The sequence below is a fragment of the Trichosurus vulpecula genome, chromosome 4 (genome assembly GCF_011100635.1).
Source record: "Trichosurus vulpecula isolate mTriVul1 chromosome 4, mTriVul1.pri, whole genome shotgun sequence".
Lineage (NCBI taxonomy): Eukaryota > Metazoa > Chordata > Mammalia > Diprotodontia > Phalangeridae > Trichosurus > Trichosurus vulpecula.
The window spans coordinates 243971933-244044021 of record NC_050576.1 but is presented as its reverse complement, the minus strand read 5'-3'; the positions used below and the strand labels follow the sequence as shown (position 1 = coordinate 244044021).

At 42.7% G+C, this 72089-nt stretch overlaps 2 protein-coding genes across 3 annotated transcripts; one reads left to right on the top strand and one right to left on the bottom strand.

Annotated features, from left to right (window-relative positions):
- Positions 1–28561: 28561 nt before the first annotated feature.
- LRRC31 (leucine rich repeat containing 31) lies at positions 28562–50875 on the top strand. Of its 2 annotated transcripts, XM_036756470.1 has the most exons (9): positions 28562–28754; positions 34102–34242; positions 38809–38976; positions 41410–41577; positions 41758–41925; positions 43993–44160; positions 45996–46163; positions 47663–47830; positions 50547–50875. In XM_036756470.1, exons 1-9 carry the CDS (start codon positions 28562–28564, stop codon positions 50873–50875), a joined length of 1671 nt encoding a protein of 556 aa, XP_036612365.1. The 2 variants fall into 2 exon arrangements, with proteins under 2 accessions (XP_036612365.1, XP_036612366.1); XM_036756471.1 differs by lacking the exon at positions 38809–38976.
- A 1720-nt stretch (positions 50876–52595) lies between these two features.
- Positions 52596–67573, bottom strand: LRRIQ4 (leucine rich repeats and IQ motif containing 4). Its single transcript, XM_036756468.1, has 5 exons — positions 66536–67573; positions 60493–60666; positions 56420–56558; positions 54725–54921; positions 52596–52751 (listed from the first exon to the last, which is right to left on the bottom strand). The coding sequence occupies exons 1-5, from the start codon at positions 67571–67573 to the stop codon at positions 52596–52598; spliced, it is 1704 nt and encodes a 567-aa protein (XP_036612363.1).
- Positions 67574–72089: the final 4516 nt, after the last annotated feature.

Below are 72089 nucleotides of genomic sequence, written 5' to 3'. Positions count from 1 at the left end.
GTTCCTGTGGTGAATACTCAACTGAGCTTTCTATTTGGGGCTGAGAAACCCTGGGGGGAGGAAGCTCCCAAGGTAATTGTGGTTTTCCTGAGGTGAGAGAGGGCACCATGGTGCAGGAGATGATGGTCTCATTTAAACAAAGCACTGGGTTTGTGGGTGGGCTTAATGATAGCATTTGAAGGAGGTCGGTTTCTTGAGAGTCTTGAGTGCTTTAGGAGAGCGCATGGGTGTTTTACTCAAGGATATAGACATGCGGTTAGTGAAGCTTATATGGCTGACCCAGGGGCACCCAGCTTTAAATAAAGGACTACCAGGGTTCATTCCTTGGCTCTGAGGAACGAAATTCATTCTGAAGACCTGGGTCCAAGTACTAGCCCTGCCACTAACTTTCTGTGTGACGTTGGGGGAGTCACTTCATGTCTCTGGGTCTCACATCCTCATCGGTGAGAAGATTGGAAGATAGAGATCTCCAGCTGGAAGGGGCCATCGAACCCAACAGCCTAATCAGGAAGTTGAAGAAATGGGGAATTGAAGGTACTTGTCCAAGGTCCTACAGGTATACTAAGAGGTAGCATCTGAACCCAAGCCCTGGAACGCCACAGCCAGCTAACTTCCTAGTGACACATTAAGTCATGTCATCATTCAGCTTTACCATTCTCTGAATTTACGAAAATCCCATACCATGAGGGCAGACTTCATCCCCCACCCCGACACTGGTAGGCTTTGGAGGGCTCAGGAAGTGCCTTTCTTTTCTTTTTTCTTTTTAAAAATTTTTCCTGAGCTGGACATATCCCCAAAGCCCCAGAAAAAAGTGGGGAAAAGTGGGAGCAACTCACGTGTCCCCCTGGTCACCAGGTTGTTGCTGCCCCCTCCTCAAGGGAGCCACCAGGGGGGCAGCCACTCTCTGAGATTCTGGGCAAAGCCGTCCTACGCTCAGGCTGGAGGCAGGACCCTGATTCCTCCCCCTCCCTCCCTTCCTGCTGCACTGTCTTGCCTCAAGCCGGGCTGCCAACCCGCCCACCAGCAGTGCTGGCAAACGAGGCAGCCCCTGAGCTCGCCCCTGCACTGGGGCATTGTGCCAACCCTACCGCCTACAGAGACCACCGAGGCGGGACGGGGGTTGGGGCTGGGGCCAGGGCAGCTGCAACAACCACCACCCAGGGAGTGCCGCCTCATCACCCTTTTCCCTGTTCTCAGCCCCCACCAAACCACTGGGCCAGAAAAGTCCAATCCTGCCTCCTTTCCCCTTCCCCCAACAAGGAAGGGGCTATTTACCTGAGAGCAGTTTAGAGAGCTAAATTCATCAGTTATTCAGTCGTATCTGACTCTGCGTGACCCTGTTTAGGGTTTTCTTGGCAAAGATACTGCAGTGGTTTGCCTTTTTCCTTCTCTGGCTCATTTTACAGATGAGGAAACTGAGGCAAACTTGGTTAAGTGAAGACTCATCGTCATGAGTTGAAATCTGGCTAAACTCATATAATATTAGAGAACAACCAGTACAGAGGAAGAAAGTGAAATTGGGAGATGTGCAGGAATTTGCTCAGCTCTTAGGTATCATTAAAATGTCCTAAGACTTCAAGCTGAAAGGGGCCCTGGAGAGCATATTTTGAACATATTCAAAAAGGAAATTGAGGCCCAAAGGGCAGAATCCATTTGCCTAGGGTTCTTTTGAAGTTTGAGGCAGAAATAGGACTAGAACTGAGATCTATTTCTTCTCCATTTCGATTCCAGGAGCTGTCCCACAATCCCACACCTTGCCTCATTCAGACAAGGAGCATTTGTCCCAGGGCTGGGTTGATTTAAACCTCCTCACCCTGACGCAGAGACATTCCACTTACAGCCTGGTCTGGAAAGCACCATTCAGGGAAGGAAGGGGCTAAGCTGGCTGGCAGAAAAGGCAGAAGCCTACCTGGAGAGTTCTGAGATGGCTTACACTCACATTTTCGGAACTCCCAGCATTAAGATCCATTTCTCTTGGATAAGTATTGATTCTCCAAGTCATCCTTTAACAAAATTTAGATGCTACTGAGGAAGAGACACATTAAGGCCTCAAACACCTTCTGTGGATCGGTGGTATTAAATGATTTCCTTCATGACAGGAGAGCCTAGAGACAGGATACACCCAAAATGGAATCAAATCCATCTAAAGGTTGTCCCTTGCGTAATAAGGAAACCTTGGCATTTAAAAGGCTCACAAGGTAATTGATCCATGGAACGTTAATCTGCACAGACTTCTTGAGAGACTGGGTCACTTGCCTGTTTATAAAATATCCCCAGAGAATTTAGGGTGCTGATGGTGGTTATGATAGCTATTTACCATAACTACTCATTTCCCATAGCTTTCTAATGAGCAGGTGGAGAGAATTGATGGACATCCAATTCAACAAATGCTGGGCAAAAGGACAGACTGCCCACCAGTTCTGCCAAAGGTTTCTGACCCAAATACAGGCTTTAAAGTGGTATTTCCAGTCAAGAGGATGATGTATACCAGGGCAGGGCAGCAGGACTGAGCCCAGAGGCCCTCTCATGGCTAGGACTGCTACAAAGACTCCTAGGGAGCTGATTCAACTTCTGGAGAATACACATATTTACTAATGATCCAGAGTTACCAACGGTCTCTTGGTTGCCAAATCCAACAGCCCTTTTCTCAGTCTTTATTCTCCTTGACCTCTCTGCAGCCTTTGACACTGCCGATCGCTCCCTTCTCCTCAATACTCTCTTCTCTCTAGATTTTTGGGACACCCTTCTTCTTTGCTTCTCCTACTATCTCTCTGACTGCTCCTTCTCAGCCTCCTTTGTTGGAGTCTCCAGCAAATTACCCCTCCAACTTCAGGTTCTGTCCTGAGCCCTCTTCTCTTCTGCCCCCATACTACTTCATTTAGTGGTCTCATCAGTTCCCATGGATTTAATTACCATCTCTATGTTAATGTTTGGCACTCAAAGCCCTTCATAAACTAGCCCCTTCCTATCTTTCTTATACTTAACTCCCCATTACATACTCTTCAATCTAGTGATGCTGACCACCTGGCTGTTCCATGAAGATACTTCATTTCTCAGCTCTAGGAATTTTCTCTGGCTGCCCCCCATGCCTGGAATGCTCTCCCTCCTCCACTCTGATTATTGACCTCCTTGGCTTCTTTTAAGTCCCAACTAAAACCCACCTTCTACAGGAAGCCTTCTTAATTCCGATGCCTTCCCTCTATTAGTCATTTCCCATTAATCCTGAGCGTAGTTTATTTTGTTTATATTTGTTTGCATGTTGTCCCCCCCCCATTGTATCGTAAGCTCCTTGAGGGCCAAGACTGTCTTTTGCCTTTTTTGTATCCCCAGCACTTAGCACAGTTCCTGGTCCATGGTAGGGACTTAATAAATGTTGATTGGTTGATTTTTAAAAAATAAGCGTACTGATAGCCAACTGCCCCTCTACCAGACCAAGTGTAGACCTACAAGTCTATAATGGTCCTAATGGTCAGCCCATAGCACCTACTAGGATAAGAACAGAGACATCAGTCAGGGACAAGGAAACTGGACCCATCAGACAAGTCACTCGACTAATTTATGATGTTGCGAGAAACCTGAAGAAATAGTTAAATGTGTATCTAGGCAGCAAAGCTAGAGATTGCCCAGGTGACGACTTGCCTGTTACTGTGTGTCTGAGTCTGTTTGTTTATCATGTTCATTTGACTGTTTTGTCTTATGTTTACATTATAGTAATGGCTTTGTTAGTAGTTAAGACTAATGCTTATAGTTAAGTGGTATTTTTTTATGGAGGCCTGTTGATGTAGCATTAATGTTACAGGTAGCTAGATTTGCTTTGTAGTATATATATGTGTATATATATATATATAATTAATTGCCCTGTACTACGGATATTCACATATTCTTGAACTGTGCACGTTTTATGTCTGGTATGTAACTTGCGGCATGCTGTCCCTGTAGGTGATGCTAGGCAGAGTGCAATGAATATTACACGAATCATGAATGTCAGGCAACAAGCCCGCAAATATCATTAATGTGCATTTGTTTTCTTTATTTCTGACAATATCATTGGTTGGTTCCCTGTAACACCAAGAAAATCATCCTTATTGCTTTAAAACACTGACATTTGTGTTAATTCTGCGAAGGTAGAAGATTCAAGCTTACCATTCACTGATTGTTTCAAGGGACTACAAGATGTTTTGGCCCAGGGAGGAACATCATCAGTCTCCCAACCAAGCCTTGGGCACTTGGCACACAGCTGCACGTACAGAAGGAAATGCGATTCCTGTTTGGCTGAGATTAGCCAAGACTATTCTGTATACCTCAGTAAGGGGCAGGGTTGGTGCCAGAACTTCTTGGGGAAAAGATACATATGGTTCCGGACACTCTTTGGGAGAAATACTTCACCAGAGGATTCTCCAGGGAGTAGAGGAAGAGGTTCCCTTTGGCTGGTTGTTGCCTTTTGGAAGCACCCCCGTCCCGGCTCAGCAGCCGTTCTAAAGTCTGTCTCTTCACCTTGTGGTTATCCTTCCAGACCCAGGTACAGAATCTTTGAGCCTCCTCTCAATGAGGAAGCAGGGATTTTCCATTATAAATCATCCTACCTTGTTGCACAAGCTTTTAAGGGCTGATCTTGACACATCCTCTATTGCTCTTATAACATTGAAGCCTCATTTTCACATCATCTCACGTTTTTCTTATTCATTCATTTTTTTTCAACAAACGTTTACATTCATTGTGTGTAGTGCTCCATGATAGTAACTAAAAGGAGATTCAGAGAAAAATAACATGGGATCTCGTCCTCAGGAAGTTATCAATATTGCTGATAATTAACCATCAGAAAGGAAGTTGAGGGTCATGTAGCTCCCCTCAAACTTTTTGTTCTCAGTTAGGTGGCAGAGTGGTTAGAGTGCTGGACATGGAGTCAGGAAGGCCTGAGTTCAAATCCTGTCTCAGATATGTACTAGCTGTGTGCTCCTGGGCCAAGTCACTTAACCTCCATCTGCCTCACTCAATTTCCTCAACTGTGAAATGGGGATAATAATTGTACATTCCTCCCAGGGTTGTTGTGTGGCTCAAATGAGACAGTAATTATAAAGCACTTAGCGCAGTGCCCAGCACACTTAATAAATGGTAATTAATAAATGTTTGTTTCCCTTACACTCTTGAAAATTGTTAAGAATCCTAAATATATTTTGTACTTCAGCTATCACGCTGCTACTACTATGTTGCTGCTGCTGCTGCTGCTCCTGCTACTGGTCCTGCTCCTGACGCATCTTCCTAAATGTTAGGCTAAAAAAAACCAACCCCAACAACACACAAAAAGTTGAGGTGTGACCTGACCACCTAAGGAATAATGTTACCTGGTTTATGCTTCCCAAGAAACTCCTTCAGAATCTAATGCTATGCTTCGAAAAAACTTCTTCTGAATAAAGGAACGCTTCAAAGAACAGCCCAGAAGTCTCTGGAGCTGGTGTGGAGCTGGTCTGATGACTCCATTTTTCCTGATTCACAAAACAGTTTCCAGTGCCTTCATGGCCAGCAGCTGTTAGTCATGGGGTACCCACTGTTGACAGAACATGGCCCTAGCCGCCAAACAAAACCCAACAGCCTCTTTTAATCACGAGGCTCAGAGTGAAGCGTTTCTGGTGGTGGAAGAAGCTTCCAGCCACAAAAGTTGTCCCTTTTCCCATGCAGGCATTTGGGAATTGGTGGTGGTTGCTACCTCTAGCTTCACCTAATGGACAAATAACACACATAATATTTTTTAAAAAGAAGACAAAGTTGGGAGTTCTGTGGTCATACTCTCCTGACATTAGCACGCTACCTCCTATACATTTATAATATTCTATTTTGTATTGTAGTTTCTTCTGTGACCCAAGGTCCCCAAAAGAACTCTGGGCCCACACAGACTGGGTTTAATCCTAGGGGCCTTGACTCCTAACAGGACCAGTTTCTCTCTTTGGCTATTATCCCCTCTAAGAAAAATGGCTAAAATAAAGCTTCTGTACAGCTGAAGTCTAGGTTTCCACAAAAGTCCCTACATCCAATGTAAGACTGTCAATGAACCATAGGGCTGCTTTTATGTCACTCACTGCATAAAATGCCCAAGCTGCAAAGGACTCATGGGCGCCATGAACAATAGAATCATAAGTCACAGAAGTAGTCCACTGGACTCTCTAGACTCCCTATGGAGCATACATTGGTGGACTTGCCTTTATCCTCATGGTTTCCCCCATTAGACTGTGAACTCTTTGAGAACAGGGACCATCTGTAGCTTTTCTTAGCATGCCTAGGGCTTAGTAGAGTGCCTGGCACCTGGTAGGTACTTAACAAAGACTTATCGACTCACAACTTTGGTTCTGTCTGAGCAACTCAGACATTGAATGGAAGATTGACAAGGTCCAAATGTGGTCACTTACGTCATGGCTTCTGTCCTTCAGCTACAGGGTCATCCTCCGGTGGGCTCCATTGCTAAGGAAGCCTTCTTCCCTTATGAGTTCCAGTGCCCTGATGCTTTGAACACAGGAACTTTCCAGCTTGGAAAATCTTGATTTGCATGGATAGTCTATTCTCTGACCTGTGCTCAGAAAAAGGAAATAGCAATAGATTCATAAATTTCCCCCTCAGTCAATCTGGGCAGGCCATGTGTTTCGAGGCAGCTAATTGTTGTAAGCTGATTTAGAACTAGGCAGATCTGAGTTCAAATCCAACCTCAGACCTTTACTAGTTGTGTGACTCTGGGGTTACACAAAATGGGGATAAGTATAGCATTTACCTTGGGTTGTTCTGAGGATCCAATAAGGAACTATATGGGAAGTGCTTTGCACACCACAAAGATCCACGCATTAGTGGTTGTTATCAGGTATCATAGGTTTCTCCTGAAAGTCAACATAGTTTATTCTTGGGGGCAGACAAGGCAAGGAATTCTCACTCTTTAGACTCCAGGCTGGATGTATAAGGGAGAAAATATGCAAAAAAAAAAAAGCAGAGGTGCTAGGCTATTTCCTAATTTGCTCTTAAAGATCCTGGAAGATCTTTGGTCACCATTCATATATGACCTTGACTGTGAACAGAAGCTACAGGATGAAGAAACAGGGTTTGGTTTTGATACACAGAGATACAGAAAGGACCAGCCTTTCTCCTGGCTGGGGGTGTAGCTAAACTAGGAAGAGTCATATGATTTTACTATATTAATTGGGGGTAAAATTCCCCAAAGCTAGAACTGAACAGGTTTTCCTTCTGATCCCCAAGCCAGGATGACTTAAGGTGCCATTTTGTCGTCTGAGACAAGACTGAACTCTTTCTTGGTTCCCTGAGGGCTGGCTCATTCAGTCAGTCATCCTCCCTGCCTCCATACACGTCCAAAGAGAACTCTAGAGGGATGAAATTACAGGTGATGACTGGGTAGCAGAAATTACCTAACCGGAGGAGAGGGGAGGAGATATGTCTGGTCCTGTCTGGCAACGCCTGCCTCGACACACAGGAGAAAAGAGTTCTTTACTCCTTTCCCCTTGCCTTTCAATTACACTCCAGAAAATAAATAAATAAAATTTACAAATAGGTTCAATATGAATGTATATTAGAGCCTATATCAAATTACATGCCATCCTGGGGGAAGGGAGGGGAGAGATGGGGAGAAAATTTAGAACTCAGAATCTTATGGAAGTGAATGGTGAAAACTAAAAATAAATAAATAGCCAATTTCACTCTTGATAGGTATGACAGTTACATTATTAATTATTTATGACCCGAAGCTGGATTAGTCAGGTTGGAATCTGGAAATTATGGAATATTGTGAGTGAACTCCCCTTTTTTTGTTTTTAGTAGGTTTGGATTTTTTTTAAGACTTGAAAGGCGGGGAAAGAGACATTCCAAAAGTTTCTGTCATAAAACATTTCGATGAGTTAAGTGTAAATGAATCAGAGACATAAGGATTTAATTTCTCTTCAAATAAAAACAGGCTTCGAAATTAAAGGGGGAGCTGGAAGGCTTGTTGGCAGAAATGTAACTTGTTTTTTGACAAAATGGGGAGGTGAGGTTAATTTGTGCTATTTAATAAACCCAAGATGTAAATGTACTCACCCTTCCCTTTGGGGTTTAAAACAGGCTTTCTTCAAGGACAACAATTGTTATTCCTCAATCTTTGACCCATGTAGAATTTGTTGCTGCCAGAAGCAGTTTCTGTTGATCAGCAGACCCATGACTATTCCCGTCTTTCTGGATTAAACAACCCTCTCAGGAGGGGAGTTGGACACTCTTAATTAGACTCTTCAGTTGAAAATTTCTAATGGAGTTGTTTCTAGTAATTGACATTTCATGAGATGGGCATGGCTGTCTAGTCGACTTCCCCAGCCACTCGGCTCCACCTCCTCATAATTCGTAAAGCGAGGGACTTTCCAAACATCCAGAATTGTCCCTGGGTGGAGATGGGGGAGAAGAACAGGAGTGGAAATCAAAGAAAATCAGCATCTCATGAAAAAAGTCTATTGAGGTAGGGTAGGGCAGTCTGAACTGGTGGCACTGGGAGGCGTGCAGATGAAATCATAGGTCCCTGAATTAATGAAGTAATGTTATAGATGAGTCAATCTCAGCTGGCCCAGGAGCTAGGCTGCCTCAAGAGGGGAGTGTCAGATGGAATGAAGCACACTGCATGAACTCCCCAAACCAGACACCTTGGCATAGATGAAATTAGTTTAAAATAAGCACTAAGTGCAGTTTTGAAATGGAAAGGAGGTCCCGAAGGGTCAGCATTCAGCTAAGTGTCAGAAGGGGTTTAGGGGCAACTCCACTGTATTAGCTTTGGAGACGATGGGAGATTTACAGTCCTATTGCACACACATACACACACACACACACACACACACACACACACACACACACCGACTACAATATAAGTGGAAAGAATTTTTAAAAAACCAAACCATGAAGTCAAACCCTGTATAATTATAATGACCAAGTTTGGCCCTGGGGAAAAGATGAGAAAATGCACCCATTGTACTTTCTTTGCAGAAGTGGGGAATTGTAGACAGAGAACATTACATATGTTGTCAGACACAATCGATGTGTTGCTGAGTTTTGTTGAAACGCTTTTTTTCTTTTCTTTTTTCTTCCCTCTTTCTAATTAATTGTTACAAGAGATTGCTTACTGGGGAGGAGAAGAGAATATAGAAATGTTGGTGATGCAAAAACAAAAGAAATCTAGAAAAATTTTTAAAAAATTCTGCTCCAAGTCCCTATTTGCCCCTCCCCCAATTTTTTTCTCCTACCATTAATCATGCTACCTGCAACATGGTGTTGAGAAAGAACGATTTCTTGAAATACAACGCTAAGTAAAGAGCAAAAAAGGAACAATAAATAACAAACGCTCCCAATATTCAAGGCTCAAGTCAAACCACCTCCCAACTAAATCGGTACAGATGTACCCCGCACTCATTGTAGGGAAGCAGGAAATAGTAGCTTAAGAGCCCTTCAAATGACTGCAAAAAAAAAAAATGTAATGTTTCTTGCTGCCTAGACTTGCTTATCCCTGGACCAATGAATCCCACAGCTTCCTGGTTCAGAAGGGGTCCAGTCTCCCAAGGCTGCCACAGTTTAAGTACGTTGGACAAAGACCAGCATCGACTAGAGAGGAGAAACTTCGGTGGGCTGCCACAATGCTAACGCACTGATGTCTGGAAGTCCAGTGTCGTGGTAATAGTCATGAAACATTGATTAAGAATTTACCATGTGCTAAACTCTGGGAATATAAATAAGAAAAAGAAACACAGACCCTGCCCTCAAAGAGTTTATAATCTAATGGGGAAGATAACACAAAAGGAGACTGAAAAGAGGAGAGCTGAGAGGCTGCCAGAGGGTACCTAGCTCAGACTCTATGACGCGGAGAGGAGATGATGGGAAAATAAAGACGTCAGTAGGGGGGGGTGGGGAAAGCTCAATGGATATGAACGCCAGCAGCATGAAGCAGAGCACGGGACGGGGGGAACAGGGGAGGAGCTTGATAGTCATTATTCCTAGACCTCATTCCCTCTTCTTCCTCCCCCCTTCCAGCTTCTTTTCTGACACACTGTCATGGTGTGTGCTCATGGACAGCAACCTGGCAAAGGCAGTTTAGGACCCTCTCTCTAATAGGTGAGTCTCTCTGGTCCCAAAGTACTCTGGGACTATGGGAGTCCTTTAGGGAGAGGCCCCTTATATGTGTATGTATGTGACACTTTGATGGATGCATTATCTCATTCCTATGGGTAATTTGTCCAAGAGTTCAGATTTCAGCGCATTCATACCTCCTCACCTTGTCCACTCTTAACAGTGCTAGAAACCTTCTAGCATGGTCTTTTTACGGTGCCTTCAACATTTACCACCCCATTTTTAACATACCAATACTGCACTGGCACCAGTGCAATGCTTGGACTGGCCACCTACTGTCTTATCCCTCAATCTGGCTTCAGGACCAGCCTGCCTCCTTCTGCCATCACACTTTTCCCAAATGAGTTCCTTTTTGCCACTTTTTGCAAGCAAGTGAGGTAACCAACGGTAGCAATTTTGCTTCCACTGTATGTCTCTCCATTTGCCTTCTGGGTGGCCTGCAATATTGACTCTTTGGAGATGACAGTGCCAGGATTCATGGCCATTGAGCGCTGATGGAAGACTGTTGGTGTTCAAAGGATGGGTTTGTGTGTCAGAGATGAGTGAGGGAATCCCAGGGGAGCATCTGGGGACCTTACTGCTTATAGGAAATCCCTCTTCCATTTAGACTGTGAACAACATGGACCCGGCTCTGTCTGTTATCTACTCTAAGTCATAACCCAGCTAACTCTAGAGAGGCTCATGGCCTGTATATAGTATGGTACAGAGGGGAGAGCACAGCTCTGAAGTCAAGGGACCTGGCTTCCATTCCCACTTCTGCTGGTTGCTATTTGTGTAATCATGCACCCATCACCCACCTCCTCTAGGCTTCTGTTTTTTTCCTCTGTAAAATGAGTGAGTTGGACTAGATGACCTTTTCAGCTCTAGATCGAAGATCAATGATCAATAAATGTTGGCTACTTGGTGATGGGTTATTTGACCATGGCAACCCATGAAACACACATAATGGCACTGAGGGTTGGGTGGCCTCCTTCCACTTAAGTCTGTGGTGAGAGTAAGAAAGGGGGAGAGGATACAGATGTTGATGATGCAGCCTTCTCACACTGGAAGGTGCCTTGGCCTTCTCTAAATGGTCATTCCCCCCAGAACCTCCATTTTAAGAAAAGACACCCCTACCCCTGACCCAGGCCATTGATGTTCATGCCTCCATTCCTCTCTGGGTTCTATTCTGAATTCTTCTGTATTTCTTTCTCTACCATTTCCCAGCAGCCTTCTCCCCCTGGATGACTCCTCAAGCTACGTGGTCCCTTCCTGTGATGGGCTGGCTTTTCCTAGGACCTCCATTTTAAGGAATGGACTCCAGGCCATCCAAGTTCACCCAGTTCTCTGGTCCCCGATCCCCACTGTCTAGACTTCTTTTCCCTCCATGTCCCTCCCCTCCCCACCCCGCTTTTCAGCTCTGTTTTAGGTGTTGTCTTCTCTCATTAGAATGTAAGCTCCTTGAGATCTTGGACTATCTTTCTTTCTGCCTGTATTCCTAGCATTTGGCACAGTACCCAGTACATGGTAAGCCCTTAATAAAATCTTCTTGTTGACTCGTTGAGGATCACACAGTTTTAGATGGTCTGTCATACATGGCGGCAGATGGAACAGCCTCTTTGTCTTGTTCTCCAGTGTCTCCTCTGGACTGTGACTCGTGGGGCAGAAACACACAGGCGCCTGGAGAACAGGAGGTGGAGGACAGTGGCCTGGAGGAGGAGTGAGTCACTATACTTTGATTGTTGTCAAATTAAGATGGTTGGTCTCTCAGCTTCAAATTCCTTGAACTGTGATCTTCAGCAATTAGAACCTGGCTAGGCTAGGTGGTGCAGCAGATAAAGCATCGAGCCAGGAGACAGGAAGACTTGAGTTCAAATGTGCCTTCGGATACTTCCTAGCTATGTGACCCTGAGCAACTTACTTAACCCCATTTGCCTCAGTTTCCTCATCTGTAAAATGAACTGGAGGAGGAAATGGCAAACCACTCCATTATCTTTACCAAGAAAACACTGAAATGGGGTCACAGAAAGTTGGATGTGACTAAAGAACAACAACAAGATGCCAGAGATTCAAGGAAATGCCAGGGCTATGGTGACCGCTGAATTCTTCTGGAGTTGTTCATTTTGTGTTTCGTGCAGGGCATTGCTTGGATAGTTCTCTTCTGGGGAGGTCTCTGGCTATGTCTGACCTCGTTAAGAGCTGTCTCTCCACATCCCCATTGGTTGAGCAGCTTGGTATTTTACGCATAGAGGATGCTAAGGAGCATGGGCCGGCGCAGATTTGTATCATGATGTGGTAGGATCCCGGGACTTAGGACCTTCAGGGATCACCTAGTCCAATCCTCTTATTTACAGATGAAGAAACCAAGGCTTGGAGAGAAGTGACTCTGCGAAAGCTGCTTTTCTAAAGAGTATATTCTAAGCCACCCTTCCATTTTCAGGTGTACCAGTAGGGCTAATAACAGAAGACTTTAGATGCAGCCATCTCTTTCTGGATGTACTTTTAGACATCCTGTATTTCAAACCCCATCATTTCCGAGAAAAGCTTATAATCTTGGATAGAGCATCCCAAGGAGGCAACAAGTCAACAAGCATTTATTAAGTACTTGCTGTGTGCCAGACACTGTGCTAAATGCTAGAAATGAATACAAAAACAGGCAGAGGGAAAGCCAGTTCCTGCCTTCAAGGAGCTCACATTCTAATGGGGGAGGACAACTCAGAAAAAGAAGCCAAAAAGAGGGTAGGGGTGGGAATGAAAGCATTGAAAGGGGGTGTGGTAGAGGAAGTCCAGAGAGCCAGAAAGGAGTCTGCAGAGGAAAACTCTGAAGCTCATTTGTAAAGGGATTTAAAGGAGCATGAGATAGGATCCCTTTACCCAAATATCAACTCCACTGCTTATCGTTGCATCATTAGAAATTCATTCCTTTAGACTTTAAAGGATGTTAAAATGAGCATACCCTAAGAAAATCATAGGATAAAAGAGCTAGAGACCCTAAAGGCTTTCTAGTAGAACCCGCTTTTCATTTTATTTTAGAAAACAGGAATCCCCATCTCAAACAGGCTGGAAGCGCGGCAGCCGCTCATACATAGGGCTAAGGCTCAGCAGAGAAGCTTTGGGACATGACCTGAGCCAGCTGAATGCCCCCCACACTACTGGGGGCTCGTATCGATCGTGCTGATGCTAGATTGAACACCAATACCTGATCCCTTTTACCTCTATACTAGCTCAGGAGATAGATCATGCTCAGCAGCAGGGATCATAGGCATCTACCACCAAGCCCAGCCAACGTCCTCTTTTTACAGATGAAGAAACTGAGGGTCAAAGAGATTGACCCATGGTCCTACAGCTAGTCAGTTTCACTAATCTAGATCCTCTTGACAGTGGGTCTACCAGTCTGTCCAATATGCTGTCTCGTAAAGCCATTATAAATTAACAGATTATGGAGATGAGCTGGTGGACAGTTGAGATAAAGAACCTCTGGTAATTCAACAGAGAACAGGTATATGAAAGGTGGAAAGGTGGGAAGGAGAGAAGGAGAAAGGAGGGCACTGAGAAGGGAGGTGGACTAAAGCCAGAGACAGAGTCTATTTCAGAATTTTGCCTCCAGCTGGCCCTGATGTTGGATTCCATTCTGCTAAATATTAAACAGAGCCCGAGTTAGAAGACCTGGGGAGCTCCTTCTGTTTTTATTTATTTCAAGCACTCATATCTTGTACACCTCGTGGGTAGGAATAAAAAAAAAATTAAGGTACAAACTTTTGGATACAAGTCAAAAAGAACAATCTAACAGTTAAGGACGTAAGATTATCTTAGAAAGATGGGGGAGTGGCTGCTCAATGAGGCCTAAACCAAGAGTACAGTCTGTATGTCAATAAACCAGATCAGTAACTAGGCCAGGGTGACTAGGGCTTTGTCCCAGAGTGCCAAAATTTAGAGTGCCATCAGCATCACGTCCACAGCATAGAAGCTCCTTAGTACCTAGTTAGGTATTAATTGAACCTAATTCCTGAGTTAGCAAGAATAGTTAAAAATAATAAATTATTAGAGACCACCTTCCTCTACTAGGTGAGCTCCTTCCCAGTCTAGTCTCATCTTGCTTCTCCTGTTCCTTTGGATCATCTCATTGTTTTCCTAGAATTGCCTTATTTTGCCAACCCCCAACTGAATTGAATGTGTATTTTCTGCTGGCTGCCCAGGTCACAACAATTGCTAGTTATGACTGTGATAACCTACGACCCTATTGCGCAGGGAGAATGACATTCCAGAGACAAAACTATCCCCTTCTGTAGGAAGAAAAAAAATCTGCCTAGTTTCCCAGGGGGCCTCTAATCAGAAGCATCAGGTCCATTTATCAGGGTCTGGCCGCGTTCCAGATGTTGTACTGAACAATTTGAGCCTGGCAGGCCCACAGTCTGAAATTTCTACTCAGTAAAGCAAAGACATTATAGTTGATGTATTTATTCCTTGGCATGAAGACCATTCTCTCCCACGGAGGCACCGTTGACCAGTTCTGAGATCATGACAGCTGCCTCATTATAGAGTGCTTGAAATGTTGCAAAGGGAATTACATACGTTATTTCATCTTGCTCTGGTTTCTCGTCCAAGTAAACACATGCCCCCGGTCTCTCAGACACAATACCAGCCAAATTCAAACCCCGGTAGGTCATAGTAACTTGGCTATAAATAAGCCTTCCCCGTCACCCAAGAATATCTTACCTAAACATGCCAAGGCTCGCCACCTAGTGGCCAGGTGATGAATTTATTCAGTCATAAAACAACAGAAGAAAAGTTTACATTTACATAGTACCTGAAGATTGCATACATTATCTCATTGATCTACCCCAAAACCCCGAAAGAGCCGTTAGGGCTATCTTCATTTTACTAGTAAGGGAACTGGGGCCCGGAGGGACTTGCCTCTGGACACATAGCTAAAAATGTCAGAATCAGGATTGAAACTCAGGTCCGTCTTGACTCTGAAATTAGCATTTTTCCTACTGTCTCTTATTTAGGACTAGCGATCAGTGGAAAGCCGGAGGAGCCCAGGTTAATGGTATTGGACTGTACCTTAGACTGTTGCTGAGGAGCCCAGTGTTTCGGAAGGAGAAACAGCAAGATTGTGCCCGGAGTCCTTTTTGGGGAAGAGCAGTGTGGCCCAGGGGAGTCTGGTTACCTGGGTAGCTTCCCCTGGGTGTCTCTCTTTCCTGTATGTCCCTGGGGAAAGGCTCATGCTTTGGCCTGTACCCTGAATTACTGGAAGTTTTAGGTACAGCATATACCAAAGGACTGGGCAGTAACGATTCTGTGTCACAGGTTAGTGACAGCCACATCTTCAGAAACCCAGGAGGAAGCCTGGTGTCTTGGAAAGAGGAGTGAATTTAGAGTCAAAGGAACTAGGTTTGGATCCTGATTCTGTTGCTAGGCCAAGAGTGTGGCCTGGGAGTATCAGACCAGAAATGGAACTAAGCCAAGGTGACCAGGACTTTGTTCCAGGGTGCTGAAATTTATTTCAATAACTTTTTGTTATACATACTATCTTTGTGACATTAAGCAAGTCCCTTCGCCTCTTTAGGACTCAGTTTCTTTTTCTATAAAATAAAAGGGTATGACTACATGATCCTAGGATGCCTTCCAGCTCTAAATCCTAGGATCCCATATGACCTAGTGACCTCTGTGCTGGAGGGCATTGTCTCTGTTAAGGATCTAGAACCCTGATACCAATTTACTAAGGCATAGAGGAGTTATAGTCTTCGTTGGTAGACGCACTCATTAAAAAAAAATTCAATCTCCTTGGAGTTTTAGGAGGTAGCACAGTACAGCAGAAAGTGCCCCAGTTCTAGAGGGTAAAGACCTGGATTTGAATCCTGCCTCTCTGGTGCTCACTACCTCTGTGACCTTGGGCAAATCACTAAACTTTCAGTTTCCTCATCTGTGAAATGGGAAGGCTGTGCTAGACGGTCTCTCAGGTCCCTTCTGGCTCTAGATGGATGACTTTGTTATTAGTATAATTGTTGTTCATGTATTATAATTACTATTATAATTTGTTATAATACCATGCCCTGCCACATGACCTGTGTCTCTGGCCTTACACAGATTAGATTCAGACTTAGAGGTTTCTCATACAAATCTCTTTGGCTTGGACTGACACCTAAGGTTTGTTTTTTGGTTTTGTTTTTTGTTGTTTTTTTTTTTCCTGGGAGTATCAGATTCTGGCTCCCCTGAATTCAAATCCAGCTTCAGACACTTAGCAAGTTTTGTGACCCCGGGCAAGTCATTGTAACTTCAGTTTGTCTGAGTTCCCTCAATTAAGATACGGAGATAATAACCACTCCCTCATAGGCTTGTGAAGATCAAAAAAGAAGATTTGTAAAGATCTTAACACAATGCCTGGTACACAGTAGGTGTGATATAAATGTTTATTTCCTTCCTCTTTCCTTTCCTTTCTATATAGGTCTGCATACACACACACACACACACACACACACACACACACACACACACGGAAACTTACTCAGCATTTATTCAAGCGGTCAGTGGTCAGGTTAACAAAGCATTTATTTATTCCCCCAAAACACACACAATATATTCACATCTGAGATCATAAACAGTCAAGACATCTCCCCTTCCCTTCTTGTGGGCCTCCACCTTTCCCCAGAGACTTTCGGACTCTAGTCCCTCAGACTTCCAGTACTGCCCTGGGTAGGTTTTTCCCGCAGAGAAGACATTATCTTTGTACCATGAGAGAATCAAATGGTCTTTTCCTCTTGTGAAATCTACCTCCCCAGGGACCTGTACCATGGCTCTAGACTTGAAGTGCCCCCATGAGGTTGAGCCCCAACCCCCTCCCCCAGAACTGCACAAGTCCGTACAACTTACAGAACCAGGGATGGGCAATGTTTGAGTTTGCTTCTCCTTGTCATGACCCTGGGGCTCATTGCTACTCATTTCTGGTTCACATCCCACTGCACTTCCCAGGGCCTGGTTTGGGTTAGAAACTCCCAGACACTGCTCAGTTACCTTCACCCATTGCCATCCCTGGGAGTTTGTGATCCCCTGTAGTCCAAATCCATGTGTACCCTTTTTCTCCTATCTGCCCTCTTAATCTCTGGGAGGAAAGAGTGAGGCTGGTGACTTTACACAGCCCTGCCTCACCTAAATCCAATTCATTTGAAAGTCATGACATCACTTTCCCCACGGTCCTCTTCGAGAAAGAACAAACAACAACTCTTAATCTCTAGCTCTCCCTGTCTGAACCCTCTTATGGGTCTAGTCAAGAGTGTGGCAGTCCTATGGAGGTCATCATCAATGTAGAGTCAACCAGAATCCAGGACAAAGCAAGTTCACATTTGTCAAGTAGTCATTCACACAATTGAGAAAGAAAGACCAAGACAAAGAGAGTCTAGACTTCATTAAGGAGACATCATCTTGGGAGCATGCCTGACCACACCTACATTACCATTACTAAGTGATTTGCCCAATAGCATGGAGGCTAAGGAATGGTGAAGCCGAGACTGGAACCCAAGTCCTCTGTCTATGTGATCAACTGAATTTTTAAAGGTATGGAGCAGGAGCCTTACACACCTTCACAGAGGCGGGGGAGTACGAGATGAGACAGAGCTTGGTTTGGCTGGAATATGGATTTCATGAAAGGGAAGCATTTTAAAAAATGTCCAAACCATTGTGGTGAACCTACATAATCCCTGGGCTCAAAGAATGTATGATCACACAGTTGGAAGATACTCATACAAATGTCACAAAATGATCTGAGAAGATTGGGGGAAAGAGAGAGATGGTGTTCACCTGAGAGGAAAGAGGAAAGATCTTGGGGAATGAGGTGAAATTTGAGCCGTCTTATAAAACAGCTTAGGATTCTGAGTAAGGTTTAAATATTGGCATCTTCTTGTTCCATCGTGTCTGATTCTCTGTGATTCCATTTGGGGTTTTCTTGGCAGAGATACTGGAGTGGTTTGCCATTTCCTTCTCCAGCTCATTTTACAGATGAGGAAACTGAGGCACATAGGTTTACATGATTTTCCCAGAGTCACACAGCTAGTAAGTGTCTGAGGCTGGACTTGAACTCAGGAACATATATCTTCCAACTATGACAGACTTAGCTTTTCTTGGAAATTCAATGATCTAAGACAATTCCAAAAGACCCATGATGGAAAATGTTATTCACATCCAGAGGAAGAACTATGGAGTCTGAATGTAGATCGAAGCATGCTATTTTGACTTTTTTTCCTTCCTCATGGCTTTTCCTTTTGTTCTGATTCTTCTTTCACAACATGACTCATGTGGAAACACAATTAATATGATTGTACGTGTATAACCTATATCAGATTGCTTGCTGTCTTGGGGAGGGGGGAGGGAGAAAAATTTAGAACTCAAAATCTTACAAAGCTGAATGTTGAAAACTAAAAAAAAAGAAAAAAGATTGTTTTTAATTGTTTTTAAAAAGGAAGATATAGCTTCCTGATTCCAAGCCCATCGCTCTATCCATTTGCCACCTAGCTGCCCAAAGTGCATTGCTGTTGCTCAGAAACGTCCACCTCTTTGTGACCCTGTATGGGGTTTTCTTGGCAAAGACACGAGAGTGTTTGCCATTTCTTTCTCCAGTGGCTTAAGGCAAACAGAGGTTGAGTGACTTGCCTAGGGTCACACAGCTAGTGAGTGACACCAGATCTGAGCTCAGGTCTTTCTTATTCCAAGCCCAGAGCACCGTCCAATGAGCCACCTAACTGCCTCCATTAGCATCTTACTCCATTGTAATAGTAGAAATAAGTTAAATTACATAATCTTGTTAATGTACTCTTTCAAATGTCATATTTTTAGTGTTTCTTTTTGGTATGTAAAAAGAAACTACCCACTCCATTCTCCTTTGGGGGAAATTCCTAGACTTGTTAGCCATAATTAATTAAGTTGAATTCCCAGGACAGCCAGCTAGGCGGAGTAGTGAATAGAGTACCAGATCTGGAGTTGGGAAGACTCATCTTCCTGAGTTCAAAGTCAGTCTCAGACACTTTCTGTGTGACCCTGGATAAGTCACTTCACCCTGTTTGCCTCAGTTTCCTCATCTGTAAAATAAGCTGCAGGAGGAAATGGCAAACTACTCCAGTATCTCTGCCAAGAAAACCCCAAATGGGGTCATGGAGAGTCAGACACAACTGAACAACAATCCCAGGAGTTAAACAGGGGACTTAGGAAATTGAAATCTGTGAGAATAAGGAGCCTAATTCCCCTAACTATTGGTGAGACTTCCTTAGATCTGAACCTTGTTAAACTATAAATTAGGGAGTGGTCAGGTACACTAGCCCTTTCGACAGCTATTGATTTCTCTACATTAGATATTTATTAGTATTCTCCAAGGTACCTGGTATATGGCCTTACTAACTAGTTAATAGTCTCACAAAAGGTGCCCACACACAATGTGTTGATCGACTGTCTTCTGTATCATGGTGTCTTTGAACCCATATGATTGAGTCCAGTAAGCTCCTGATGCTGTAAGGATTGTGAAGAGGGACCTTTTCGCTCCTCAAGAATCAGTATTTTGTACTGGAAAGAAAATTAGGTCTAGATTCAGAAAGCTTGGGTTCAAATTCTAGCTCTTAGTAGGCAGACTTGGGCAAGTCACAACTTCTTTGGGCTTGGGAGTCTAAACCTCTGTGTAAAGGGCTGCCCAAGAGAATTGTTGCAGTTCTCAAAATAAAGTCAGGACTTGAGAACAAAAGATTGATGTGGTTGGTGACATCTTAGAGAGACTCCATCTACTTTATTTATTCTCGCTTTTCTCTCTCCTTTTTATTCCATGAGGGATCTGAAAAATCTAGAGGAAGGGAAGGAATTTTTAAAATCCATTTTTTAAGACCTAGATTGACCTTTTGCCATTTATTGGAAGGTAGTCCTTGAAATTATTTTTGAAGGGATCAGAAATGAAAGAGTAATTACAAGGACTTCCTAACCCTAAGTCAAATGGAGTCCTAGAACAGAAACCCTGATCAACTGATGAGCAGGAGGAAGGATGTTCAAAGACACACAGAGCACCTCTAGGTTCCACTTTGATGGCCAGCAGATCCGTGGACCAAAAAACTCACCTCTGCAGACTCTGACTTTGTGTATTCACAGGTTCTTCTACTTAAGGAAAGAAAACAACTAATGTTGTCTGCCTTGTCTATCGACTGAGTGTGCAAACAGCCCGCCTTTCCCACTGAAGGAGCTGAAATGTAAGTGTTAAAGCTCTGAATTAAGTGAGATAACAGAGCCTCTTTTTCCTTTTATGGGGAAGAAAGAGCACCTCAGCTGAGGATTCTTGCTGCAGCCAGAAGCTACTAGCAGAGAAAAGTTCTGCAATTGTCAATCAATCAATCAACATTTATTAAGTTCCTACTATGTACCAGTCACTGTGCTTAGTGCTGAGTACAAAAGGAACTCACAAGCTAATCAAGTTTCTAGCAGGGATCACGAGATCAACAGGGCAACACCTAGCAGAGACTGCACACCCAGCATGAGCCACAATATCAGTGGAGCAATGAGATGCCATCACCAGCAGAAATAAGAGTTATATGACTCTCTACTTGTGTGCCCTGGCACCAATGCTCTCTCTGCCCCGTCATCATTGCCTCCATCTTTATCCACATCTACATTTAAGTAAACACATGTTTCCTATGGGTGTGATATCTCACTCATGGGTTCTGGTCAAACATGGTCTCCAAATGTGGGCTCCCTACATATGTTTGTACTCTCCCCACCAATTATGTGTGTATTTGTGAGACATTGTGCCCCCTGTTTATGGGAAAGTTGTCATATTGTTACTATGCTCTTTCATTAAATACCCTTGCTTCCAACAAATTGTTTCCTCTGTCTCACTAATAAAAGTAAACACAATGATGGTGGCTAATGAGCTGAGGTTTTGAGTTTACTCAGACCCACAAAATATCTTTAATATGTTGTCTCTTTTGAATCCAAAAATAATAAAAGTGATGGTGCCCCTAGGTGCTACATGGGGAGGTTGAACTAGATCATCTCTAAGGTCCATTCCCTATTAACCTCAAGCCCTAGGAGTCACTAAAATGTTCTCCATGCTGGAACTTCTATGGCCTTCTTCAACACAAAATTTCTTAGGTCATCTTATTGAAAGCCTGTTATACCAAATGGTTTATTTATAAAATGTTGCTACTTCCTCATTAGGCTTACAGGCCCTAGTGAACTCAACAGATTGACCATTCAAGTAAATGACAAACAAGAGGGGGTTAATTCCCTGCATAAACTCAGCCAGTTAGAATTTTCTAGCTCTCCAAAGCTGTCCTCACAAACTCTGAATTGTTATTCTAGCATCAAAGTCTTTAAATTAATTTCTCTAGCCCATGTAATGTGCTTCAATATACCAACACATTAAGGCTTTCTATACCAAAATAGAATAAAACATTTTCTCTGAAGGAAGTGAAATTTGGTTTTTTTTAAAATTCAGTCCTTGACTATGATCATAAGATCATAGATTTATTTAGAACAAAAAGGGGCCTAGGAGGGCATCAAATCCAGCCTCTCATTTTATAGACAAGGTGACTAAGATCCAAAGAGAAATAAGTGATTTACCTAAGGTCAAACAGTGTCTGTGGTAGGATTAGAACCCAGATCTTCCTGCCCCCAAGTCCAATGCTCTCTCTGCTACATCATCACCGCCTCCATCTTTATCCACTTCTACATTTAAGTAAAAATTTCATTAGCTTTCTGGGAATTAAAATTTATAAGACATTCTATACTAAATATAAATTGGAATAGACAAAGAAAGCACCAAATCCATCTAATACAAGCTATTCATTCGTAAAGCATTTTGCAGACTCTAAGGTGCTGTATGAATGGACGCTGCCATCATTATTATCATCAGCTGGCACATACAGGGTCTAAGGTTTCTAAAACACTGTTACAAATATCTTCTCATTTGGTCCTCTCAACAGCCCTATAAAGTAGGTCTCATAGCTGTTATTCTCCCCATGACACCAGGCTGCTTCCACTCACATTTCCATCTTTTAGAACAGACCCTATGAAAACCAAGAGAAAATCCCATCATGATTTATGGCTCCCAGGAGGATTTCTGTGCTCTATCTACCGCCTCCTTTTTCTCTCTTCTTCATGACCCCCTACCACAGCCAAAGTTGACTTATCACACTAATCTCCTAATAGTCTTATTCTCCAGGAATCTGTGCTGCATTAAGGAGTCACCATAAGGCAAAGTACAAAATTCCAAGTTAATCTCTTGACAGAAGATAAGGCAAGGTGTGCAGCTAAGCCAACAGCTTAGTTTTGCAGAACACGCCCTCATCCCTTTCCTTGAGACATAAAGGATAAAAACTTCTGTACTCAACCAGTCTGGGGCGTGGTCAGAATATTATCCACATGAGCTGTCACTCTGGACTCACCGAAGCTGAAGGATCTGAAGGATGTAGGAACCTCCCAGCCAGGATTGTGGCTGCTCCCTGGGCCAATGCTAAGTTTGTTTATAATGATAACATATTATATTATATATACATATGTTATATAATATATTATAACATATATTGTAATAATGTAAAACTAACGATGCATGGTGTGAGTGTCACAGGGCATGTGAGAAGCAGTGCCGTCATCAGTCAGTCAATAAGCATTTATTAAGAGGCTACTATGTGCCAGGCACTGCACTAAGTACTGATAATTCAAAGAAAGTAAAAGCTCCCAATGGAATGAAGGAAATAAAATGCAAATGACCGTGGACAAACAAGCTATATACAAGATAAATAGGAAATAATTGGCAAGGGAAGGCACTAGAACTCAGAGGGATTGGGAAAGGGGTCCCAGGTTAAAATCCCACCTCCATCACTTATCACCTTGGGCCTCTCTTCCACCTTTCTAGGCCCAGCTTCCTCAGCTGTAAAAAAAAAATTAGGCGTTGGATTAGGTGACCCCTAAGGTCCCTGGCCAGATCCATCCAAATCTATGATTCTATGTCAATAGAAGTGTTCTATCATCTTCTTTTCCTTCCCCCTCCCCTAGTCTGCCCTTATAGCAGGTCCTTCAGGCAAATGAATGAATGAAAAAAAAGCATGTATTAAATGCTTACTAAGTGCTAGAGATAGAGACAGAAATTTGTGTTGGTCCCTGCTCTCAAAGAGCGCAAATTCTAATCAGAAGAGACTAGGCATATAGAAGGGTTCAAGCGTAGGGTAGATGAGAAGGCCCAGGAGTCCTCAGAGTGTAGCCATGGGTCAGACAACAATACTCTCAGGTCTGGAGGGCATATCAGAAGGGTGGACGGCAAGAACCCAAGAGTCCTGTGTAGCAAAGCCAGGGAAGATAATAAGGAAAGCCTGGGTCAGGATTAGCCACCATCTTACTAGAAGGATTATAGCTGGTGACTCCCCGCTCATTGTTGTATCAGACCAGGACAAAAGAGTAGGCATTACCCATCCCTCCTGGGCACTGAAAGTTCAAGGCCAGCAGTATATGAGCGCTAGAGAGAGGACAGGCTGCCAGGATACATGGGAAATTCTGACATACACCAGGGATGGGGAACCTGTAGCATGAGACCCTGAAGCACAGGGCAGAGACAGGGATTCCAGGGACCAACCCTGAGAGGTAGGTGCTATTATTATCCCTTTTGCAGATGAGGAAGTGAAAGCAGACAGATGTTAAGTGCCATGCCCAGGGTCATACAGTTAATAAGTTAGTAAGTGTCTGAGGCAGGATATGAATTTGGCATCTTCTTGACTTGAGGTCCAGGGCTCATGTCCATCAGACTGGCCAAGATGACAAAAGACAAAGATGGCAAATATTGGAGGAGCTGTGGGAAAGCTGTGGATACGTTAGTGCTTCATTAGTGGAACTATGAATTGGACCAACTGTTCTGGAAACCAACTTAAACCATGCCCTAGAAGTCATGAAAATGAGCCTTTCTGAACCGGTGAAACCACTATTAGACCTATACTCCCCAAGAGATCAAAGAAAAAAAATGGCCCCTACACAAAAATCTTTATAGCATCTCTTTTTGACGTAGCAAAGAACTGGAAACTAGGAAGGTGCCCATCAAATGGAGAGTGGCCGAACAAATCATCACATATGAATGTGATGAAATACGAATTGTGACCTAATAACTCATGAAAGGGACAGCTTCAGAAAAACCCAGAAAAACTTGTAGGAAGATATACCGAATGAAGTGAGAAGAACCAGGAGGACAACTTATACAATAACAGTGATATTATAAGGACAAACAACTTTGAAAAACTTAACTCTGATCGATAAAATGACCGAAAGACTGGTGATGAAGCATGCAAACAGCCTCTCACCCAGAGAGGTCATGGGTCAAAGAGAAAAAAGGAGATGTTCATATTTTTTGATATGGACTGTCTGTTCATTCTGCTTGATGGTGCATATTTGCTACAAGGGTTTTGCCTTTCTTTATCTTTTCTTAGGAAAAATGGTGGTGGGAGGGAGAGGGAAATTAGGATACAGGATCAGAAACAAGGCTGGAGGAATTGCAGGCAGGTTAGATAGCTATGAAAGTGATAGGCTGCATTTCTTTAAAAGAAAAGCAATTTGTACCTAATAGAGATCTGCAATTTCATACAAAATCACCCCCTATTCTACAATGTATATGGAAATGCTTGTTTTATTTGGTGATTGCTAAGTTCAGATTTTTTTTGAAAAGAAAAAAACTGAATTAAAAAGTATTAGGGTTCCTTTGATCTTTTGGTTTGTACGACTGTAGTCATTGAGTACGTATATTGTTTCTCTGCTTCCTTCTCTCTGCATCATTTATCCGAATCTTCCCGAGTCTTTCTGAATTCCTCATATTCCTCAGGTGCAACAATATTTATCACATCTGTGCACTCCAGTTCCTCCTCTGCCCTGCTCTTTCAACAAGAATTCAATCGACCTAAAGACCTGCTGCTACCCATTACTAGCAGGGCTGTGGCCTGCCTTCTCAAGGCTGGTAGCAAGGTAGGAAAATCAAAGAACGTGTTGCCTTCTTGGGAAGCCTTCAGGAATCCTGGGGATTTCATCTTCATGGGTCAGCCTGGTTCACACCATCCCTGACAAGCCTTAGTAGGTAGGAAAGTCACTCCTCCCTATCGCTTCCTGGAAGGGGGGGTGGGGTTCCACTTTTTTTTCACTTCACAAAGTCAAAAGACTTCCCAAGAAGCTCCACTGTGAGGACTTTGGCAGTCACACTTTCTGTCTTTTTTCAAGGCTAGTGGTCTGAGTCAGGCTGCTGGTACAGCTCACAGACAGCCTGGTGGCTCTGGAACTGAGCTGCTGAGGTCAAATTTGGGAAGAAAGGGACCATCCAGGAAATGCATTCTCTCTTGGACAAGCCACTCTAAACGCATGCTTTTATCTCAGGAGCCGGGATAGGCATTTTTCAAGATCCTGAAACGACACTTGTTGAATTGCTAGCACATTTTAAGCTCATCCACAAGATGGAAGAAGGTAAGACACTTTCCTCTGCATGTTACAAAGAGAGAGACAGAAAGAGACAGAGACAGAGATAGAGAGCAACAGAAAGACAGAGACAGAATGATGGTTTCTGTGGGAGGAAAATTACAGATTAAAATACATTATTCTGATATTGTCTCATCAAAAAACTCATCTATTGAAAATCTAGCATTTTACTTCTGGAAAACAAAGCATACTAGCAGAAATGTTAGCTCTTTGGGTTTTTTAATGTTCTATTCATGCCTTTTGGTTTTAAAGTATGTGATTTCAACATTCTTCCTCCCCCGGGGCCACAACCATTGAACTTTCCCTTGGAACATTATTTGGGGAAATTGCTAGAACTGTGCTTGAGAATGTATGAGGCAATCTGCTCCCCTAGACCCCCACCTCTCTACATAGTGAAGCAATGTGTTTCATCATGTGTTCATAGCATCTGAGATTTAGAGCTGGAAGGTACCTTAGAAAGCTCAGAGTTTAATCTCCCTAATTTTACAGATTAATGAACTGAAGACCAAAGAAGGGAAGTAACCAGGTCACAGAACCCAGGTCCTCTGTAACTCCAAATCTCATGCTTTCTACCATGTGTTACCATGTGTCCTAAGACATTCTGCTGCTCTGCTTTCTTCACTTTGCACCAGTTCATATGACCTCTCATGCTCCATCATGATAATAACATGTACATTCATCTGCCACCATTTTTATAGCTGGGCTCTCACTTTGCGTTCAGTCTTACTACCACAAAAAAAAAGTTTCTGTCAGTCAGTCAACAAGCATTTATTAGACACTTAGTATGGGCCAGACAGTGTTAAGTTTTACAGATACAAAGAAAGGCAAAACCAAGGTCCCTGCCTTCAAGCAGGAGGAGGAGGAGACATTAAGGAGGTAACCAAGCACATACAAGATATAGACAGTCAGTTCTGGTGTAATGCTTGTTTTCAAAATGCAAAAATTGTTCCGATAAATTTGACATGTTAGAGAACAATTTGAGGATAACGTAAATTTTGCATTTGCTTATGCCCTGTTTCATCTGCAAAAAACACTAGCTCAGGGCAGAAAACAAACTGAGTCAAGTAGGATGTACACACATACCGCAAACATCTCCTGGCTAGTTCACCTTGTGTATTATCCTACAAGGTTGTATTTTTCCATTCTTTCACATTTGTGAGCTTCTCTATATAGAAAAAAAAAAAACCTATTTGACACCTAGCTAGGCGGTGCAGTAGATAAAGTACCAGGACAAAAGTCAGGAAGACTCATCTTCACAAGCCCAAATCTGGCTTCAGACACTTACTAACTGTGTGACCCTGGGCAAGTCACTTAATGCTATTTGCCTCAGTTTCCTCATCTGTAAAATGAGCTGGAGAAGGAAATGACAAAACATTCCAGTATCTTTGCCAAGAGAACCTCAAATGGGGTCATGAAGAGTCAGACACAACTGAACAAAACCAACACCAATGGAATATTCATACTGACCAATCATCCCATACTCATTCCTTCTGGCTGGCCCACTTTTTCTCAATCATATATTTCCTCAATAATATTCCCACTTCCACTTCTGCAAAATGGGGAAAATAATGCTGGTGACACCTAATTTATCTCTTCACAGTGCTTCTGCAAGTAAAAGTATTTTATAAGCTGTTAATACTTTAGAAATGCCTGTGATCGTTGTTTTCTAACGTTTCTAACATTTTCTTTGAGAAAGCATTTTTGTAAGTCCAGGTGCTTGATGGTCTATGCACCCCACCCCTTCCTAATTATGTAGGTTTAGGCAAAGTACTTGTTCTGTGTGCCTCAGTTTCTCTTTCTGTAAAATAACAAATGTTGAGCATTGGGGTGGAAGAACAAGTACATGGTGGACATTCCTGGAGAGCCAGAAGGGATATTACTGGATTATTATCCAGTCTCTCCTCCCGGTTTTATACGTGGAGAAATTGTGACACATTGATTGACTCCCTGATTAGGTCCCCTCCAGCTCAGAAATCCTGTGATGATTTCTTATCCAGCCTCTCAGATTCCTTTTTCTTCTTCATTCATCCTCCCATTATTATGAGCAGTCTTTCTTTTTTTTTTACCCCATTTTTCTTTTTCTTGCTCCCATCTTTGGCTGTTTCCTCACTTACCAATCCATGAGGTTGGGCCTGAGGATTTTTAAGCTTTAAATCCTCAGACTCCTTGGCTCCACCCCCATTCTACTCTATAATGAGGTCATGATTTACCTCTGGGTTTAGCCCTGGACCACAGGGTGGGTGGGTGTGGTTTCCCTTGTAAACAGGACCACATCCTGCTACACCTTTCATTTCCTTTTAACTCTTCCAAAGCTGAGTTTGTACTCAGAGACTTTTTTTTCTTCCATTTTTCTTTGTCATTTTTTAAAATAAAGGTTTTTGCAAGGCTTTCTCCAAGATTTTTTAAGGCTGGCCACTCTCCTTCCTCCCCCAATGTTTTTATCCAAATGAAATGAAATGAAAATAATGGTCCCAGTGCCCAGGCTCTTATTTCAAACCTAGTTAGCCCTTAAGAAATTACCTTTCATTTGATTCCTAACTAGGATCCTGGGTCTAGAGCTGGCAGGAACCATTGTCTAGCTCAACCTACTCACTTTAAAAATGAGGAAACTGAGGCCCAGAGAGGTGGGAGTAGGGGTCCAAGGAGTGCCTCTAAAAAGACTTAGAGACCTATGGTGCTTGCCCAGGTTAGGATCAGTGACAAGTGATGCAACATTAGGAATAAAGTGAAAAAGTGAAGTTTGCTTTAGATTTGGTCAAACCAGACCCAGGCTTGGTTCCCAGAGCTTGCCAATTACATCCTCATTTGCCTAGAACAACACAAGAGATAAGAATGAAGAGAGAAGAACACGGTGGGGGGGACTGACGCTTAGCTCTTGGGGGATGGACGACTTAAAGCTTTTGGACAGTGTCTTTATTTTTTTTCTCTCTCAGAATCCAAACAGGAGAAACCAGAAGGAGGCAGCTTGAGAAAATCCCCCTTTAACTTATTCATGAACCAGCTACAGAGGAAAAAATCCTCTGAGAAAGAGGGGAAGTCCCAGAGCTCCTTGGTCAGCAGATTGTTCAAGGGGTCTAAACCCAACCCTCTCAAAACTGACCTCCAGAAGGAGAGCATCAAGCTGGAAACAACAGACTCCCAACCTGATGAGGAGATGGAGTCTGAGGCTGAGACTGAAACCAAAATTGAGACTGACTCTGAGACACTAACCACCTCAAAAACAGGTAACCTCTGATGAATTTTACACTGTTGCTGTTTTTCTTAATGACAACTTAATTCTGAAAAATGTGAAAGGTTGTACTAAGGAGCCATCTTACAGCTGTGGATGATTTTTCTTTGTATCCTGTTGTATACAAGAACAGCATCCTGTTGTTCTTTTAAGCCATCTTGGTTTTGAAGCTGGAGTGAGGTGTCCCTTTCCAACAGAAGTCCTCAATCCTTTTGGTGTCGTGGATCCCTATGGCAGTGCTTGGTGAAGTCTATGGATCCCATATCTAAATAATATTCTTAAATAACTGAAGGTAATGATCAATTTCACTTAGCAAAAATAGAGGCGTAATTTTTTTTCTTATTTAAGATTACAGATCCTTTGCAATCTATCCATGGCCCCAGGCTACAGATCCTGGGTTGAGGACCCTTGATTTAAAAGAAGGCAGCCTGGTATTCAGTGAAATTCTGTTCTGTTTTTGGCAATTGAAAAGAGCGGATGCCATCTTGGGTTGCATTAAAGGAGGCATAGTTCCCATTGGACTTTGTCCTAGTCAGACCACATCTGCAGTTTTCTGTTAAGTTTGGAGCAGGACAGTGAAAACCTGGAGGGTATCCATAGGAGGGCAATCGGGATGGTGAGGGAACCATATGGGGATCATATTAGGAAACAACTGGGGATGTTTAGCCTAGATAAGGTCACCAGAGAGAGAAATGAAAAGAAGCCCAGGACAGAACCTTGGGGAACCAATATATGGCTGATGAACTAGCAAAGGAGTCTGAGGAGAATTGGTTGGACAGAAGAGGCTAATGTCACAGAACTCCAGAAAGGAGAGAGTGTATTCAAGGAAAAAGTGGTTAACAGTGTCAAATGCAGCTGGTGATGATAATTATAATAAAGGGGAAGAGGAGAAGGAGAAGAGGAGGAAGAAGAAGGGTGAGGAAGAGGAGGAAGAGAAGAAGAAGAAGAAAAGGAGGATGAAGAAGAGGAGGAGGAAGAGAAGAAAAGGAGAAGGAAGCAATACATATAAATATATATAAATATACATGCATATGTGTATATATATATATATATATATATGTATATATCACTTTAAGGTTTGTGAAGTACTGTTCATATATTACCACATTTGATTCTCACAGCAGCCCTGTGAGGTAGTTACGATCGCTATCCCCATTTTACAGATGAAGAAACCAAGGCTCAAAGACATTAGGTGACTTTTCCAGTGTCACACATCTATCATGTTTGAGGCTGAATTCAAACTCAGAACTTCCAAAATTGATTGAAAAACTTAAAGGCTGAAAAAATAGCATCAGATTTGGCCATGAAGAGATCACTGGTAACTTTGGAGACAGCAATTTAATTGAGTGAAGTTAAAAGTCAGATTGAAAAGGACTGAATAGTGACTGAGAAGAGAGGCAATATAGACAGCTTTTTGTGGATTTTAGGCTGAGAAAGGGAGGAAAGATGTAGTATGAATCCTTGAGCAGATGGTAGGGTCTAATGAAAGTCTTTTTTAAAATTGTATTTTATTTTTCCAATTACATGTAAAGACAATTTTTAACATTCATTTTTTTATAAAATTGAGTTCCAATTTTCTCCCCTCCTTAAGACAGAAAGCAATTTGATATAGGTTATATATGTGCAATTACGTAAAACATTTTTCCATGTTAGTCACGTTGTGAAAGAAGAAACAAAACAAAAGGGAAAAAACCACTAAAAAAAGTGAAAATAGTATGCTTCAGTCTGCATTCAGACTCCATTGGTTCCTTTTCTGGATATGGATAGAATTTTCCATCATGAGTCCTTTGGAACTGTCTTGGATCATTGTATTGCTGAGAAGAGCTAAATCAATCACAGTTGATCATGGCACAATGTTGCGGTTACTGTGTTGCTGTTAACGTTCTCCTAGTTCTGCTCACTTCACTTTGCATCAGTTCATGTAAGTCTTTTCAGATTTTTAACGAAGGGGAAAGACCCAGACATTTTTGAAGGAGGCAGGCAAACAAACACTAGTTAGAGAGAGGTTGAAGATTTGAGAAGAGTAAGATGTTTGAGGAAGCCACCTGCTGATAGAGATGGGAGAGGAGGCGATTAAGGGAGTATAAACAGGGGTTAGCATGGGCAAGAGGAAGGACTACATAATTGTCAAATACTGAAGTAAAGGAAGAAGTTAGGGCTGACCCTCCTCTAGCGCATCTGAAGAAGAGGATGTAGTGGGAGGTGTGGGGAGAAGTGGTCAGTGCTTGGCCAGGCTGTGGGAAGCCTTCACAAAACATGCTTGTTCTACTGATAAGATCATTATAACTAAATCACTATTAACTTCTAAATGGCACCATATCTTAATTTTAGGGTAAGTAGCCAGGACAAATAAATAACCTCCAGAGTCCTGGCCTTACAGATGTAAGTACAAATAACACCTGGAAATATCACAGAAGTGCTGATGAAATGTGAAGAACTCTAGGAAATAAAATCTCTATTTCAAGGAGAATATATGAAACGTTTCTTTTTTTGAGTCAATAGTATTTGTTCAGACAAATATAAAAAGTGGGTGGAGGGATGGTAGCTATATGTACCTACCAAGCCAGATACCATATAAAATAGCTACAAATATTTATTTAATATAATAATATTTCATAAAATATAGTGTTGATAAAATAATAGATATTTATTCATAAGAACTATGACCTTAAAAACACAAAATAAATGTAATAATAATTGTTACTGTTCATCCTTGTCCAACTCTCTGTGACCCCATGTGGGGTTTTCTTGGCAGAGATACTGGAGTGGTTCTCCATTCCCTTCTACACCTCAGATTTACACCTTGGACAGTTGGTTTGTGGATCATAGATTAAGAGCAGGAAGAGACTTCAGATACTATCTAGTCCATCCCACTCATTTTTTTAAAGATTAGTAAACTGAGGCCCAGAGAGGTTAAGTGAATTTTCTAAGGTCACACTATTAGCAAAGCCAAGAGTTGAACCCACATCCTCTGATTTTGTGCCTTAGTTGTCTTCCACCCCTGAAATACTCTCCCTCCTCTTCTCCACTTCCTAGCTTCAAGTCTCTGCTAAAACCTCATTTTCTGTAAGAAGATTTTTCCAATGCCCCTTAAGAGTGGTGCTTCCTCTCTGAAATCACCTCTGATGTATCTGGTATATGTCTGGTTGTTTTCATGTTGTCTCCCCCATTAGACTGTGACGCCCTTAAGGAAGGTCTTTTGCCTTTCTTGGCTTCATCAGTGCTTAGCCAGTGTCTGGCACACAGTAGGAGCTTTATAAATCCTCGTCAACTTGACTCAGACACCAAGTCTGGCATCCTTTCCACTCTACCATTCCGTCCCTCAGATGATGATGGCCAGTCTGAGCAATCCACAAACTTAGGGACAGGTGCCGGGACTCTTCAGCTGGTGACTAAGCTTACTTATGATGCTTCACAGAAAATGGAAAAGTGATTATGTGTGTAGCCATGGGATGTTCATTATTGGACTGCATGTAATATGTGCTTTGGAAAGAATATAACTTAATTATGTATTAAGTAAAAGTTATGATTTGCTATATATTATGTGCTACAATAGTTATATCAATGATATCGCCCATGATATCTTCTAAAATAAAGAAAGAAAAATAGCACAGTTACCATGCCTCTCTACATATGGCCTATGCATATATGTGCGCTATATATATATATATATATATATATATATATATATATATATACCTATATCCAGCAGATGTATGTATATATTGCATTATATATTACTTTATCACTACTGTGATAAAATGCAATGTTATATATGTGTTACTGATAATATATTCTAAGAATCATTTATTATATAAGCAGTGCTTTAGTTTAAATGTCTGTACTACTAACTGTATTTTTTTATTGTATTCTAAATATCCCACTGCCAAAAGAGCTCCTGTTTACTGCATGTCCTTATGACATGAGTAATTACGATACCTTGGAGAAAATTACCAGCAACCATATAATATATTAATTTCAATTATTCAAAATTCAAAATTATTCAAAAATTATTCAAAAAATTCAAAAATTCAATTCAGGATACTGATGATGTTTCGTTGTAGATGTTTAAACACAACCCTATGTAATTTTCTAAAACTGCAAACTAATTTACTTGAAGTAAAGAATTTAAAGAGAATAGAGGAAGACTAGGAGGTAATGGAGTAGTGGTGGTAGAAGACAGGATAAAAGGTTACTAGCCTTTTCAGTCTTTTCTAACTAATCAAGTAATTCATATAGAATGAAGGAGAATGATAGGTGGAAATCAAAAGTAATTTCCTCATCACAATTTAACTCAGCATCTTTCCTACTTTAAAAAGTAGAGCCATGGGGACATTTTCTCCAGTTTGAGTTACAGTAAGGAATGACAATTAAAATAGACTTCTGACAATAAGAAAGATGAAAGTTGAACTAAAGGAGGAAAAAGAAAAAGTAGATAAGAACAGAATTCATAGAGTAGATATGATCTTAGCTTGGCCATGTGCTACCTTCTGGTGCAATCTGAGGGGAAGAGATTCTTTGTCATTGGCTGTAAGAGCTGCAGCTTTCCCCTGTCATAGAGAGGCTTACTAAGCACAACATTCCCAGTGGATGGTAGACACGAGTATTAAACATCCCTGAACCCAACTGGAGACAAGCTGGAATGAAGAAGAGGTGCCCCACAGAGTACAGTGTTTAATGATGCTCATTTAGGAGCAGACCCAGCAGATGACAGTGCTATGACATCACCAAAGGACCCTGATGGTTCTACAGCACTGGATAGATAAATTGCCTTTGTACCTGGATGTCCTGGACACACATATCCCCATGTGTATATGTTCCACGTGTGATGCTTTGCACGTTCCCCTTTCCTATTAAAAAAACAATATATGGAAGGGTGAGCAACAAGTCCATAGACAAAGATAGGAGGAAGCTGTTCTGTTGTTACTTTTTTCCCTGCTGTTATTCTATTTCATTAAATGCCTTTGCTTTTGAACAAAGTGTATCTTCTAGCTTTCTTGTTAAACGTAAGCTCGTTGATAGGAGCTTCTGAGCTATAATTTAGAGGATTCTACTAGCAAAGTAGCTAGAACATGGCTACTTTGAGCATCTTCAAGTGAGAGGGATCCAAGATGCTACAAATTGCATCTTGCAATTTGTAATGCAATTTGCAAACTAATTTAAAGTACAATTACTATTGGTGTTACCCTCATACCTTGCACAGTATCTTGTACACCGTGAGACTGTGGTTTCCAATGGAGTGAAGGAATGAATCTTTCAATAACTACAAATCCCTCTTGATTTTTATGCCACAGTAGAGTCTCAGTCACTTGGTACAGAAACGGATTTAGAAGCCAATACAACTAAGATGGAACAGTTCCTGCAGAAGCTGGGAAAGAAGCCCAACAGCAGAAGCATCGATCTGAACAACTGTGGATTGACATCAACTGACGCCGCTGAACTCGGTGGGTATATACAAGAGAAATGGACTGAGAACAAACTCTTATTAGCCTGGGGACTACAGACAAGCAGCAAAACCTCTCAGAGCCTAGGCTTCCCTGTCTCCAAAATGAGAATAGTAATAATATTTGTGTTATTAACACATATCACATGTCATATGTTATATATTTATTCTAGATTCAAAGAGTTTACATTGAGTTTATAGGACAGTCTCCTTTGGTTCCTGTTCCCTCTTGGTGGTATCATCCAGCTCTTAATTGCCTTTTGCTCCATAGACAACATCTGTTGTTGCAGATTAAATGAGTCCTCAGAACACACTGATGAACTGGATCCCTGCCTCGGCCCCAGAAGGCATGCCATGTGTGGCTTTTTAATTACCCATGGAGTAAAAAGTCGCATTATCAGCAAGAAACATCTGCTTGGCCTAAATTTGAGCCTGGGTGGGAAGAGAGATGACCTTGGTTTCTCTCTCCAAGGATTATTCATCTAACTAAACTCTGTGTCTATCCTGATATGGAAATACCATGCACGTAGTATCTACAAATAAAAAAGCACGTATCTAGGTTTGTTTTGCAGAAGGGGGTTGTTTTCGTTGTTTTACCAAAGTGTCATGTCACTGCATAGGAAAAGGAGACTGTAGTAGGAGGCTGCCATAACTAGCCAAGATGGCACCTGTTATTGTGTATTGTGTATGTAGCCTTGGGCAAGTCATTTTCCCTTTTGGGGGCCTCACTTTTTTCATATGGGACAGGGATCCCTTCATGGTCTCATATGAGGCCACCTGTAGTCCCATAAAAAAGCAATTCTAAAATTCAAATATTATAAACTCCTCTATTATAGCTGGAATGAATTTACTTCAGCCTATTCATTTGATAGATGTGGAAGCCAAGGTCCAGAGAGGGGAAGCAATTTGCCTAAGTTGATACTGTTAATTAGTGGCCAAGTTGGGCTGGAATTCAAGTCTCCCAACTCCTAAGCTCTTTCTGTTGTAGCAAAGAACCAATAATTTTTCTCTGCCACTATGGCATGTGACACACTATTCCTGTTAAAGGAATCATTACATTGTTTTAGCCTTTTGGTTTTATTTGGAATTTTGGAGATCCTTTGTTATTTTATATCCATTTTTTCCTAATATAATCATCAGCTGCCTTCCCACCCACATTCATTGAAGCCTTCCTGGCAACAAAGAAAAGCAGTTCTGACAAAGTAACTGAAAGAGGCATAAGAGATGATGAAAGGGATGAATTCAGAGAAACCTATTAAGATTTCTATGAACTGATTCAGAGTGAAGTAAGCAAAACCAGAAATACAAGTTTTACAATAACAATACTGTTGTAAAGAAAAAGAACTTTGAAAAACTTGAGAACTCTGATCAATGCAACAATGACCAACCATGTCCCCAGAAGACCAACGATGAATCATGCTACCTACCTTTTGCCAGGGAAGTGATGGACTAGATCTAAGTGCTGAATGAGACCTACCTTTTCAGATATCCAATGTACGGGTCTGTTTTGCTTGACTATACTTATTTGTTACAAAGAAGGGCTTAGGGAGCAAGGAGTAGTTATAGGGAGGAGTAAGAATGATGCCAAAAAAAATAACTGATAAAACATTTTAAAAATACACGGGAGAGAAGAGAAGGAAGTTCAGAAGGGTAAATGGACAACAAGAGCAGTATTATTACTACCAGGTTAAATTTCATTTATTATACATATATGTGTGTGTAGTGTATGCATACATATGTATGTATTTGTGTATTACATGAATATGTAATCTTCATGATTTTATATTCAATCCTCTTTTATCCTTCTTTTATCTTCTTTTATCTTTTTATTTGTTCTTTTACTATTCTTTTTCTTCTTTAATTATCACTTTCTAATAGTGGGTTTATGTATTTATAACAGGCCTCTGAATGTATTGATAAACTGGAGCCCTACATAGGCCCCAAAGGTATGCCATATATGGCTTTTTAACTATCCATGGAGTAAAAAGTACCACCATCATCAGGAAACATCTCCTTGGCCTAAATTTGAGCCTTAATGGGAAGAGAGATTACTTTGGCTTTTCCCTCCAAGAATTATTCATTTAGCCAAACTCTGTGTCTATCTTGACATGGAAATAATGAGGAATAATATCTACAAATAAAAAGAACACAGCTTTCTTTTTTTTGTAGGGGGAAGGGGAAGAGCAATATTTGTAAACAAGAAAAGCGGTTACTCCCTTTGTCAGTGGCAGTCCTATCTGCCCTGTAGACTAGTCAAGATTACCCTTAAAAATTATTGAATCCATCCTTGAGATATAATTGACTCGAGTCCTTGATGTTACTTCCATTCCAAATCCAGCCCATGTGGAGGCCAGAGATGCCCTCCTTCAGCCCGAAATGGCCCCAGCATGGCAGCAGCTGAAGTAAGAAGTGGGGCAGCTGGGCTCTGAATCAATGCTAAATGTCTTTTCCATGCCACGGCTAAATCAGCCTCCCGTTGTTGAGTGTTAAGTGATCTATAAATGTCCCATTTCATTCCATTTCCAAACATGAAGTCTTGAATCAGGCCCAGATGACAGCACTCTCTATGGCTTGGTCCCCTGCCCCTCAAACTCTTCCAATCAACTGTTTCTTTTTAGCCAAAGTCTCAGTTCTTCCTCACCCTTCCTCTTCAGGGAAGTGGGAGGGGAGGAGGTCTTTAAATTTGTGTGGGGAGAGTAAAAGCACTGAAGATACCTTAAAGTTTATTGTTCAGTCATTTTCAATCATGTCTGACCTTTCACCACTTCTTCCTCCAGTTCATTTTACAGATGAGGAAACTGAGGCAAACAGGGTTATATTACACGCCCAAGGTCACACAGCTAGTAAGTGTCTGAAGTCATATTTGAAGTTAGGAAGACTCACCTTCCTGACTCCAGGACCTGTGCTGTATCCATTGAGCTACCTAGCTTCCCCAATACCTGAATTTAGAAGCTCTCACTCCAGCTCTTTCACCAACAAGGACTACCATAGGCTCAGTTTTCTCTAGGTCAGAATTGATTTGATTTTGCTTTGCTTTTGGGAAGCTATAAAAATATGAATCAATAAAACCTCATTTCTATCTAGCTCCAATCTTCATGTTCAGAATGTTCTTAGAAATTATGAAAATCTCTCTCTCTCCCTAGATATATTGCCACTCACCTGCCTCTCTCTCAGCTATATTTAAACCTGAAGGGTACACAAAAATCAGTACTGCAAGGGACAGCCATTGGTCTTAGCCGAACAAGTTTCTTTTAAAATAAGTGACAAAAGAGAACAGGAAATGGCAAAGTAAATTCAACTCTCCATAAAGAGAGGAGGCCGCAAAGTGTGGAAGTATAGAATTCATTGAGTTCTGTCTCCATCCCATAACGCTCTGGACGGCTCTATCCAGCTCAAGCTCAGCCCAAATAACAAACAGTTCTTTTGTGGGAGTTACAATGTCCTCCTCTCCTTACTTCCCAGATTGTCCCGACTAAAGCTGCTTGTTGGAGGAGGCTGTGACCTTGGGTGTTAAGCAGTCCCTGCCTTCTCACACCATCTCCTCTGCTTCTCTCTACAGTACTGCTAGACCTCATGTATCCTCCACAGTGCACTTGCTTACTGCTCACCTCTCCACATCCTTTAGGATAAAACACACAGTCATAGCTCCTTCAATTTGTGAGTCAGAGAACATGGGGCTTTCTGCCCTGATTCACCACCATAGTCTTTATTCATTCCCAATCTTTGGCCAAAGGGATCCTACATTTACATATGACAATGTCATGTTTGTTGATATTTGTCAAAATCTTAACTTTTAAAAATAATTTTTATTATTAATAATTAAATAATAAATTACTTTATAATGAATAATTATATATAACATTATATAATATATAATATAAATAAAATAATTAATAATTAAAAACCAACTAAAAAATGACCAAATATGACAGCATAATTGGGGACTGGCCAATGAATACAACCACATTTGAAATATTCCTCGCTCAGTCTTTTGCCTCCATACTTAGAGAAGGACAAATATGCTTCAACATCTGTTCTCTGGGACCAAAATTGGCCATTGTATTTTATTGAAGTTCAGCTGACTTTTAGTGTTATTTTCATTTACACTGTTGCAGTCACCGTGTATCTTGGTTTTGCTCTCTTCATTGTGCATACACATTTTCTGGAGGGATATCATACTATGCTTATTTACTCAAGGAATTAAATCCAGAGTAAACACACTGTTTGTACTGCAGGAAATAAAAGCACACCCCACCCTTCTTTCTTTATCGTGCATGACAAAATATGCAAAAAAAAAAAAAAAAGGTCAGTGAGCAATGAACAAGTAGTCTTTTTAATAAAATTTTTATCTTTTGTTCTTATATCACCTTCCCTTCCCAGTGTATCCTCCCCCTGCCCCATCTACAGTAACCCTGTATCAGAAAGAATAAAAAAAGAATGAAAGAAAGGCAGTTCAGTAAAAATAAGGAGGTAATCTAGCCCAGCATGTATACACAGTTGAACAATTACTGTCCAGCGACACCCAGGAATTTGATGCGCATGCCTGTTGCCTTCTATTTCCTCCTAGTTGCTTTATTGCCTCTTCTCCCAGACCTGGAAGAACTGGATATTTCCTGGAATGACTTCATAGGCGGAGCTCTCAAGCCAATCATGCTGCAAATTCATCATGTCAGCAAGTTAAAAGTCCTCCGACTGAGTAACTGTAGACTCACAACCGATGATGTCTTAGCATTGGGTATGATGCATGTTTTCTTGAAAGAGGAAATATGGAGAATTCTCAGTTAGGGACAGTGCAAACTGAAATCACAGAGGCCTCATGTCTATACACTCATCCCCAGACACGACCAGGAAACCATTTAGAATATCCGCCATGCTTTCACCAGAATTTCTCTCCCTTAATGACAATAACAAAAGTAATGAATGGAAATCAAGGAAAAATTCATTAAGCACCTACTTATTAGACAAGGCACCATTTGGGGCACTGGAAGAGAAATGAAAAAGACAGGGTCTCTGGCCTCAAAGAGCTTACCTTCTAACTGGGGACAGATGAAAGAAACACAAAGAACTTTAACACATATTTGAAGAAGATGATGACTGCATAGGAGAGAAGCCAATGAGGTGTCAGGGCTGAGGGAGAAGAAGGCGGCATCTGAGCAGGGCATCCAGCTCAATTCAATTCGACAAACACCTGCTCTGTGCCACTCATTGTGCTAAGTGCCAGGGATACAAATACAGAAATGAAACCATTCTTTCCCTGAGGGAGCTTACATTGTCTTAGTGGGTTACAATGTCAAGACAGATAAGTAAATACAGCGTATAAAAGAGGACAATACGCTATCTTCTATTTTCTTGATTTAGGGAACTCCCAGAAGAGGAACTTCCCTCTGCCAACCAGTTAGCATACTCTCTACAATCTAGAGTCTTAGCAGAACTGCCTAGAGCACTGAAAAGTTAAGTGACTTGCCCAGGGTCGCTCAGTCAGGATGCGTGTATCGATAAAGAAAGATCATTGTGTCCATGCTCTCCTTCTCTTTTTAGAGACAGGCTGAACCCAGATCTTTCTAGTTTTAAGACTTGCTGCCCCCAAACAAGTATATACAAAGGATTTTTAAGAGGTAATGATAATAACTAGCAATAGCAATAATAACTGGCTAGCATTCACATAATACCTACTATGTGTCAGGTAGAGAGTACATTGGTCCCACTAGTGGACCAATGGTGCAATTCCCGAAGCCTTCTTCTTGAATTAATCTATGAAGAAGGAGTTAATAGGTAAAGGGAAGAGTGCAAAAGGCCTTGGGTAGGAAGTGGTACTTGGGAAGGGAGAGCTTCTTAGTGACAGAACTAAAGAGAAAGTTCATGACAGACGGGGGAACCCACTTGGTTATTGCCACAGTCCAGAGATGGAACCTTGATAACAAAACACAGTGAGTGGACCACTTTAATTGAATATAATACGCACAGGATAAGATGGAATAAAAAGGCAATGATTTTAACAAGCAGAGCTGGGGATCAGGAATACTTTTGGCTTAAGGGAGAGCTTAACCAAAACTTGACAGAAGTGGGAAAGCACAGGATAACTTGGGAAATAATGAGGGACACAGTTTGGCTATTGTATGGAAAACATGAAAGGGAACTCGAAAGAGTAGGTTGTGGCCAAAGTGTGAAGAGCTTTGGGTGCCAAGTAAAGAATGTGGACTTTATTTGGAAGGCAATGGAGAGCCACTGAAGGTTTTTTAGTAGGAAAGTCCCATGATCAGTTATGGATTAGAATGGTTAATATAGAAGATGTGTGTAGGTTGATTAGAGAGAGGGGACACTGAAGGCAATGAGACCAGTTGGAAAGCTTCTGCATTCAATCAAGTGAGCCATGATGAAGTCTTGACCTAGCTTAGTGGTACTGGTAATATAAAGGACCCATAGGATTGAAAAATGGGGAGGTAGGATTTAGCAACTGACTGAATGTGAGGACTGAGGGAAAAGCTGGAAAGAGAGAAGACTCTCCTTTATGCCCTCTTATGGAGGCTCTGGACACTCAATGCCCCTTGGTTGTACCCACATAATTTGCACCTTGGTCCTGTCTGCCCTCCTCTGGTTAGGCCCCACACTTCAGACCTATCCTATTTACTCTTCTCCCTGTCAAAAACATAACTGTTCTATATTCTCCAGATCCCTCATAGACTTACACAGTTAGAGCTCCCTTGCTGAAATGACCTCTACTCAGCAAGGAAATACATTTGCCTGCCTGGTTGCTCCCTCTGCTCTTCCCTCCCTCCCTCAGCCCCGGCAGCCGAGAAGTTCTTTGGTTTCTTGTTCACCCAGGCCTAGGAATCCCTTTCCGTCACATTGCTTTCTCCATAGTTTGGTTCCCCAGGAACAGTCTAAGCATCCCGTCTCGACTTTCCCCCAACCACTACACCGTACTGCTCTCAGGCTACTCATTTCTAATACTCCATCATTCTGTCTCTGTTGGCTCAAATAAGCATGGTATCCATGGAGTCAAAGTGGGCTACGTCTCTCAGAGGGCCAGCAAAATGCCCTGTCTCACTTCTAATCCTGGCAACTCAAAGCCATACCCAGCTGAGTTCCTGGGGGCTTCTTTCCCCATTTGCCCACCAGGTTGTATAGAATCCTGAGTTGACTTGGATTCATGCCTAGTTTCTTACAGGAGAAGCCCTCAAAACTACCCCAGACCTAGAAGAACTCAATGTATCCTGGAACAATAAAGTGGGAGGAAACCTGAGCCGGATCCTCCAGGGAATCCAAGAGGGGAGCAAGGTCCAAATCCTAAAGCTGATGGACTGTGACCTCACAGCAGAAGATGCAGTATCTGTAGGTGAGTGGCCCTTGGGAAGAGTGAGCCAAAGGCCGAGGGTGGGAGAGCTCCCAGGATTAGGTAGCGCATCAAAAGCTGTTCAGCAGGTTTTTGTCCCTCCTCCCTGAATTAAAAAATACATCTTATCATTGCTTTATTCCAATTAATTTCATAATCTGTATTTTTCCCCTTTTTTTCCAGGTCAGGTGCTGCTCCGCATGCAGAATCTTGAAGTGTTTGATCTTTCCATAAATAGAAACATTGGCTGCAGGCTAACTAGTATTGTGCAGGGGCTGCAAAACACCCCAAGGTTGAAAGTATTAAAGTTACAGACCTGTGGATTAACTCAAGACAGCATCCAGATTTTAGGTGAATCCTTGGGATAAGTCATGACCTTTGACATTTGAGACCCCCGGCAACTGTTCCCAGATCTCAGATGTCTCCCTAAAGTCGGATGCATAGGCTATTTCCCATATGAGGAATACACTCCCTCCTCACCTCCACTTGACACACCTGGAGATGAGCCTCTCGGACCTTGGTAAAGCTGGTCCTTGGACAAGGACATGAAGGCCGTCTCTGGGTCCATACTTCCCAAACCTGCCAGAGCTCACACCCCAAGGTCATAGCTTTCAGCAATCAATAAGAATGTATTAAAAGCTTGCTGTGTACCAGTCAGGAACAGAGTGACCTCCACACCAGGGTAAGGCATCCCAAGATGTTAGTGAAAGGCTTGCAAGAAGAAGCCCCCATGGACAGAGCGAGCCTTGGAAACCAGAAGAGCTAGGGTCAGGTCTCACCTCTGACACATATGGGCCGAGGGGTGCCGGGCAAGGGCTGAAACTCTCAGGGCTTTAGGCCACTCTCTAGCACTCTGAGCTGTAGAGAAGATGCCAACCCGCATTGGCAGAGGGCATTTCTTCATCTGTGAGTCCTGTCCCTAGCCCTTGTAAGTCACACAACAAACAAATCTTTGGGGAAATTAGGTAAATGCCCACACGGACAATGTTATCGTCATCATTAAAGGAGACAAAGGCACTGAGCCTCTCCAAATTCACAGTTGCTTCAAAAACATTATATTCAAAAGTGTTATGTACCATGTGCCAGGCACTGTGCTAGTGCTTTACAAACACAACCTGGGACAGTTGAGGAAACTGAGACAAATACAGGTTTAACCACACAGCTAGTCAATGTCTGGTGCTGCATTTGAACTCAGGTCTTCCCAACTATAGGCCTACCACTTTTTATTTGGCTCCCTTGAATCCAATAACTAACCAAGAATCAGGGTTTATTCTCTGACTTCAGGTTTGCTCAAGCTGCCGGCCAGGGAGGGAGACAATCTGGGGAGCAGAGGGTATCACTTAGCCATAGAGAGGTGATCCGCCATCACCTCTGAAAACCGGCCTCAGAGCCAGAAGCTCAAAGATGGCTTCTGGCCCACGTGGACCGTGTGACCCTGGGCACGACATTCGATGCCTCAGTAGCAGAGTGGTGACCAGTCTGCATTGGGAGAAGTGGCCTCCTCCTCAGGAGCTCCCTGTACCACTGAAATCATTGTCCAGCATTGTTATTCAGTAGCAGGAGGGATGGGGTCAATTCTGAAACCAAAAAAAGGGGGGGTGGGTTTCTTGTCTTTTTGTTGTTCAGACGCTTCAATTGTGTCTGACTCTCCCTGCCCCCATCTGGGGTTTTCTTGGCAGAGATACTGGAGTGGTTTGCCATTTCCTTCTCCAGCTCGTTTTAAAGATGAGGAAACTGAGTTAAGTGACTTGCTGAGGGTCACAAAGCTAGTAAATGTCAGAAGCTGGATTTGAACCCAGGTCTACCTCAGGTTAAAATTCATCCTCTACCTAGAGCTGCTTGATGCTAAGTGACCTGTAGGAAATGAAGTGAACAAAATGTAAAACTAACTGGGGCCTTCGAGATTGTCAAGTCCATTCCCTTCCATTTGTCCGTGCCCCAGGTCACACAGGGGATCACTCCCCTTCCACTCCACCCTCACTTGCTTGCACGGGCTGGAGCCAGTAAAGCTCTACCCCAATCCCCACTGCTTCCTGCCCCAACATATTGTCTCCAGCCTGGGAAAGCTGGCAGCTTGAGCAAACCTGTAATCGGAGAATAAAAAGGCTGATCCTTGGGGAGGCTTTGGTGGGTCATAGGATTCAAAGGAGTTAAAGTGTCACTGCAGACACAGCACAGTGAGAAAGGAAGCTCTCAGTGAAGTCTTTTTTATTTTTTGAGGCAATCAGGGTTAAGTGACTTGCCCAGGATCACACAGCTGGTAAGTATCTGAGGCCAGATTCGAGTTCCTGACGCCATCAAGGAAGTTTTAAAAGCAAGAGGTTCCCAGCTACTTTTCTACCACAAGGAACAGCGTATACTTTTTCATTTTCTCACCATCTGCAGGATGTCAGAAAGGGATTCTTCTTTTCTTGGCAGGCGCAGCTTTTGGACATTTGCCCAAGTTAAGGACATTGGACCTGTCCGGCAATAAGGAGGTGGGGGGAGGATTTCAAGACTCTGTCACCCACTTGGCTCATCTGAAGCATCTCCATGTTTTGGATCTTCACCAGTGTTCCTTATCCGAAGAGGATGTAGCATCTCTGAGTAAGAGCTGAGGAGGAGATCCACAAGTGTAGGCCGCTGACCATTGACTGCCCAATTTCATTGCTACGTAGGAACTTCCTCCCTCCTCTGCCCTGAGCCCCGGCAGCAAAATGTGTGCGTGAAGGGTGGGCCCCCTAATTAAGCAAGAGCGTCCGGGATCCCGAGGCAAGGGTATTTACTTCGAGGGCATCTCAGGCGGAGGTGGGTTTGAATCCTGTTCTGCTATTAACTGGCTGTGTGACCTTGCACACTTGGCTTCCCCTCCATGTCCTCATCTGTAAGGTGAGGTGGACGGAAATGCTGGTTAGAAAACTCCTTCTGGTTTTAAATCCTACAGGAGCGAAGCTTGTGTTTGTGCCTTCAATCTCCTTTTTCTCTGCTTTGTCTCCATAGGCATTCTCTCTCCCCACCCAGCCTACCCTTCTTTCTTTTCCTCTTCCTCTCACGGCATAATTAATAATAATAACTATATAAGCTATCACTTATATAATGCTTTAAGGTTACAAATATTATCTCATTTGGTCCTCACAACCGTCCTGGGAAGGTAGGTATTAGCTCTATTTTACAGATGAGGAAACTGAGGCAGAGATTAAGTAACCTGCCCAGGATCACAAGGCTAGCAAGCGTCTGAGGCTGGATGGGAACTCAGGTCTTCAAGTCTAATGCCTATTTGAGAGGGGGAGGTAGTGCGAGTGGAAATTGTTTGTTTGTTTTAGCAAAGACACCTATTTTTTCCAATTTGACAGCCAATCAGAAATCAGAGGAGGTGTGCATGTGAGAACATATACCAGGCAATTTAAGGTACACACAGCACTTTTCATCCCTCACGACAGCACGGTGAGTTTGTTCCTGCAGGTATCGTCCCCATTTTAAAGTTTTAGAAACCAAAGCTTAGAGACACTAAGTAATTTGCTCATGGCCAAATAGCTAATAAATATCAGAGGCAGGATTTGAACCCAGGCCTTCATGATTCTAACAGTTGACCTCTACACAATGGTGCAGGGGATAGAGTACTGGGGCTTGGAATTGACCTCAGACTCTTACTAGCTGTGTGATCCTGGGCAAGTCACTTAACCCTGTTTGCCTCATTTCCTCATCTGTAAAATGGGGATAATAACACCTACCTCCCAGATCGTTGCAAGGATCAAGTGAGATAATGTTTGTAAAGGGCACTTGGCATAGCGCCGGGTACACTGTAGGTGCTCAATAAATGCATCCACCCTTTCCCTTTTCCCCCTCTACCTGACATTATGCCTGGGGTATCATAGGACGATAAGTTCAGATTTGGAAGCCTTATTTTATTGACGAGGCTATTGAATCCCAGAGAGGTTAAGAGACTTCATGGGATGACGGATCTAAGAGACCGCTGAGTCAAAACTCGTTTTACTAAGGAGGACACCAAGGCAAAGAACGAGACCTCAGGCACTCGGCCAGGGTCACAGCTAGAAGCGTCTGTAGATAAAGAAAGATCATCAGAGCCATTTCGTCTTCCAAAAGGATGATTTAAGAGATAGCGGAGCTCGGGTCTCAGCAGGATACTGAGAACTTTGTCCTAGCTATCTACCTCTCTCTGCACTATCACTAAAGAGGAGCCTTCCTGTCCCCTGACAAATAGTTGGGAAACAAAGAATTCTCTTAATCTCATTCTGTTACATTTCGACGAGATAAAAATGAATCAAGCTGTCTTCCCAACGCACAGGCCAGAGTTAATGGTGACTTCTTGGATCTGATCCTTTGGGAGGGCGCTAGAGAACGTCCAGTCTCAGGGCAGTAGTAGACCTTGCTGCTCTCCCATCGTCCACTCACGGACGTGTCACTCTGTCATGTTTTCAAAGCCCAGGTCATCCCTTTACTCTCCAGTCTTAAGGAGCTGGATCTGTCGGCCAACAAGAAGGTGGGAGGCTCTTCGGAAAATCTCCTCAGCAGGCTGCGGTTCTTACCAGAGTTGGCCACCTTAGCCATCAACGGCTGCGCCTTAGGGAAGGAAGCATTCACAGCTCTTGGTAAGGTAACTCTCCCGGCGCTGAGCTTGCCCTGTGGAGATGCCTAGGGGAGGGAATCTAACTTTTTTTGTAATGTGGGCATGCTCTTTCTCCTCATAAGCAGTATCACGTTGAAAATGGATACTTCCCTGCCACCACCATGGCTTTCCCCTCCTGCCACCACCCTTCCTCAACCCCATGCTCTCCTGGGCACTTGGGACTGGCTATCCCTCAGGTGTTGAGACTGTATTCTCTGAGGAAGGAAACATTCTTTTCCTGGTGCAATTGTACCTGAAGGGGCCAACTGTCTTCTGTGTCTCCTCCCTGCTCCCACCCGACCCACTGAGCTCAGTATCTTTCCCCCCTCCACCTTCTCTATGACTGCGGTGGGCAATACCATCTTCTTCAACCCTCGGGTTCACAGTCTTGGAGTCATCCTGGACTCTGAAATATCTTACAGCCCCCACCCCACCCATATCCACTTGGTTGCCAAGGGCTATCCATTGTACCTTTGCAACATCTCTCCAATATGCCCCCTTCTCTCCTCTGACACCGCCCCCACTCTGGTGAGGGCCCTCATCACCCCACTCCTGGACCATTGTAATGATCTGCCAGTGGGTCCACCTGCCTCAGTCTCTCCCCACTCCAATTCCTTCTCCATTCAGCTCTTAAGGTGCTGACCATGTCAAACCCCTCCCCCACCAATAGACTCCAGCAACTCCCTAACATCAACAGGAGCGACTATAAAATCCTTCGTCTGGCATTTTTATAACCTGCCTCCCCCTTCCGAGTCTTCTTACATCTCGCACCCCAACCTCCACATGCTCTTCAATCCTACAGCATCGTCCTCCTGGCTGTTCCTTACACAATACTCTCTATCTCCTGACTCCAGGCATTTTCTCTAGCTGTCCCTCAAGCCTGGAACACCCTCCCTCCTCATCTCTTCCTCCTGGCTTCCTTCAAGTTCCAGCTAAAATCCCACCCTCTACAGGAAGTCCTTCCCAATCCCTCTCAATTCTAGTACCTTCAAACTCTTAATTCTTTCCTATTTATCCTGTACATAGCCTGTTTATACAGTTATGTGCATGTTACCACAGATGAAAGTTGTGTTACCATACTCGAAGTAACTTTGTCCTTGCTTTTAGCAGTAGGGAGCAAATTACCTGAGAAGATTTGACTAAGGTGAACCTTAAGGAATAGCCTCTTCAAAAATATTTCTGATATAAATGTGTTATCTAGGTCTTTGTCTCCTCCACCCAAAAGAGGAGTAAAGAAAATAAATCCTGGGAAAGCAGTTACTTGAAACCTAAACTGTTATTTTCCTAACATGTCTAAATCAAAATAAATAACCTCGACTTAGAGTATTTACAGAAGAGGGAAAGCAGAGATTAAACAGCCGCGTTAACCTGTTAGATCCCAGCACATTTCTTTAACTCAAGCTCCATTTGTTTTTCCTTGGAACCAACTCATGGTGTTTTCTCCAAGAAAACAGAAGTTGTTCATGTTTATACCTTTTTCAGCTGAAGCCTCCATGTATCTCCCTGCTCTGAAGATACTTGACCTTTCTTGGAATAAGTATGTTGGAGGAAACCTAAATCTGCTTTTGGAGACTCTGAAACTTTCGGCTGCCCTCCGAGTGCTAAGACTGAGAAGCTGCTCCCTGGTCGCTGAAGATATGGCTCTCCTGGGTATGTATTTACCCATTACAATGAAGTCCTGGCATGTAGAGCCTACATTCCAATATTGTGGAAATTATGTGGAAATAGTATTAAGTGGGGAGTCGAAGGACAAAGGTGTGATTCCTGGCTCTGCAACTTACTGTCTGTGTGACCCTGGACAAGTCACTCAACTCTCCTTATCAGTAAAAGCTAGGGCTTATAGAAAAATACTTTAAAAGTCCCTTCTAGCTCTAAAACTGAGACGGTTTGTGTTTGTATATGTATGTATATACGTATGTATGCGTATGTATGCATATGTATATATTTATATATGTGTATGTATACATGTGGTCATTTAAAAGGGGACAACAATTTGGGTGTAGGAATTCAGGGCAAAAGTCACCAGCCCCATTTTGTAGCCTTCAGTATGGCTAAGTGAAAGTATACAATTATCTATGTGGTTCTTCCATAGTACCCAGGGCATACTGGGAGGAACTTAATCACTTCAACCCAAACATAGAGGTCTACTTTCTGCCAATACCTTCCGTGCTGCTACCGCCATCTGCTGCTTATTTGTTAAATTATAGCAAAGTGGCTTCTTCCCCAAAGGGGTTTATAGCTCTCTGGTGAGCTCCTCTTCTCAAAGCCTCTGAGCTATTCTTTTATGAGTCAGACCCACAACCCCATACAGTCAGCCCAGTAAGAATCCCTCAGATCTGTGCTTTTGGCTTCTTTGTTTCCCCCTCAGCAGGAGCTCTACCAGACCAGTTTGGGGCTAGGATGACAAATTCCTTTTAACTCCTCTCTTGTCCCTGGATGCATGCAGATCTCCCTAGAATTTCCCCTAATCACACTGGAAGGTCAGAGTGGGTCTGAATGTCTTTATCTTGCATTCCTAAATCCAAACTGCAGTTCTCACCACCCCTAACCCCTTACAAGCACTGGTTTCCAGGCTTATAAGATCAGAAAGGGAGGAAGGAAACAATTCTGTTGCAAAAGTACCTTCAGACCCCAAGATGAAGGTGTAATCTAAGAAGAAGGGGCAGCTAGGTGGTGCAGTGAGCCCTGGAGTCAGAAGGACCTGAGTTCAAATCTGGCCTCAGACACTTGACACTTACTAGCTGTGTGACCTTGGGCAAGTAACTTAACCCCAATTGCTCTGCCTTCCCCCCTGCAAAAAAAAAATAATCTAAGAAGAAACAACTGCATAATTCTTACTCAATACTAGGCCATCCATGCCTGGAATGATTGCCTCATCTCCACTTTCTACTGAAAATCCCTAGTTTCCTTCAAAGCTCGGCTGAAGAGGTAGCTAGACACAAAGCCTTTCCTGATCCCCCCTATCTTCAGCTGCTAGTGCCTCCCCTACACATCATCTTGCATTTTTGTATGGATTTTATATATGCACACATGTATATGTACACACATAAAACACACACACATATACATATGTGTGTGTTGTTGTTGTTCTGCAGGCATTTTTCAGTCATGTCTGACTCTTTGTGACCCCATTTGGGGTTTTCTTGGCAGAGATACTGGAGTGTTTTGCCATTTCCTTCTCCAGCTCATTTTACAGATGGGGAAACTGAGGCAAATAGGGTTAAGTGACTTTCGCAGGGTCACACAGCTAGTAAGTGTCTGAGGTCAAATTTGAACCTGAGTTCAAAATTCAGAAGATGAATTTTCCTAACTCCAAGCCCTGCACTCTATCCACTGTGCCACCTAACTGATACACACACACACACACACGTAAATAGACATGTACACACACATATGTTGTCTCCATTGATAGAATGTAAGCTTCCCATTATGTCCCCAAAGGTATTAAATTGTGCATACCCATTGACCCAGCAATACCGACACCATGCCTATACCCCCAAAGAGACCAAAGGAAGAAGAAAGGACTCATGTGTACAAAAATCTTTATAGCAGTTTTTTTATGGTAGCAAAGTACTGGCAACTAAAGGAGTTACCAACAATTAGGGAATAGCTAAAAAAAAAATTGGTATGTGAATATAATAGTTGTAAGAAATAATTATAGGAGTGGTTCCAGAGAAATCTGGGGAGATTCCTATGAACTGTTGGAGAGTGAAGTGAGAAGAGCCAAGAAAACAATTTATATAATAATATCGCAAAGAGAAACAGCTTTGAAAGACTTAAGAACCCTGATCCACGCAATGACCAGCCATGATTCCAGAGGACTGATGATGAAGCATGCTATTCAATCCTTGACAAAGAGGGGATAGACTCAGCATACAGAATGAGACATATTTTTCAGACATGGTTAATTTGGGAATTTATTTTGCTTGACTACACATATTTGTTAAAAGGATCTTGTTTCAATTTAATTTTTTCCCCCAATGGGAGGTGAAGAAGTAGGAAAGAGAGAAATTGATTTTTTTAATTAAAAAAGAAAAGAAAATTAGAAAGAAAAAAAAAGGAAGAGGATGTATGTTCCTTGAGCATAGGGACCCAGCACCAAGCATAAAGCCTGACATGGAGACTGGGACAGTGTATGCACCCGTGCTTTCATTAGGATAGACAATTCTCAAAGGAGGAAATTCCTCCTCCCAAAGCGAGCTGGCACATCCCAACTCAGTGTTGGAGTTTCCTGGAATCTTGGGAGATGAAGAGACTTGCTCAGTTTCATAATTTACGTGGGCCAGAGGCTAGATTGATGCCATGTCTTCCTAATGCCCCACTGCCGCTCCCCAAGTAAACAGTGCTTTCTGTTTGCTTTTTTCAGCATCTGTTATACAAACCGGTCATCTCACCAGCCTGCAACAGCTGGACCTGAGCTATAACGACAGCGTTTCAGATCAAGGCTGGGCTACATTTAGTCAAAATGTGCCGCTCTTGAAGGAGCTGACTGAGCTGGATATCAGCCTTCGGCCGGCCAACTTTCGGGAATGTGGACTGTGGTTTGGACATTTGCTGAATGGTTTGACCAAACTGCCCATGCTCTCTGAGCTAGGAATCCAAAGGTGGAGGATCCCAGAGCCTCAGATGGAAGACCTGGAGCATTTCAACCGCAATCACAAAAGAAGCCTCCACTTTGACTATGGTGGATTCTAGTGACATCTGTCATCCCAGGACTAAAAAGAAAAATCTGCCATTAATAATAATCCCTCACTGTCATTTCCGTGGCACTTGGAGGCTTACAAAGCATTTCCTCACACTGACTCTGGGAGGTACGCCCGCCCTGTGATTACTCTCCTGCCTGTTCACAGATGAGGGCCCTGAGGCTCGGAGGTTAAGCAACAGCCCGTGGCTAATAAGAGGTAGGGGCAGATCGAGGAAGACCTGACGCTAGACAATCCACTTTCAAACTGCCTCAGTCTTGCTTTCCTCATCGATAACACAGGGATAATGACAAAAGCACCCCCCTCCCAGGGCTGTCGTTAGCGGTAGTAACAGTGATAGTGAGTTATCACTTTAAGGTTTGCAAATGTTTGACACAGGTTACCTCATTCGATCCTCTCAACATTACTGGGAAGCAAGTGCTATTATTACCCATATTTTAGAGATGAGGAGACTGAGGCACAGATTGGTTAGTGAAGCCTGGCCCTCTGGCTCCAAATGGAATACTCTTTAAACAGTAGTGCACTGCTCACGGAAAAACTTTCAGATTTAATAAAAACATAACATACAGACCAGAAGGGTGATGGTCTTACCATGTACTCTACCCTCTTCAGACCAGACCTGGCATGTTGGGGTCGTAGGAAAAAATATTGACAAACTGGAGAGCATCCGAAGGTGGGCGACCATGATGGGAAGGGGGCTGGAAACCATCACAGTGAAAGCCATGGGAGATTTTAGCCTAGAGAAGAAAAGACCTTTAGGAAAGACATGATTGCTGACTTCAAAGATGATTGTGAGAGACTATCATGTGGATGGAGAATTACACTTTTACTTGGCCCCATAGGACAGAACTGAGAACAATAAAGATTCACTGAGGCAGATTTAGGTTGGAGATGATGAAAACTATCCACACAGAGAAAACAAAGTGGATGAGGAACCACTGCTGTCAGGATTATGACGTGCAGGTAGATGGGAAGCTGAGAGAACTCATCTAAGCAGTTCATACGGCTTGAATAGACACTGTAAGTGGAAAACAAATTGGGTCCAGAATTAAACAGGTGGAAGAGAGATGGCTTTCATAAATTGGAAATTTTCTTTAATGGCTCCAAACATCTTAAAGAAACAAAAGTCTATTTTGTAAAAATATACTTTTAGCCTTTATAATATTAAAAGATGTTAATATATCAATATATTTTGCTTTTGCATTACCTATATTTCCTGCATATTCCTCTTCTCTCTCCTCCCAGGGAGCCACCCTCTATAACATAGAATTGGTCCATGTTTCTAATAGCAACATCCTACTGATGTTGATTGTTGTTTTTGGTATGGTTGCGAATGATGGAAAAATATACTCTCTGAAGAATTAAAAATTAGTATTACTCAGAGAATTAAAAATGAGTATTATTCAGAGTGGGCAGCTAGATGGCTCAGTGGACAGTGCTGGGCCTAGAGTCAGGAAGACTTGAGTTCAAATCCAGCCTGCAGATACAAAGAAGAACATTAAATAATCCCTGCCCTCAAAGAGCGTACAGACTAACATGAGACGTTTACTAATTAAACATCTTGGAGACAACCACAAATAGGGTAGATATGAAAGCCTTTTAATGCTTACCACAGTGTTCAAGAGTCCAATGACGGGTAGCCTCATCTTCCTTTCTGCCGACCATGGTCAGGGCATCATCCATTTTTTAAAAGTCCATCAAGAAAAAAAGGGTTATTTCTTTTTGCCTTTGGCAGCTGCTTTTTCTTTTTCCCCTTTCTTTTTTTGCTTGTCTTTGGGAGATCCCTTTCCCTTCTTTTGCAGTTTTAATAGTTCTTCGTTTGACCCCAAGCCCTTCCTCACTCTTACTCCTCTGTACCAAGCCTGAATCTGAAAAGGAAATCAAGTCCGGTGTTATTCCGCATGATGACTGAGCAGACAAGTCACAGCCTAATCATATCTTACTTCTAATACACAGTCATCAAAACTAAGGGAAGAAAATTGGACCCCATAAGATCACATTCTATCTCCTGTCCCGATACCCCTCCATGAACTATTCTGCTAGGAATGTTTTCCTTCTTCATGGCTACCTCCTGGGATCAGTTCGTTAAGAAACATTTATTAAGTGCTTACTATGTGACAGGCTCTGTGCAAAGTGCTGGAAACACAAAGGCAAAAGATCATTCCTGCCCTCAAGATGCTTGCAACTTAATGGGGGAAGACAAGGGAAGCAGGAAACGTTCTTGGTATGGGATAAGAGGGCATTATGAAGAAATCCAGAGGTGTTTGGCCAGATATGAAATGAAGAGGTGACTAACCTGAGCACCCTCCTTAAATGGAAATCCTGTGAGGCATCCTCAATCCTCCAATGAGAGAGAGAGACAGAGAGAGAGACAGAGAGGGAGAAAGAGACAGAGACACAAAGAGAGACACAGTGAGAGAGAGCCCAAGGACAGAGGGGACTGAGAAGACGGGAATTCCAGGGCTGAAGTGATCTTGCAGAAAGAAGAAAGACAAATCTAGAGGGAAATATTTGCCCGTGTATAATAGCCAAGCTTTTCATAATTCAGCATAACTTTAAATCAAAACAGCTGAGGAAAAGGGCAATCAACAGGAGAAATCCTGAGCTCTCCAGAAGCACGGCTCTAGTCTAGATTGCCTACTTCAGAATGCTTTGTATTCTCTCCTAGAGCCTTGTTTCTGGGTGATGTCAGAGCTCCTCCCAATATTCTACCCCTCTGAGATGGGGAAGATGTTCTCGGGGCAGGGGAACAAATTTGAGAACAGGGCAATTGGGGGAATGGTCCAAAGCCAGATCCTGAGTCAGGGGAAAAGCTAAGTCCAGGACCTTAGATTTCAGATGCCTAGTCCATGGAATCCTTTCCAAATCATGTAATAGTATTAAGTTTATCCAGTGTTTGGTAAAGAGCTTGGCATAGTAGATGTTGTTGACTAACCAACCAAGTGGCCCCTATATTAAGCGAGTCTCGTTGGGTGAATCGCCTACAATTTTATATCTGAATATGTCTATGATTTTGTGAAGAACTCCCAGTATGAGAGCTCCCTCTACCTAGCAAGACAGCAAACTATTCATGACAATGTAAGTAAGTCCTAGAATAGGCAGGTTCTTCACCTTTTTTTGTCATGGCTCCTTTGGCAGTCTAGTGAAATCTATATGAGACCCCTTCTTAGGATAACGTTTTTAATTGCAGAAAATAGAATTCATAGGATTGCAAAGGAAACTCATGGCATGGAATACAATTTTTAAGAAAAGTTTGTGGACTCTAGCTTAAGAATCCCTGTTCTGAAGAGCTGCCTACAGCACCCAGGGGTTAAGTGACTTGCCCAGGGTGACATGACTCTTCCATGTACTAGGCCAGAACTCTAGCCACCAAGCACATGCTTCTGGAATTTATAGAATTTTGACCAGATGAGTTCTTTTTGTTTTGCATTTTTTGCTTCCAAATTCACAAGTGTGTCAGGTCAAGAGAAAAGAGAAGTAAAGGGAAGTGGGATAGAAGAAAGAGCCAGTAAAATACGGAATAAGATACTGGGACACACTCTTGGACATCTCACATCCTTCAAAGGAGAATGTCCACAAGCATCTCCCAATGTCTGATCCTCCTTAACAAATAAGACTATGTGATATCCCTAGACCAGACACACCTTACCGGGGGTCCATGAACTTTTAAAAAAATATCTTGAGGACTATATTTAATATAATTGATTTCCTTAGTAATTCTACATATCTTGTGTATTTAAAAGCATTACTTTCAGCAGGGGTCCATAAGCTTTGCCAGAAACATACAAACACACACACACACACACACACGTCTAGCATTGGGAGTGTTTACTGATTTTACCTTAGTGACTATAAAATTCTTGTATCTTTTTTCCCGTAAGTACTCCCATATTGCTGGAATGCCCATTCTACACACTTCTTCAGAAGGGTCTTCCATGGGATTTCCTTCGAGGTTGAGAACCTGGAGGCTCTCCAGACTATCCATTCTTTCTGGAAGTACAGACAATTGGTTGTTCTCAAGAATCAGCGTCTTCAAACCTAAAATACAAGAGAGGATTTACCTTTCCAAACCAAATGGCGATCTGTAGCCTAGTGCCAGCTACTTAAATATCACCTTCCTCTATTGTCACCTAATGAGTTCACTTCACATCTAGTAAGCACCTACTATGTGCCAGGCACTGTGCCAGGTGCTGAGAATCAAGGACAAAAAGGAGATAACCCCTACCCTCAGGAAGCTTATGTTCTTTAACAGATATGGAGGTGGGGGAGTGGAACCAAAGGCTTACTTTTCAGTACAACAGCATTCACCAGGCCTTGTAACAAGAGTAACCAAAGTCTTTCTATTGTACTGGCAGGGCTTGGAGGTGGGGGTAGAGAGTTTTATTTCCCTTTGCTTTGAATGGAGACACACAAACCTATCTTCTTTGTTCATTCCAGTGAAAGTTTCTAGGATCAGGATAAAGAAGTGTGTGTAATTAAGAAAATAGAATATGCAAAGATATTCAGATCAAGTCCTGGTCTGTCCATCTCTAAAAATAGGACAAGTAAAATACTTTGAGAATAAACTCATCAATATAATTACTTGAGTAGAACTTCAATGTCCGTAAGAATTTATTCCTTTCGTTTCCTGTGAGTGACTAGTTTATAAGATTTGGGGTAGAACCCACCATAATTGATCTAAACTTCTTCATAGAAGTGACTAACCTAAGGTGGCAACCACGGTTGAAGTGACTTGCCCAGGGTCACCCAGTTAGGAAGTGTCTGAGGCTGGATTTGAATTCAGGTCTTCCTAAGTCAAGGCCTGAAGCTCCCTTACCAAGTATTTACTGGATGTAAGATGTCCCCATGGTTTCACTAGAATATGCATGGCCTCTCGAAGGTAGAGACTATGCATTTAGTGCAGTGCCTGGGACACAGTAAGTGCTTAATAAAAACTTACTGACTTGACTAGGCAAGATTATAACAATGAATTTGAAGGAAGTGTTTGTAATGGAAAGTGGATAGGGCACTCAACTTGAAGACAGAAAGACCTAGGTTCAAATCCTACCATAATCCCATAAGCTGTGTTGACCAAGTCATCTGACCTCTCTGGGCCTCAGTCTCCTCACAGGTGAAGTGGGGGGAGGAGGGGGATGGTCTCAGTGGCCTCTAATTGCTGCCAGTTCAAAATCGGGGATCCTTTGATTTGGGTTCAGAAGACCTAGTGCTCTTACTTATTACCTGTGTGACCTCAAGCAAATCCCTGAACATTTCTGGGCCTCAGCTTCTTCATCTGCCAAATGAAAGGACTGGGCCCTGACATAGTGAAATATTTGGCCTTGGCCTCAGAATATGGAACACCTGGGTTCAAGCCCTGCTCTGACACACAGTTTGACCCTGGATAAGTGATCTGATCTTTCTTACATACAAAGTGCCATAGCCCTCCCTCGGGAGAAGTCATCTCCTCATTCCCCTAGACCAATGAAATCACAGGTTTAGTCCAATATGGCAGGGAGGGAGGGGGAAAAGGGGAGCCAGGAGGGAGGAAACTTATTACCTTTTAATTGACATATAGAGTCTGGAAGCTCCCTAATCTGATTGTTGTGAAGATCCAATAGTTGTAAGGTTCTCAGTGAACCTATGCCCACAGGTAAATACTCCAGGCTGTTGTTCTCAAAATATAGCTCTTTCAGATTCTGAAATATGATAAAACTTCAGTGTAAGAATTCTCAACTTGATAAATTAACCCCAGAATCATCTACAAGTCCTTTCCCCTTTGTATATTCTGATGAAGAACAACAAACAAATATTACTTCTGTCATCTGATTAGTGTGAAAGGCATGAATGTCTTTACCAGTGCCTGGCCCACCTTTTTCTGGTCATACATTTTTTTGATGATCTATCCTATGCTGTTTTTACTGTAGAACTGCTTGTCATGCGTTGCAAAACCTCTGCCCCTCTCCACTGACCTCTGAGTAATCATAAATTTTAATTCTTTGGAGAATGTAGTGTTCCAAGACTTACAGTCATATAATATTACTGCTGTTAATAAAGATGGTCCTTTGTTTTAGAGAGAAGCTTGGGGTCATTAAAAAAAATGTTGCAATTTCTCAAAGACTCTCCAGCCCCATCTCTGTTTCTGGCTCAATTATGGGTATAGATCATTCTCCATTTGTAGTATCTGTCATAGATAGATAGATAGATAGAAGATAGGTAAATAGATAAGATAGATAGATGATGGATAGATAGATAGAAGATAGGTAGATGATAGATAGAAGATAGGTAGATAAGAATGATGATAGATAGAAGATAGATAAATGATAGATAGATAGAAGATAGGTAGGTAGATAAGATAGAAGATAGGTAGATGGATAAGATAGATGATAGATAGATAGTAGATAGAAGATAGTTAGACAGATGAAGGATGGATAGATAGAAGGATGGATGAATAAATACAGATAGATATCCATATGTTACATAGATATATGTATATCTACATACACATATATGGATGAATTATATAGATTATCCTTCCAACTGCATACAATAATTTCTGGACAATAGACAATCTTCATCCACTTGGCTTTTCCTCTGTGGATGGTTAGGTCAAAATCTCTTGAGTGATTACAGATGTCATCCAGTAGGCTCTGTGCTATTTCAGGGTTTGATGCAAATGGCAAAATCTCATCCTCAGAGAAGGTAACAATAAGGTCTGAGATTTTTTTCTATATCTTTAATATCTTCCCTAAATTCCCTCAAAACTGAATCTTCTCTAGCATGGATTTCCTGGGAGTGGACCTGGTCTAGGAGTCACCTGCTCTCACCATCTTTGCTTTCTTCAGTGCTATTTCTACCTCCTCAAGAAGCTTATCTCAGAATGTGATTTTGGAATATAAGTACAGATTGTGGCTCCCTGGCCCTTGATGGTGGGAAAAATTTATCATAAAAAATATTTGCAGATCTTTCCCATCTTCTGGTCTTAGTTGTCCTATTTTTTTCTTTAAATATCCTTGGGTTGACTTTACAAAGTTGAATCTTTTACAAGTCTATCTTTATACTTGCTTTTTCATTGATCCCTGCCTTCCACTGCTTCTCACTGCTTTATGAGTCAATACTGTTCAAAATCGCCAATCATGCTTCCCTGTAAAATTTTAGTCATTATATTAGGGGCTGCTAGGTGGCAATGTGGAGAGAGCCTTGAGATTGGAGTCAGGAAGACCTGAACTCAAATGTACTCTCAGACACTTAGTAGCTGTGTGCCCCTGGGTAAGTCACTTAACCTCTGCCTGCCTTAGCTGCCTGAACTGTAAAATGGGGATAATACCATCATCTACATAGCAGGGTTGTTGTTAGGATCAAATGAGATAGTATTTGTAAAGCACATAGCACAGTGCCTAGCAAATGTTTATTCCCTTCCTCAATGTTTCACCCTTCAGCAAATTTGCAGGTCATAAGAGACAAGTTATAGAGAAAATAAGATAGGCCAAGTCATCTTTGATCATATTTTTGCCTTGTAGAGGGTGATCCTCTTTCAAATAGGGAGTGGATCATTTTAGACTTTGTAAAGACATACATTTTTGAATGGACTCATTTATGGGAAAGGATTCAGCCCCCAGACTCGAAAACTCTGATTTCCTGCCTCCCCTCTTGCAGGTGACAAGCCTCAGGTCTGAGGTCCTGAGGGAGCAGAATTAGAAAGGCTTCTGCCAGCCCTGAGATTCTCTGTTCTTTCTGGAAGAGCACAGCAGTACCACAAGCAAGAACTGCAGCTGAACCTGAAGCTACACCTGGTGGAGTCTTCAGCTGACCCTCAGGAAGCAAACTCAAGGAGTCTGGCAGATTAACCTATCCAGCAGAGACGTCATTACCTGGAAGAGAAAGTCGGGCTGAGCAAGTTGTCCAGCAAAGATGCCGTGGTCTGTAAGGAGCAAGCCCAGCCAAGTAACCTATCTCAAACAGATCCCATTTCCAGGGGTAAATGTTATGAAGAGAGAAAGCATATTGAGGTCCTGCAATTCCAGATTGTGAGCTGTCTTTGCTCCCTACACATATGCCCGACTCCCACTGTATTTGAAGTTTGTGATCACCCTTCTCCCACACATAGTATGTATTTGTAGGAGTATGGGTTTTAGGTTTGGGGGGGGGATGTTTTTTAACTACTGTTCTTCCTGTGCCTTTTGAGTAAATGCCTTTGCTAAGAGCTAATTGAGACAGCTGGCTAATCATTAATTGGAAGCATATCGGTGGGGGCTCATGAGCCATAGTTTTGAAATGATGGAGGCACAGGCTGCATATTTGAACCCTAGGCGTTCTCATATTTTTGGAGGCCCAATCTGTTTGAGCAGCCACTTCAGGGCCTGCTGTGATTACATTCACAGGTGAAATGGGATGCTGAATCCCATGCCCGCTCCATGTATCTTTCTAATTCACTCCATAACTGTCGGTTTCTTTCTTCACTTGATTCTCTATGTAACTGTGTAAGTCCATTTACTGCACTTCATTCAAACCTAAGCAGCATTGATTCACTTATGCATTCAGATTAATACATTCATCTCTTCAACAGAAATGTTCTCTCAGAGGTGCACTGTGGTTCTAAACTTTGGAACACCACAATCCCCAAGGAATTCAAGTTGTGAGTGACCCAGGGGTCAATGGAGGCAATGAATGGTGGGCAGACTATTTCCAACATTGACCTATACACAAGAAGTGGAAGTAGCGATATTATCCAGGAAATATATGCTTGAGGAAACAAGGTGGGCCAGCCCGAAGGAGTGAGTAGAGGATAACAGTTAGTCAGTGTGAATATTCCATTGTTTGTGGTGGTGTTCAGTCATTTTTCAGTCATGTCTAACTCTTTATGACCCCATTTGAGGTTTTCTTGGCAGAGATACTGGACTGGGTTGCCATTTCCTTCTCCAGCTCATTTTACAGATGAGGAAACTGAGGCAAACAGAGCTAAATGACTTGCTCAGGGTCATACAACCACTAAGTGTCTGAGACTAGATTTGAACTTAGGAAGATGAGTCTTCCTGACTCCAAACCCAGCACTCTATTGTGGCACCATCCCATTAGTACCATCAAAATGTAACAAGACCCAAAGAAAGGTTTCCAGCATGCTAGCTGGGCTCTCTGTTGTTGTTTGTCCTTCACCCTTGAAGAGGACTATAACATCATGGAGGTGATGCCATGACATGCAAATGAATCAGATTTAAGTGAGGGAGAGCTGTGCAAAGACACCAGCTTCACTTTCTCCTCCAGAGCCATCTGGGTCCAGTGGCCAGAAGAACTTTGGAAAGATATGAACAGGAATTACACAGGATGGGAAGACCTAGATATAGCATAAGTCTTCAGCAATGGGAAATGTGCCTGGATCAATGACATCACAGATCCATTGAGTTTTGAAGTCTACCAATAAAAATCGAATATTTTCTCCTTTCTTTCTTTCTTTTTGGAAGCAATCAGGGTTAAGTGACTTGCCCAGGGTCACACAGCTAGTAAGTGCCTGAGGCTGGACTTAAAGTCATGTCCTCCTGACTCCAGGGTCAGTGCTCTATCCACTGTACCACCTAGTTGCCCCAAAACTTGAGTATTTTTGGTGAATATTTCATTACATAAAGTTTTAATTCATACCGTTAGTTTCAGGATGTTTTCTGAGAGATAGGTCAGTTTGGTTCCTTGGTCCTGTCCCAGATATAGTTGTTCTAAAGATTCAATTAGCAAGATTTCCTCTGGAAATATAGTGAAATTATTTCCAGTTAGACCAAGGGCCTTCAGTTTGACAAGGTTGAACACCTCTGGAGGGACCTAGAGGCATTAAAAAAAGAGTGAAATTGTCAAAAATTGTTTGAACACAACAGGGCTTTGCTTTGGAAACAAACTATCACTAATCAACAGAATTCAGAGGCAATTCAGCCTCTGGATGAATCATGTTTGCAAACTCCATGGGATGAGTGGGGCCAGAGTTAGGAATGCATAGTTAACAGTCCTAAAAGTTGATTTATGGAGGTGTAAGAAAGTAACCTAGAAAGGTCAATCACTGTGAAAATTTTGTCCTAAAAAAAAGGGACTGCAAAAACACTTCTTAACCTCCATGCAAATGTATGAAACTTAACATGATCAAGGGCTTGAAGATCATGAAATGAAAAATGCTTTTTTTTAAAAAAAAAGCATATGCAGTAGTGAATTAGGGAACTATGCGTGTGGAATGTTGGGCATAGACTGTCAGACACAGACACTGTGGGTCAGCTGGTTTTTCTTGATTATCTTTCATTGTCCCAAGAGAGGGCATTTGTTGGTGGCAGTGGCATATGTCTCTGGATATGACTCTGCTGTAAAAACAAAAGGCATTGATAATAATTTTTTTTAAAAAAAAAGTATAGTGGTACAATAGTAGTAGTAGTAGTCAAGGAATAAATAAATAAGTGAATAGAGAGATATATGATAAGATGGATGGATGGATAGATAAAAAATGAATGAATGAATGAAGGATAGGTAGATGATTGATAGATGATAGGTAGGATAGATGGATGGATAGATGAATAAATGAAAGGATAAACACTGATGGATAGATAATAGGTAGCACATATATATGTATATACATATATGTATATATGTATGTATACATGGAGAGAGCGCACACTTTAAGGTTTGTGAGGTTTGTGCTATTTCCCACAAGAAGCCTGTGGTGTGTGGAGTGGCCATATTATTACCACCATTTTAACCGGGGCTCTAAGAGGGTTCATGACTTGCCCAAGGCCACACAGCTAGTGAATGCCTAAGGGTGTATTTGAATTCAAGCCTCCTAACTCCTTGGCAAGCATAGCATCACCACTTCTACCCTAGAAGATTTCCAACTCAGCTGTTGCTAAATGTGCTTGTGGCTTTTTTTAAAGAATAAGTAAAATTCAATTAAGAGACGTTTAAGCACACCCCTATTACATGCAGAGTGCTGTGCTTGCTGCTTAGGAGAAAGAAGATGAAAGATGATCCCAACCCTGTCCTTATTGAACTGAGGGGTAAAAGAGAACCAGAGCTGGGTTCAGGGCTGCTGCCTGCCCCATTTCAGCTTTGTCTGCCCAATCACTGGATTTCACAGGACCACAGAATTTCAGAGGTGGAAAGGACCTCAGTGGCCTTCATCTGGCCAATCTATACCTAACAAAGAACTCCCTCCACATTCTAGCCTTTGCTGGGTAGATTTACAAGAGCAAACAGACGGCATCCAGAGGAAGCCAATTCCACTTTGAGACAACTCTGATCATTGGGCATGTTTCCCTTTCTTCAGGTCTAAATTTGGCTCTTTACAACTGGCACTTAATGCTCCTCATTCTGCCCTCTGGGGACAAGCAGAACAAAGCTAATCCCTTTTTCCAGAGTCCTTTAAACTTGAACATAACTACCACATCTTCCTAGCTCCTCCAAGATAAACATCCCCTATTCCTGCAATCCATCCTACTACATAATGAACTCCATTTTCATGGAGAAACTTACAAACTAACTTGCTGTACTTAACTAACTTGTAGATGGCCCAACTACCTACTTCAAGACAGCTTGTAAAAGGCAAGCATCTTTGGCAGAGAATTTTATAATGAATGCTAAAAATTGTCTGGGAAATAGTGCTTGCAAGGTAAAAACACAGCAAGAAAAAAATCCATGGTGACTGCTAATTAGCCTTGGCCTGTTTTTCCATCTTCCTTTCTCTCCAGCTTTCCAGGCTCTTCCAGGAATGGGAACTGTGATGACAGCTGCCACCTGACTATTCAAGAACAATCCTGCCATACCTTCCGCATTGTCCTCAGCTCCCTGAAATTCACAAGATTTATAGCTACAAGACTCTAGAGATCATTTGGTCCAATTATTTCATCTTATAGGTAAAGGAACTGAGGCCCAGAGAGTGACTTTCCCAAGGTCACACAGCTTTCAAACAGCAGAGCTAGGATTCAACCCTAGATTCAAATTTTAGTGTTCTTTTCCAATCTCTATCCTGGCTAGAGTGTAGAAAATTCTTCTCTCTCAAATCAGTCGAGGAAAGCTTAGAATTTTTCAAGGGATCTTTATTAGGAAGTTTAGGAAAAAAGACCCCTTACAGAGTTTAGCCTAATTTAATTTGTAGATCCAATCACAGATCTGGGGAGGTGGCACAATCCATCCATCAATAAACACTGATCAAGCACCGTCTATATGCCAGGCACAACTTACAGGTATTGCCTTTTTCTTGCATTAACCCTACCCAAGTAAATATACCCCTCCTCCAAACCTGACACGGTTTGATCCTTGGATGCTTCCCCTATGCACTGGCTCATTTATCTCCCTCAAGCCCAATAGCTACACAAGTGGAAACAGAGAAGAAATACCCATTGCTATTCCTACCACCACCACAACCACGGAACAAGAAACCATTCTCAGGTGAACAGGATTTCAGAATTGGAAGGGATCATCCAAGGCCTAAACCCTTTTATGCACCCCTCTCCGGTGGCTATCCAGCCTTCCCTTCAAAGGTCTTTGGTGAAGGATGTCCTCAAACTCCCAGTGGTGGCCTGTCTACTTTGGGACAGCTGTAACTGGCAGGAAGTTTTCCCTTTTATCAAGACCAAACCTGCCCCACCTGTAACTTTCACCCAGCACTCCGCACTCCTCCCTCTAGAGGCAAGCAGAACAAATCTAATCCCTCTTCTATAAGTTAAGTACATGAAGTATAAGGACATGAAAATAGCTATTACACCACCCCAAATCTTTTCTTTTCCAAGATAAACATAGCTAGCTCCATCAACTGATAACAATACCTAACATTAATATAAGCTTTTAAGGTTTGCAAAGCACTTTACAAATAGTACCTCTTTTTCCTCTCCCCTACTAGTGAGGCGGGTGCTATTATGACTATCCACACTTCACAAATGAGGAGATTGGGACACTGAGAGAAGGAGTGACTTATCCAAGGTCACAAATCTAGTGAGTGTCTAACACCACATTTGAACTCAGGTCTTCCTGACTCCGGGTCCAGTGTATTGCCTAGCCACTTAATCCTCATACAGCATGATGTCCAGCCTCAGATCACCCCCTTACAGATGACCTTAGGCTTGCCAATGTCATGTCTAAAACGTGGCACCCACAATGGAACATGATGCTCTTGATATATTCTGCCTGGAGCAGAATACTCCCTCATGCCCAGCACCACCAGGTGTCTCTTGATATGAGCTGGCTAGGTCTGCCTTAGCTTTGGGAGGTGGACAGCCCGCATCGTTGACTCCCATTGACCTTACAATCCTCTAAACCCCCAGTTCTTTTCCCCAGGAGGTACAGTCCTACCATGGTTCTCTCACGGTGTACTTGTTAGAGTTGATTTTTTGAACCCAAGTGGCAGACCTTACATTGATCTGTATTAATTCATCAACTTGGTTGCTTTGTTCTAGCCAGCCAAAGTCTTTTTGAAACCTAACCCTGTGATCCTATGTTTACTTCCCTCAACTCTGTGCCATGTGCAGCTTTGATAAGCATGTCATGCAGGGCTGTGCTAGAGCCAGCTCCTGCCAGGTCCTACCAGCTCAGAATTTGTTGTTAAATTTTTGGGGTGAACATTTACACCTCAGAAATCAGCAAATGCTACAAAGCAGGGCTGGAATTATGGTTTTGTTTTATCTAGACTTAAGAGAGTGACACAGAAAATGTTGATGGAGAAAATGAAAATTAAACTGAAAAGTATACTATCTAGTATTTTTTTTGAGAGCTGGTTGTTAAAAATTTACCAGCGCACCCCTGATGCCATGCATGACACTGCTTAAAAAAATGTTAGTTGGTTAATAATATGGTGCTTCAGAAACTACTATGGACACTGAAAACTTTGCAGCTTTAAATACATCAATGGAACCAATGTAAATGCTTGTCTGGGAGCTTTAAGATTCCAGAAAACTTCTAATAGAAAGGGGGAAACTTCAAAGACAAAAAGAGAAATTAAAGCTATTTTCATCATTTAAAATTGCTTACCATAATCAGTATTCAATCAACAAACATACATTAAGTGCCTACTATGTACCGTGCACTATGCTAGGCACTTGGGGATATGTTCTTGCCCCCCAGGAGTTTACACTCTAATAGAGGAGCAGACAAGTACCTTGGGTCAGAAGGCATTGGCAGCTGCAGGACTAAGAAGGGCCTCATGCAAAGGGGGCCTTTGGGCTAAAGATGGAAGGAAAGCAGGGATGCTAAGAGGAAGTCCTAAGGAAGGTGTGTATTCCAGCCACAGCAGACCTCAAGTGAAGCAAAAGTGCAGAGATGGTAGATGAAGGGTCATACAGAAGGACAAGCAAGAAGACCGGTTTGGCTGCACTACAGAGGGCATGGAGAAGAGAATGTACAACAAAGCCGGAAAGAAAGGGTGGGGCTCAGCTGTGAAAAACTTTAAACAGAAAACAGAGGAGTTTCTGTGTGGTCCTAGAGGTAAAAGGGAAACGTTAGAGTTTCCTGAGGGAGGTCAGACCTGTGCTTCAGGAAAATCACCTGTATAGAAAGGATGGATTGAAGCGCAGAGAGACCCAAAAGGAGGACTCAAGCGAGAGGTGATGAGGGCCTGAACCAGGCTGGAAAGAAGGGAACACACCTTAAGGTTGTGGTGGAAGTAGAGACAAGATTTGGCATCTGATATGCATGTGGGAGAGAGGCATCAGAAGAAGATGGTGTTGAGGCTGTGAACCCCAGTGACCAGAAGGATTCTTGTAACCACAACAGGGGTGGGGAAGTTGGGGAAAGGCACAGGTTTGGAGGCAAAGAGAATGAGTGTTGTTTTAGACCTGAAGAGTGGGAGGTGCCTCCATGAGGTAGTTGATGATTCAGGACTGGAGGGCAAGAGAGAAACAGGAACTGATGCCAAGGCCTAAGAGGCATTTACAAAGAGAAGGTCATTGAATCCATCTGACAGTGACTCTGTCACCAAGACAGAGAGTTGTGGGGAGAGAAGAGGACCCGGGACAGAGCCTTTGAGGCAGACATCACTATCAAACTCTAAATTTAAATTTCATATTTAGTGTTTCAGCAATTCAATGCCTTGGATTTTTTTTTAAGCAAAGAATATAGTTCAGAACATATGATTTACAAACCAAACACCATGGACCATAACTGACCACTACAGCAAATGCTTAATAAACAGAATCCTTTAGTGGGGCAAGAATCTCCTTCATCTACCTCTTTTCTACATGTGAATTTTCATCTGTTCATTCTCAGTCTCATCAAGGAAGGCCAGACTGATGGTCCACAGTTAGCCTGGTGATGAAAGACCTGGAGATGAAGTATAGTGGAAGAAACTGAAAATCACAGAGCTCGGGTTTGAATCTGAACTCTGTCAGGGTTCAGGCCTCTCAGCGTCCTCCTCTGCAAAATGGGGGGGGGGGCGGTTCAGTGGTTCCCAAAGTGGGTGATACCGCCCCCAGGCGCTGGAACTATCTGGAGGGCAGTAATAGCCTCGGGTGCAGTTATACACTTTATCTGAGATTTCTTTCCTAGTTTGTATGATTTGGGGGGGGGAGCGCTGAGTAATTTTTTTAAAAGGTAAATAAGTTTGGGAACCTCTGAATGACCCCTGAGGGTCTCTTTCAGCCCTAGATTGATCATCCAATAGATCTGGCTGGCCATGGCGTCGTGAGCGCAGCCCCTTAGAGGTCCTAGGAAAGTGCGAAATGTGTACCTGACAAATGTGATTGTCATCCAGGGACAGCATCTCCAGGTTTTTCAGAGAGCAGACCTCGAGAGGGAAAAAATCAAAGTAATTCTGACTCAGATCTAAGAGCGTGACGTTCAGCAGGCGTTTGAAGGAGCGGCGCAGGGTTTTCAGACAGGTGTTCTTCATGTACAGGAGATGGAGGAGAGTCCACTTGCAGATCAGCCTGGGCACCTTCTCCAGGCAGTTCCCCGAAAGACCCAGCTCCGTAATTTCGGTCAGTTCTTTGAGGGTCGAGGGGAGGTTGTGCAGCAAGTTATAGGAGACATCCAAGACCGTTAGCTTGCTGCAGCTTCCCAGAGTGTCAGGGAGATACGACACACAATTCGAAGCGATGAAGAATTTCTCCAGCTTCGTGAGCGCGCTGATCTCGTCGGGGATGACAGCGATCTGGTTTTGCTCCAGGTCTACGATCTCCAGATTGTAAAGGACGCAGAGCTCCTGGGGAAAATCTTCGAATTTGTTGTCCTGCAGGTAGATCTCTCTCAGTTTAGTCTGGTTGACGATTTCTTTGGGCAGCTCCTTCAGCCTGTTGTGAGACAGTCCCAGCAATTCCAGGTGGTGCAGACACTTACACATCTGGATGGGGAAAGTCTCCATTTGGATTTTATAAAGCCGGAGCTGTCGAAGGGACCGTAGATGGGAGAGGACAGGCAACGTGCTGGGAACCAAGGGATTGTAGCTAAGGTCCAGACTTTGAAGATTAGTCAGTTCCCCGATATCTTTGCAAAGAAGTTTTATGTCGTTGTTATTCAGGTAGAGAATCTTCAGGTTGGTGAGATTACGAATGTCTTTAGAAATTCCCTCGAGCACGTTATTTTCCAAGTGCACTTCTTCCAGTTCCCAAAGTTCCAGGAGGGAAGATGGGATAAAGGTGAGATTTTTGTTAGAAGCATCCATGAAATATTTTTTGTCACCTACTCGTTCCGGTGGGGCTTCTGCAGGCTTTGTTACAGAAGCTTTTTGTTTCTGGGACAAAAGTTTGAAGACGTGGTCTGCAAACATCTTGGTAGCAAAATTGGAAAGCCCAAATATTCAGAATCTAAAGCATTGTAAGACAAGAAAAAGAAATAAACAAACGCAGAATTTAGCTTTCAGTAGACTCCCACTCTAGAAAACAGCCCTTCTACAATATTCCCCCAAAGTAGCTTTCTGCTCTCTTTATCCTTCCAGTGAGAGAGAATTCATTGGGTATGGAGTAGGGAATCAATAAAAACTGAGTTTGAATTCTGCCTCAGATATTTGTGAGTTGTGCGATGCTGCAAGTTAGTTACCCCTCTCTCTCAGCCTCAGTTTCTTTATCTGTAAAATCGGGATCATAATAGCACCTCACTCCCTCAGAACCAATTGAGACAACATGGAGAGTGCTTAGCCTACCTTAGAGCACTAAATATTATTGATAATAAATAATACATTTATTTATATTTATCATGTTATATGTTAATAATATCGTTAAATAACAATAATATTATTATTAACTTTATAAAGCAGTCCATTCCATTTTTGACAACTCTAATTATTAAACATTTCTCCCTTGTATTTATCCTTTCTGCACATTCTATTTGGCCAAAATCTGCAGCCTTTTGACTTGCACCCATCTGTCCCACTCCTGGCCACTGGAGCCACACTGAAAGATTCTGTCTCCTTATCTAAACATAAAAATAGTTTTCATGGCACTTCCCTCCACGTTTTCTATAGCGACAGGGACAGGACTTGTAATTTTATGTTTTGGCCAGACTGGCCACTTGCTGCTCCCCCCACATACCTGGAATGCTTTCCCTTTCCGTCTCCACATCTTTCAAGCCCTTTCAAGGCTCCCCTTAGTGCCACCTCTATCTAGATATCTTCCTGATAGTTGTTAAAACTCAACACCCCCCCCAAATAATTCTGTTGTATTCATTTTTTGCTTCCTCTGTATTTAATGATGCATGGACAGGTTATATCCAACTAATTCAATGTAAGCTCCTTAAGGGCTTTTGTCTTTTCCAGAATTTAGCACACTGCCTGGCATATAGTAGGTGCTTAATAAATGTTCCTTGAATTGCATTAACCTAAATGTTAGACAAAGTAAAATTAAAATTCAGCCCACTTGCTGGATTGTTAAAATCATAGTCAGTCACAGAATTTGATTTTGTGAGGTTAACTGTCAGAAAGATGATGGTCAATGAATCCAAATTCAACAAATATTTATTAAGGCATAATGATGTGCAAGGGCAGCCATGTGACACAGTGGATAGAGTCCCAGGTCTGGAGTCAAGAAGACTTATCTTTCTGAGTTCAAAGCTGGCCTTAGACACTCCTTAGCTGTATGACCCTGGGCAAGTCTCTTAACCCTGTTTGCTTCAGTTTCCTTATCTGCAAAATGAGCTGGAGAAGGAAATGGCAAACCACTCCAGTATTTTTGCTAAGAAAATCCCAAATGGGGTCACAAAGAGTCAGACAAGACGGAAAACGTCCTGAACAACGATATGCAAAGGACTGGGTGAGGTGTTGGGGATACAGGGATAACAACGATCCAACCCATCTCCAAAAACATTTTACTGGGGGTGGGGAATGACAGATGGTATGTATACCGATGAGTATAAAACAAGGAAGGAAGCAGAGAGTGCAAAGGAGACATGCAGACAAAATGAGCTAGGAGAATTTTAGGAGGGAAAATCCTTTCAGCCAAGCCAACAAAGAGGGATACGCAGTTTTGGTGGGGTCTTAAAGAGAAGGAAATAAACATTTCTATAGCACCTAGTGTGTGCTAAGCACTTGAGAAATATTATTTCATTTCACCCTCACAACAACCCTAGGAGGGAGGTATTGTTATCATCCCCATTCTACAGAAGAGAAAACAGAGGCAAACAGAGTGAGTTACCTCGGGTCACACAGCTAGCAAGCATCTGAGGCACTAGTTGAACTCTGGTCTCCCTGACTCCAGGGCTGGGTCACCAGTTGCTTAGAAAGACAAAGGTTTCAACAGGCAGAGATGAGGAGAGAAGGCATTCTAGGAGGAGCATGTCTGTGTACACACAGAAACATGGGAGAGGGAGTGTTGAGGAGGGAGAAGTGCTGTCTGGAAGTGTGGTCAGGCTGGAGAGGAGGATGAGAAGGTCAAAGGTGTGCAATGAGCATGCTGGAACAAGCTGGGGCCAGACTGTTGGTGACTTTCGAGGATGTGATTTATGCTGTGGACAACAGTGATCTACAGAAGATTCTGAGGTCTGCTTAATTCTCTCCTTTTTGATAGCACTTCAAGCACTTGAAAACAGTGACCACACTTGGGTGTTTCACCAGGACGGAGGAATGCAAAGGTTGGTTCTTTTCTATAATCAGTGGAGAAATGAGCCTTCCCACCTTCCCCTCATTAACACATATAGGAAGCAATTCCATTTTTGCAGGTCTCCTGATACTTGTTCCACTCGGACCACTGTCAGCACCACGCCTTCCCTCCACCAGCTCTGCCTCCACAACACTGCCTGGCCTCCCTGAGCAGGTATCCACCCATGCTCCCTCTTTCCAGAACTCCTTTGTATGTGGTCTTCCCCCCTTAAAATGGGAACTCCTTAAAAGTGTCTCGCTTTCTTGTATTGGTATCATGGGTGTTTAGTACAGTACTTGGCAAAGAGTAATTGCTTAATAATTGCTCCAACTCTCTATCCATCATCTCTCTAACTACTATACTATCTATCTCTATCACCCATCCTCTATCTGAATAACTATCTACCTAGGTATTCATCTGACAAGCTATCTATCTATATCTGCCTATCCATCCGCTCAACCTCCTATCTGAGTATCGGCGACTATCATATATCATCTATCTCTATTTTTTATCCATCTATCATCTACCTACCATTATCTATATCTATCCATCCATATCTACGTATCTATTGTCCATCTATACCTATCAATCATCTGTCTATATCCATCCATCCAACCATCCATCCATCTATCCCTCTGTCCAACCATCCCTCCATCCCTCCCTTCCTCCATCCATCCATCCATCTTTCATCTAGCTATCCATGTGGTTCTTCCCTTATCTAACCTGCTTCAAACCTTCAAGCCCATTTAAATGTTACAAATTGTAATCAGTCAACAAGCATTTATTAAGCCCCTGCTATGTGCCAGGCACTATGCTGGGGGATACAAAGACAAAAAAAAAAAGCCCCTTTCCTCAAGGCCTTTACATTTTCATGGAGGAGACAATATGTATGAAGATGATTAGATACAGAATATATACAAAATGAATTCAAAATAGTTTTGAAGTTGAGAGATGGAAAATTTATTGGCCCATTCATGGGGCTGCTGCTAGGGGGTGCAATACATAAAGCCTGGAATCTGGAGGACCTGAGTTCACATTTGACCTCAGACACTTAACTAGCTCTTGTATGACCCTGGGCAAGTCACTTAACCTCAGTTTGCCTCCGTTTCCTCATCTGTAAAATGGGAATAATAACAGCACCTCCCTCCCCATGTTGTGGTGAGGATTAAATAAGACAATATTTGTAAAACGTTCTGCAAAGTGCCTGGCGCATAGTAGGTGCTATGTAAATGTTAGCTCTTGTTGTTTTTGTTGCTTGTTATTGTTAGCTGTGTGGTCTTGGTCAAGTCACTTAACCCACTTGCCTCTGTTTCCTCATCTGTAAAATGGAGATAATATTGTTGTGAGGGTCAGAGGAGAAAATATTTGTACAGCACTCAGCATGGTACCTGGCATGTAGTAGGTGCTATGTTAATGTTAGTTGTGGTTATTATTATTAGTGTTAGCGATGTGACCTTAACCTGTTTGCCTCAATTTCTTCCTCGGTAAAATGGGGCTAAATGTGTAGCGAGGATTGAGATAAATACTTGTAAGACAGTGCCCGGCACACAGTAGGTGCTCGTATATCCATCACTGTCACACTGCATACATGAATCTCCATTACTTAATCACTGACTACTTGACATTTCCCAGAGGGCCAAGACCACTTGTCTTCCAAACCTCGGCCAATTTGCCCACACCGGCGGGGAGATTCGAACCCGTGCCCACGAGGTTGGGGGAGCGAGAGATGCGCGCTCTGCTCCACGTGGCCCTCCCACCCGCTGCGCCCCCTGCCGGTTGGTGGTGGCCAGGCGCCGTGCAGGACGCCCTCCCTTCTCCAGGGCCTCCGGGCCACAGACCCGGATGAGATGGAGGGGTAAGGCGGGGGCGGGGCACACGCCTCAACTCTACTCCTCATTCGCCCGCCCGCCCGCCAGTCCCGGGGCTCTAACCCAGCTGTGGCCGGTTGGTGCGCAGGCTCAGTGTTCAGGAGGAAGGCTGTCTCGTGGGAGGAGCCTCCGCAGCAGGCGGTGGGCGGGACACAAGGACGCTCCCGGCGGCCTTCGGCGAGACTCCCACGTGGTGCTTGCGGAAGCAGCTGGCCCTGGGGCCTTGGTAACCCCCGCTTCCGCTCCGGCCACGCTCATAGGCGCTCGCGGCTCCGCCCCTCTGTACGGTGCGGGGCTAAGGGAGAGAAGAGGGAGAGAGAGAGAAAGAGAGAGAGAGAGTGAAAGA

Coding starts and splice junctions, on each gene's coding strand:
- LRRC31 (XM_036756470.1), top strand. CDS start 28,562: ATGAACCAGCTACAGAGGAAAAAATCCTCTGAGAAAGAGGGGAAGTCC. Junction 34,243..38,808: donor AACTGACGCCGCTGAACTCG/GTGGGTATATAC, acceptor ATTTCCTCCTAG/TTGCTTTATTGCCTCTTCTC. Junction 44,161..45,995: donor AGAGGATGTAGCATCTCTGA/GTAAGAGCTGAG, acceptor ATGTTTTCAAAG/CCCAGGTCATCCCTTTACTC.
- LRRIQ4 (XM_036756468.1), bottom strand. CDS start 67,573: ATGTTTGCAGACCACGTCTTCAAACTTTTGTCCCAGAAACAAAAAGCT. Junction 56,559..60,492: donor AAAACATCCTGAAACTAACG/GTATGAATTAAA, acceptor ATCATATTTCAG/AATCTGAAAGAGCTATATTT. Junction 54,922..56,419: donor CTCTATATGTCAATTAAAAG/GTAATAAGTTTC, acceptor CTTGTATTTTAG/GTTTGAAGACGCTGATTCTT.